This window comes from Melopsittacus undulatus, chromosome 7 (assembly GCF_012275295.1).
Source record: "Melopsittacus undulatus isolate bMelUnd1 chromosome 7, bMelUnd1.mat.Z, whole genome shotgun sequence".
Lineage (NCBI taxonomy): Eukaryota > Metazoa > Chordata > Aves > Psittaciformes > Psittaculidae > Melopsittacus > Melopsittacus undulatus.
The window spans coordinates 13,898,727-13,970,815 of NC_047533.1; the positions used below are offsets into that span (position 1 = coordinate 13,898,727).

Below are 72,089 nucleotides of genomic sequence, written 5' to 3' on the forward strand. Positions count from 1 at the left end.
CTCACAGCCCAGAAAGCCAACTGTATCCTGGGCTGCATCCAAAGGAGCGTGACCAGCAGGTCAAAGGAGGTGATCCTGCCCCTCTACTCTGCTCTCGTGAGACCTCACCTGGAGTACTGTGTGCAGTTCTGGTGTCCTCAACATAAAAAGAACATGGAACTGTTAGAAAAAGTGCAGAGGAGGGCCATGAGGATGATCAGGGGACTGGAGCACCTCCCATATGAAGACAGGCTGAGAAAGTTGGGGCTGTTCATCCTGGAGAAGAGAAGGCTGCATGGAGACCTCATAGCAGCCTTCCAGTATCTGAAGGGGGCCTACAGGGATTCTGGAGAGGGACTATTCATTAGGGACTGTAGTGACAGGACAAAGGCTAACAGGTTAAAACTTAAACAGGGGAAGTTTAGATTGGATCTAAGGAAGAAATTCTTTACTGTTAGGGTGGTGAGGCACTGGAATAGGTTGCCCAGGGAAGTGGTGAATGCTCCATTCCCGGCAGTGTTCAAGACCAGGTTGGATGAAGCCTTGGGTGATACGGTTTAGTGTGAAGTGACCCTGCCCATGGCAGGGGGTTGGAACTGGATGATCTTAAGGTCCTTTCTAACCCTAACTATTCTATGATTCTATGATTCTAAGATGACATTCAGAGGTCCCTTCCAACATCAGCCACTCTATGATTCTGTATAAATATTATACATATTAAAAAAGACTATTATTTTAAAAAATCAAGTTCTTTTAATGGCTGTGGCAAAACCATAGAATAAAGAGCATGAGGAAACAGAAATAAATAAAATATTAGCTCTATGTTTTCACTTGATTAGTGACTGTGTTCCTTCAGTTTCTATGTTGGTATAATTTGACTGATATTAGCTTTTACTGGCATACCCAGGGATTTTACATCCAAACAGTTCCTTGTCTAGTAGTTTGCTATGGAATCAAGGAATCTCCTGTGATGTTTAAGTAGCTTAGTCCTTCATTCAGTGTTGGTGCTTTTAAGGCAAAAATACAGAATTATTCCTTTACCACCCATTTTTCTATTTATTAAAAAAAATTACTGTTTCAAGGAAATTCATCCTTAGTCAATGAAAAGCTTATATCTGTCTGCCAGGAAAGCATGTGACTTCTTCATGGGTTTGTGAGCCCAGGGTGCAAAGATGTGTCAGATCTTACTGGGTTTGGGACTCTAGGTTCCATTTCTGTACTAGTTCTTAATCTAGGCTGGAACCACCTTCTCCCTAAATCAGAACTGCTGCTTGACACAGTTACAAGATATTGGTGTGCTGTTAAATAACAGGGATAGGCCCTATAGTGACTGTTAGTATGTGACATGGTTTCAGTCTGACCCAGTTAGCCCACTATGAGATGCTAACTGGGCCCAGTCTGGAAGAGAGCAAACTACAAGAGCCATTCACAGTAGGCATTATGGACAAAAGTGTCCCATGTTTGGCTTCTCCACCTTTCACAATCCTCCAACATTATCCAAGCAGACTTTGTACCCTCAGGTGATTCCTGAAAACATGCAACACACCCCCAGGTCATGTCACGTTACCAAACTATGTCCCTATTGGGTTGCAACACAGCACTTCCATTATTTCAGACATGTTGAACTCAAAATTGTGTCTTAAGAACCCAGAAACTGTAATGGTCAGGAGAGGTACAAATCCAAGCACTGTGTGGTGTCATAAACTGTTCCACCCTGCTTTATCTTATAGGATGTAGCTGACCCCGCTTTATTTTGCAGTATGTGTGCAGCCATGGGGTCTTTCATCTCCAGGCTTGTTGGCCCTGGTGAGAGCAAGAAATAATATTTCTGCTGGGGGCAAAGGGAGGGAATCACTCTTGTCAAGCACCAGACAGAGATGTAGTTTCATCACCTGAAGACTTAATATGTGATATTCCTGGATGAAATTTAAATGCCTTTGATATGTACCAGGCCAAATTTGATGATCAAATAGTTCCTTCTGACGTTAGCTTTGCTGAGATAGGCAAGTCAGGGGCACTGGAAAGCAAACTACAGCCCACAGAAGGGTGGTCTGAATTGTTTCCTTTAGCATGACACATTACTGTCTTCTCAGGCAATAAATGTCAGGGGAAGCCTTTTCTTGCCTAAGAAAAGAAATTACATGCCTTATGAGAAAAGAAGTACTAAGCACTGTGTTAAATAAGGTAACAGCAACATAACATCTAGTAAAATACTCCTGTAAAAACTCCTGGCATGCAGCAATGATCACAATGTAGGTGTTATCTTAGGTGTGACGTGATGGTACGGATTGCAAAAGAGACATGGAAACTGTGATCGTGTTGCACAACAGGAAATTGTTCCACTTGGAGCACACAAAGAAAAAACTCTTCCATAATCAAACAAACCTGACTAAATCATCAGGATATCATCAATTGCACTTGATGAATGGGCACTTATAATCCTGCCATGCTCGTGAAGCAGGCATGTGTGACTCAGCAAAGAAATACACTGGTGATGAGTGACTCTGGGCTCCTCATCTATAAAAACCATTTGAAGTGAGACCTCTCTTGCTGTAAATAGGAGGTGGGCACACGTCAGCACATCTCTAAAGGGCAGTCCTCCCCAGATGCTCATTATGCGATTGCTGGTGGACATTTGGCTTCTCTTTTTGTGTTGAAAGGGCAATTATTAATATCAAATGAGACAGATAATAGAGCAAAGCAAAGAGTTAATGGATAAATAAATAGTGCAAACCAGTTTTACGTATTTTCATTAATACATACTGAACTAGCATCCTGCTGGTTCATGAAAACACGTCACCTAAGTATTTGGTACATCATGCATTAGCCAATAATGAACCCATGTAATAATTCAGGAAGTAGATTTTTGGGTATAGAATTCTGATTTTTAAAAGCTGTGTTCCAGTACATATACCAGTAACTGTATTGCTATCACAGAGCTTAAGGAGGTCACGATAAAGAAGGATTTTACAGATGAAGAATTTTAAGCTATTGTCTTCTGCCTAAAAGAGTAGTAAAAACATAACTTTTTAAGAGCTTGTCTCTTTAAAATTCTAGCTTCTATGGAGAAATCTAAACCCTATGTGTTGAATTAGGACAATTATGATTTTCATATTAATCCCTTTTAGAAATATAGAACTTTTTATGCTGCCTTCATAGTCTAATAATCTAAAGTTTAATGATTTAATGTGAACTTCACAAAACCCAATGCCAAAACAGACAGATGTGTTTATAGTCAAAAAATCAGAATCTGGCACCATTTAGAAAACCACTCCTAGGAGATATTATCTCTGACATTCAGGTTACCATCATCCAAACTTGCTTTTCTTTTCCTTAAAAATATCCAGAAAGTAAAAAATACTTGACAGAACAATTAGATTTGTTGATTAGGACACTATATCCCAATACCCAGTACTTCAGCATTGCTGTGTAATGTATGTTGCAGGTATCCCAGAGGCTCTGGTGCTGTGCTCCTCTCACACACACCCGTGACCTTTATTTCCCATAGCTCTGCCCAAGTGATAACTACCAATGGTGGTGGTAATGGATGGGTCTGGGTCATAATGGTTGCATTCAACTCAAACTGGGGAAGACAGGTAACAACACAACAGCCAAAGGCTAACCTGAAAAAGCAGTTCACCACCCCCCAGACATAGTCTAGTCAAGGTCTGATTCAAGTCAGGTTTCAGTAGCTGGTATGCAAACATGGCTTTGAGTCAGTTATCCTACTCCATAACTAGTGGACAGCCCAGCACCCACTGGGCGTTTCTGCATGGCAGGGTGCTGCACAGCAGGATCTCCCCTCGAGCCAAGGACACCTCTCAAGGCTACTCCTTGAGCTTGACAGATTCCTTGCTGTAACAGATTCCTGGTGACTAACAGCATGCTGAACTTTGAAGTCTTAGCTAAGTGATACAAAGGATTGATTGTGCACATACACTCCTTGAGACATAAGCTATGGACCAGGTCTGAGACTGAGTCTGGATCCAGCCACACCTAGACTCCTCTCTGAGGAGTTTAGCACACAAGGGGGTCCTTTCTGAGCCTCATGACTCCATGGGAAGGTTTCCCTGACAGTTTTGTCTGATCCTACTCTCTATGCAGTAAATAAGTGTACCCTGCCATCAAATCTTGTTAAACCACTGTCACTTTTACTAATATATTTTATTAAATCGCTGTTTTACATCAATAAGCATATTGCTGCTTCTCTCTTAGGAGTGAAGCACATCACTCCATCTGTGACAGAGGTTAATACTTGTGTTAGTGTAATGCCAAGATGATACAGAAAGCAAACTCACCACTGTGTACATAATGACTCAAAGCCAGTCTTACATTTCCACATATCACCAGGCAAAAGGAAAAGATGTAAGGAAAAAAAAAAAAAGGATTGGCCCATAAATGTGATATCTGTCCTGCAGTGCCTGGTGGATGCTGCATCCCACTAAAACCTCCATGCATCTGGGAAAAAAGAAGCAGCAAGGGCATATGGTGCACTTTCTCTAATGTCTTCCTTTCATAAACCTGGCAGTAGCTTATTAACTTTGGAACAGAAATGGGGTGAATTGTGATGTCTATCTGCTATCCTATGGAAGAGAGTGCATTCATCAGGTCACTCAGACAGTACTCCAAGAGAACAGGAAGAGATGCAGTGATCTAAAGACTATAAATCAAGTAGTTTCTATCTCAGACAGCATTTCCAAAAACCTGGCAGGACCTTGTGATGACAAGCTAAGACCCTCTGGGAACCAAACCAGTCACATTGGAGCTAATGAGTGCTGGCTGAAGATACTGTTTCTTTTGGTGGAACAGGCATAATAGGGAAGCAGCCACATGGGCACCCAGACATATACCTAATCTGAATAAGGAATAAAACACACATCCAGCAGAAATGCTTTGAGAAGCAGAGGCCTGTTTTTTTTTTTTTTAATCTGGAAGGCTGATCTTAAGGAGGTTCTTTTTCAAAGATACACCAATCAAAAGTCATGGTCTGGCTAGAGACTGGCAGAAAAAGTAGCAGATTCTTCTCATTGTCAGCATTGGAAACCTCATTAAATGACACCCTAGAACTTCCTGGAGAAGACAGAGCAGCCTGTTTGTCTTACCTGGATGTATTCTGCTATTTGCTATTAAAAATGCTCTGTTTCAGCCACTTGTCCATATGGGTGTGCCACAGTGACCATTCTCTGCAGTTGGACTACTGTTGAGAGGAAATGGCAAAGAACCCTTGAACTTAACAGCTGAAATAGTGGAAACTAATAAGAGTTGATGATATAGGTGGCCCCCACCCAAGCTCCCAGTTTTTTCTGGAGATACAGAAACGCCAGGTAAGACACACAAAACAGATTGTACAAAACCTGCATCCCAATTCAAGTTGTTGTAACAGGAATCTGACTCAAAATGCAACTGCGTATGCTTCTTCTTTAAAATATGTTAGCACATGGAAAGAGCCTTAACTCTAGATTATAACACAAACTATGGACTTTCAGATAAACTCTAATCTTCTGGAAAATATTTGCAAACAAATCCAGGTAACTCTATGCAGTATTATCTGGATGCACAGGAAAACTGTCTCCCTCTGTCCCCAGGTGAAGGCCCTGCAGACCCTGGTGTTCACCAAGTGGGGCCTCCCAGCCCATATGCCTACCCCCAGCTCTCCCAGCGTCTCCAATGAAAATGCCCAGCTAGGGAGAGATCAGGCACAGCCCTCCCTGTCCCATCAGTGTGTTCTCCAAGGTGCCATAGGCCAAGCAGGGCCAGCTGGCAACCTTCTTCCTTGCTGCCCAGCCAGCTGCTGGGACACATAGCCTAGCTCACACTAGACATGCAAATCAAGCAGCTATAGGGTTCAGCACAGTGCCTGGCTGCACTCTTTTGGACTTGACCTTGGCAACCTAGCATGACCAAACCAGCCAGCTGCAGTGGGCTGCCCACAAAGCCCTCTCTGCCAAGGAGTGTAATCTAACAACCTTGAAAGACCTTTCCTTCATATCAGTCCTTTGTTGCCTCAGCTGGCCATTGACTCTGGCATAGTCCAGCTGTGACGTTCTGTATGCATTCATGGTTATTGGGGCAGGGTCAGCAATTCTCTCTGGTTCCAGCTCTTCATACAATTGATTTATAAACAGCCTTGTTACACACTCACTGACTCTTAACCTGGACATTAATAAGTCAAGTTGTTCCAGCCACAATAAAGAGGAATTGATTTAACTTGTTTTGTTGGTAAGTCATAGATGATTTGGTCACCTGACAAATAAAGGCTCAGTTGTTCATATTCCATTTCAGTATCAAAGCCACTGTACAAACCTCCACTGTTTTCAGCTTTGAGTTTTACTTAACTGATCAAGCACCTCATTGATTCTGTCAACACTGTTCAACCCCCACAGGGACCACAGGTACCAAAGCTCCAGTGCATGCATCTTCCACCAGGTCCTCTCTCCTGCCTTGCGAACTGAAGACTCATCACTTTGTCTTTGATTCAAGTCTGATCAGGCATCACTTTCTCTGTTTTTGCATGGAAAGTTTATTAAATACTTGCCCTTAAACATAGGCATATAAATATATTAAAAATTTACTAATGCATATTCCTGACATCATCTACCCTTCATCTCTTTATTTCTTTTTGCCTGCTTAAGTCCTAGCCCTCTTAGTGGCCCTTTCCGATATAGTATGTAATAGAACTCTCTCTGGTGATACACTGGTCTGACATGATGGACTATCAACTACTTGTCAAAGTCTTCTTCCCCAAACACACTGAACTGCTCTGTGGGCCCTTGCTCACTGATAGTGCTGGGTAAATGAAGAGAAGCAGAAGAGAGCTGAGCACTGTGGATGGACCTAACCGAGATGTGAGCTGTGAACTCTCCTTGTTACTTGTGTGTGCTGCAGGCAGCAATCACACACGGGAACAGGTAAATTTCCTAAACAGGAGTAATTGCCAGGTGTCAGTCTGGATAGCACAACCCGCTGGGAATAGTGGGAAAAGCCGGAGATGCATCGGCAGTGCTGCTCTGCCACCTGGTGCTGGAGTCCTGTCCCGGCGGGTCACTGCAGCCACCCTCCTTCTGGACATGGCACCATCTCTGGGTTGAACCTGGCACCAGTGCCGCTCCTGCCAGCACTGCCGGCATCACATCTGGCAGCCTAAGAAAGATGTGCACCCGATTACTATATGTAACTGTAAATATGCTCTTTAATCCTTTGTGACTTCTAATACTAATAGTTATCATTCCCCTTTGCACAGGGCAGTGCTGGTGACTAAACCACATCCTAGAATGTGGTAACTACTGCTAGCATAGGTGTACCTACCAGCTACGCATATTTTGACATTTATAGGAATTGTTTTCATTCTTAATGTCTAAGTCTAAAAGGCATCAAATATGTACATGTATACTCTGATTAGGTGTGTTCTTAACACCCTCCTTGCCTTGATCTTTCTATTTTACATTTTCATATAATGCAGGTGTTTCCATAGTTGTAAACTGAGGCACAGCTTAGTCTGCTGCATGCACGAAAGATTTGGGTTTTAACTGCTTGGAAGTGGATTCTTCACGAAGATTATAAAAAATAGGAGAAGGGACTGTTTTCCGCCTCCAAATGGATGCTGTTGAGAAATCTACAGAAAGACTGTATCTAAGTACCTTATGCTCTAACTTATTTGTCTGCAGCTACTTCCCCACGATTTCCATCCTGAAACCCCTACCCCTGCCTTGTGTGGTTGTATCCCCACCTCTAGAGTCTCTTCAGTAACAGCGATACTGAGACCCAAGCACAGCAGCAGAAAGCCAGTGCTGCCCCCCCGTGTCAGTGGAGGTGATGGACGTTCAGAGGCAGCACACGCAGCAAGCCCCGAAGTTCGGCACAGGCCATGCAGAGGTTGCAGGCTGCATATAGGCAACAGGGTATAACAGACAAATGTTACATATACCCACGCAGAAATGTGTGTCATGTCTGACGTGTCTTCAGAGCATGTGAATCACAGCATAGACTCCTACTGGTATTTATTTGACCTAAATATTCCCCTTCGCTGCCCTGAGGAGACTTCCCCTTCCCATTTTAATGCTTGCAAGATTTATGGAGTAAAGCAAATCAAGAGGCAAACACTGAGACCTTAAGCGACTCTCAGGTAGTCAGAGTCTCAGACAGCCCAGCCTGAATAATGTTGATAAGCCACAGGTTCAGGGGTTGCTGAATATGGATGGCTCATTTGCTCATGCGGAACAAGCTTGCTGGCAGTCCTGCAGACCAGGCAATCAGGAATGACAAGCGTGTCTGGATATCCAAGAGAAAATCCCTTTTGGTGTCAGGGATAAACCACACTTCAAACTTTTATCTTTCTCAAAAGGAAATCAGAACCGACCAGTCTAACTCACAGACACTGAGGGCTGTCTGCCCAAGCACAAGCTGGCTGGTTTGAACCAGTAAACAACCCTGCTGCAGATGCCCACAGGTAGTATACTTAGCTGCCAGCTAACCTACAAGAATGGGAAGAGGAAACAGCTAAACCTGGCTTGTATTTTCTCTTATAGAGAGCTAGAGTGAACAATGAACTGCAGAACTTCATGAACCTACAGCTATCTATGAATCTCCTCTCATCAGCATGTAATTGCCATTACAGCTACATAACTGAATAATCATAAATAAAGAAGGCAAGTTCAGAATGAGTTTGTAAGTGAGACATGTTCTTCAAACTCGATATGCTTCCTTCAAATCCCAGGCAACTAGGCCATAAAAAATAAGCACAGTTTCTTCTACTGTCTCTGCTTTAATAGGGAAACATGGCAATGCTTCAGATATTTATAACAATGCAAAATGCATTTTTTTTCTCTTGAATGTTTCAAGGAAAAGTAGGGGGGCTGTTGTTAAGTGAGGGAATTAACCTGGCTCCAGGTGATAGAGTGAGCTCGGTTTTTAGCCTTGGTTTTCACAGACAGGCCTGCTTCCAGACCTATGTGTGTGCCAGTGTGCTTTGAAGCGGAGAGGGACAGCCACTAGGAGGAAGCAATATTAGGGTCTACCTAAAAACTGTGCACTGAAGTCCTTAGGGCTGTGATGAGCTCTCCACCCAGAGAATAGTTGAAATGTTGAAATAGCTGACCAATGTGATTATAAAATAGCTATCTGCCATCCATGAAAAAAATCACATTTAACATGGGAGGGCCCCAATGGCTTGAAAAATGACAGTATACCCAACACTCTGCTGCAACTGTGAATAAAAGGAAGATCCAGGGAACAGTAACTAGCTTGCTTCCACTGTAGTCCCCATAGGGATGAAGGAGCACTTCCCATTGGAATTCAATCCTAAATATTTGCAGGACAAAGAAATATCCAACAGACTTGCCACAGGCAAATCACACTTGACAGCTATGCAGTTCACCACTGACAGCAATGCAGATGCGGTGAAGGATGAAATGCAGCACATGCAGACTTCAGACACCTCCTTCCCACAGCAATCTTCCTTAGAAGCTGAGGTACATGGGCTGGACCACCAGGCTGAGAAAGCAGCAATCAACAACATAATATACAACTGATGGCCTACAGGTAACAGAGAAAGTATTCCAGGGGCAATACCTAAGCTATAGCATTTACCTTCCTCCTGCGAGTAACAGAAAATGTCAACAAGGGAAAATGGCCACACAGTACAGCTTGGGAGTCTCAGGTTGGAAATCAGGAAAAACTTGACAGGAACAGATTACTCAAAGAGGCTACATAATCTGCGTTCTTTTAAGTTTTCTAAGACTTGACTAGAAAATAAAACACAGCGGACCTGGTTTAGAGCTGCTCATAGCCCTACTTTGTATATGATATTAGACTGGATTAACGGATGAAGAGAATCTTCAGGATCCCCTCCACAAACATCTATGAACCAGTAGAACTAATCTTATTCTTGTCAGTAAAAGCATGAGTATTTCAAAGGAACTGCCTTTAGTATGCAAAGGACACACCTTTAGCCATCGCAGTCTACAACTTCCTCAAGGGCAGCAGTGGAGGGGAAGTTATAGTGGAGGGGAAGTTACTTCTCTTGACTGGTGACAAGCCATAGGACACAAGAGAATGAAGCTGCTTCGGGGGAAGCTTAGACTGGACATTAGGAGACGGTTCTTCACTGAGAGAATGGTCAGTCTCTGGAAAAGGCTCCCAGGCAGTTGGTCATGGCACCAAACCTGTCAAAGTTCAAGGAGCATCTGGACAATGCTCTTAGTCATATGCTTTAGTTTTAGGTATTCCTACAAGGAACAGAGGTGGAATTGATCATCCTTATTGCTCTGCTCCAACTTGAGATATTTTGATTCTTTCACTAATTAGCTTAATTCCCAAGCTAATTAGATTGGGGGAGCTTTGCATTCTTAGCAAAAGCAGCTGATATCTTTCTATATATAAGAAATACGAAAGTTTGTGACTTGTTTTCAGCCCAATCAGGTAACTGCATCATTTCACTCCTGGCCACAAGGCGCTATATTCTCCTCCATATACTTTCACTGCAGAGATAGCCATAGCTGAATTTATCATAGGGAAGAGGTTTGATCAGGAAATCCTTGTGCCATAACTATGAAACAACATCTGAAGTATCATGCTTCCAACATGAAACAGCTCCAAAAACTAAATTTGCACAGTTCTGCCATTTTGCTTCAGAAAAGAATACATGTAAATAAGATTTTTTAGGCAGTTACCCTCACTCTAAGAAGCTCCAGTGGTTAAGAGCAAAAGCATTTAGCAGAGGAACAGAGGTGCCAGAACATGTTGGGGGTCTATCCATAATTCTGTCATATGTCCAGTTTCTAAACAACAAACAACTTCCATCTTGAGATGGATTTTTTATGTTCTTTACCTTTCCATTTACCCATTGCCAATTAAAGATTTTATCTAGTATCCGATGATGATATCCCACAGAACAGCTGCTGTTAGCTTCTGGCTGACAGTATAGACCAGCTTCCTGAAAGGCCAATGTTCTGTACAAGTGTGGCAGAAATGGAACAGGCAACTGGGATTAAATCACACTGTCAAAGGGGGAGGGGAGAATGCCTGCAGTACAACCTTGTGAGGAATTACTGGTCACATTAGATCTCCAAATCTATCCCTGGCCTAATTAAGCTGCATTTTCACTGTAAAGCAGGCAAGTTGCCAATCATGAAATGAAACCTGCTTTTCAGTAACTGCCAGCTAGAGCTCAATAGCATGTTCATGCTTAAAACAGAAACCTTTAAGAGTAACAGGGCTTCAGAAGCAGTGTTTGGGCAGGGCTTGAACTAGCATTAAAATACTCACAACTCTCAGCACAGCACCACCTTGTTGTGTGGGGTTTTTTCGAATTTGTATTCCCACTTACAAGCTAATTTCATATTCACATCAAGTATCTCACATATTTCCTTTTGAGGTTGCTACAATCTGTACAGTACTGCTGAAAAACAGAATTTGGGGTTCATGTAAGTCAGGATCTCACGACAGTTCCCCCAGTCTATTCCTGTTGTTTCTGTTCCAGAGCAGGCCAACGGGTCAATCGCTGCATTAGCAGCTGCCATCTCCACAGCCTCTCCCATCACAGGCAGAACAGGGCTTAAGGAGAATGAAAAATGATGACTGAAACAATCACAATTTGTCCAACGGAGAAAATGGCTTCCATTCCTACACATACATCTTAAAGACCCCTGCCAGTGAACAGCTATCCCCACTGTTTTGCAGACTGACAGCCTACAGTTTTCTCAGACCAAACAGGGCTGTTGAGGAGAAAAGCTTAAGCTCAGCCATGCTATTTCCATGCAGCTGTCAACAGAAAGGTCTACATTCCCTCTGGGAAGGGTCTTTGCTTCGCACAGTGAACCAAGAATTCAGTATTTGTTTCCCCTTTAGAAAAAAAAAAAACCAAACAAACCCAACAAAACCTACCCTGAAACCTAATACATCTGTCATTTTAAGTGAAAGAAAACCCAACTTTGGGGTTGTTTGTGCAACTAAGATTAGAAAGCAAGTGTCATGCTGTAGCAATGTGCTCCTGCCCCATGGCTATGTTGTGATTTTCAAGTTCAGTGTAAGACACTTCAATCTGGGGCAAATACAAGTAGTGTAGGGGCCCAATTCAGGGCTACAGCTGGACTCCCTTGACTTAGTTTGGGAGCTGCCAGTGCTGGATTAACAATCAAGCCTGTGCTATGCCATTTGGTCCAGGATTAGAATATCCTTTCAGTTTTGTAGTCAAGATTTCCTATCCAACTACACAGACCATATTAGTCCTTAAGGAATTATAAGCTTAGGCTGTATGCCAATAAACAAATCCCATGGAAGCTGAAGCACGAGCAACCACCCCCAAAGGGAGGCAATCAAACAAGTCTTAATACAGGCTTTTGAGCTAAAAGGCATGCTGCAGTGTTACAAGGTCTTTGGGGTATAAAAATACCTCATCCTACACATCACCTTTCAAACATGGTGCACAAGCTCTGAAGCCCAGAGAAGAATCTACTTGTAGTGGTAGAAGGCTTGAGGAAATTATGTCATTTCCCTCAAAACCCAACATTTCACTAGCAGGCCCACCTCTTACAAAGAGCAGCATCTTCCAGCAAATTCTGTTCTTTGCCCACAAGCATCCACATAACTCTGTTTGATCCTTCTTTTAGCATTACTTAACTGACAGGGATTCAACTACAACAGGAACCCACTGAGCAGATTCAATAGCAGCTTTTCCAGATGGGACTTGGGGAGCAGTGGATGAATTGCACAGGGACTGGCACAAGCAACAGCAGAACAAGGTTTAGGGGCAAGACACAAATAAGTCTTATTTATTTGGATCTTATGCCCGCTTTCAAACATACCCTTTTCTGAAATGTTCTTGCATTATTAATAAACAGACACACAAAACTGCTGATGGAGATGCAGCAAGCACAAAAAAAACCCCACATAATCCAAAATATTCTGCTGCTTAGCTAAACCCCATGTCAGCTGTTCTAATGTGTATATTGGTTTGCATGCCAGAAGACATCTGGTCGCCACTTCTGAAAAAATCAACATTTTTCCTTTTTGAAACATCTTTTTAAGTAATTTATGACAGGCAATTATCTTTCAGCAATTGAGCAATGGTCCACAGTATGAGAAGCAGCAAAAGCCTTTTTATTTGCTGTATAATTAGTGTCATTAGAAATACGATTGGTTAAAAAAAAGCAAAACCAAAACCAAACAACACACAAGTCCACACAGAAAGGAAAGCTTAATAAAAATCAAAGAGCACTGAAGAAGACTTAAAAAAAAACCAACCCCAAACCCAAAACAAAACAAACCCTCAAACTTTTCTTTACTAAGTCTTCTAAAGTTCTGGACAACAACAGCTTCTTTTGGCCACTAGAGATGGTAACAAATCTTCCTACCACTTTGTATCGAGTTTCCTCTTCCACCCTTGCTAGACAGCTGGCTTCAAATCACTGAAGTGTGCTGTTCAGTGGGAGAAGAAAACTAAACAAGATCACAACCTGTCTGCATGAGATAATGGCTTCCATGCAACTGCTCCGCACGTGCAAAGGCATAAAATTCATTCGGCAAACATCTTATTTAAAAAAAAAATCACTTCAAGTCATAACAATGCTTCACTTTAATTCCTGTATTTTCAAAAAGGTGGCAGAAGTACTGCATTTTTTTAAACAATAACATGCTTCTCCTCCTTCAAACAGAAAATATCTTTAATCTTCAAAACAGAATGATTTTCTGACATTGAAATGACCAGACATTCTTAATTCATGAAAATAACAAATGTGTTTCTGAAGCAAGAAGTTGCCACAATGATTATTTGTAAACATTATACCCACAACAGTAAGTACATCAAAACCCCACACTTCCACCTTAAAATAAACCACAAAGCTTTGACATGAAATACATAAAAAGTTTATTATGTATGTACCCCATTTTGTTATCTAAGAGGAGAAAATCTGAGGCAACAGTTTGGTGCAGTACAGAGAAGCAAAGCAATATACAGTAGCTGCACACAGCTTGATTGGTTTCGGATCACAACTAAATACTCTTACTATGACCGTTAGTACAGAAATGTTCTGTAATTAGAAAAAATGAGAAGTATTACTCTCATGCTGTACAGTCTCATGTTTCTTGGTTAGAAAAGAACAACTGATTGAGTTTGAATCTTTCACACCTGAACCTTTCACACCAACTTGCTTGGCTGTTGCCTCTGGAATGTTCAGCACAAAGGTTAAGCTCCAGACATAATTTAAGTGCTTTTCATGTGCAAACTGTTACTGGCTAAAGCTTTCAAAGTACATTTAATTACAGATATGAACACCCTGTAAAGATATGAGGATATGATAGCAGACCCAGAGGCCAATACAGATTCTTTAAGAGAAATGCTATGTTCCACTGCAGTAGTTCTAGTCCCTGATTAGGTCCTTCCAAAGAGAGGGATTATTTCAATTGTAGGAGATAGACCACTCTTTGACAGAAGCATCATGGGATGTTGTTACCAGAGTGTGTTCATCCAGCCACGCCAAGCCGCTTACGTGATGTAACCTGTGTGCATCTGTATGGTAGTGTGAAATAACAGAAGAGAATTAGGAAGGCAAGGCTGACAAAATAACTTCAGCATATATTCCAAATGTGATTTTCAGCTGCACTAAATAGTAACAGTATATTTTAAAAAGTGACTACAAAACAATAGAAGAGTTCTGGCTATTGTGGCTACACAGAGACTAATGTAAAGGCTAAATTACTTTGGGAACATTCAAAGCTTAATTCTAGAAAGCTGTGTTGGATTTTGAGAACTACTAACAACTCTCAAAAGTAATCTTTTGAAGGAAACATACCTGGTATCTTGACTCTGGTCTCTGGATCACTTACGGTCCAAACGTATACCATCATGTCCATGCCTCCAGAAGCAAAGTGTTCATTGTCAGGAGACCAGGCAATACAAACAATTTTTGCATGGTGTCCATAAAAGACATTATGCTCCTATTTGAAAGTTAAAGATACAATGTTACTTCATTAGCTTAAGCTACTTCAGGAAATCCCAGGCTTTTAATATGCAGCATTACAATAAGCTACTGCAATAGTTCAGACAATGTACATTGTCTGATGTATTGTACATCTATTGCAGTACAGATGGATGTCCTAAACAAACCAATTGGTGGCTTCATTTTATGCTACTTATCTAAACACTTATGAGGCTGGTAAAATCCAAACCTTTTGTAAAAAGAGCTAAGACTTTTTCGATGAAAGCTGGATCTGTAAAATGCATATGCAATAAGTTACTTTTTGTTTAGAGACTTTTAAAGTAATCCCACAGGTATTTCTAAAAGCAAAATTCTTTCAATTTTTCCTTAGAAAATGCAGTGTTTCTGTGGAATGCCATTTGCATTTTTCTAGTTTGGTGTGGTTTCAGTTACCTTAATGATTTTACAGGCTGGTACACATAATGACTACTCAGCTGAAAAGTGGAAATTGCCCATTCTTTGGTTCTTGGTTAAGACACTTAATTGAGGGATAAAAATCAAGATTCCCTGCTCTAATGTATCCCTTTCTTTGCTTACTTCTTACCACAGTAAACTGCGTGCCACAGCCAGCAAATTTTTATTGCAAAGTCTGCTTTATTTAATCCAAGTTTGTTGTACTGCATGATTCTTATCAAGCTGAGCCTGCATTCTTGTCCATTTTCCAGAAATGCATACCAGCTCTAACAGGCACGCACATATTTTATTGACATTTTTCCTTTTAAAAAAAAACCCTAACCAACAAAAAAACACCCCTCACGAAAAAAAAACCAAACAAAACAAACAACTTCCCACCAAAAAACCCCAAACCAACCACCAACAACCCCACACAAAAGAAGCACCCTACCACACTAGTGCTTCAAATGATCAGAACAAGACACATGCATTACTTTGTACTGATTACTTTATAATTTTTAATATTTAACTACTGCTGGCCTGTGGAGATCCGACTCTTCTGCCATGTGTTTGCTATTAGATGGGTTTGAGTGTTTCCCCAGTAGCCAACCCATGGTGTACATTTCCTCACCTATCCTTATGATGTGGAAGCTTCATAAAGGCTGTTGTGCACAAAAAATGATGCTAACTAGAAATACCACTTTAGCAGTCACAGAACCACCAAATATAGTGATTTAACAATGAAGTCTCAGTCGCTGTATTGTATTTCATCACAACAGGTTTAGACATGAAATGCCAATCAATTTGTTTTTAAACAACAGTTCTTACCGCATAGCCATCAGCAACACTAAAGACAGTGACAACTTTGTTTGCATCACAGACTGCAAGAAAGGCACCATCGTGAGAATATGCCAGGTCAGTAACAGGACCTTTAGCTTCCAAAGACTTCTCATCGTTTTTCAAAGAGGTTCCTTGAATTGAATACAAACGGACATTCCCATCCTGCAAATAGTGAAGAAGGGGAAAAGGTACAAAAATCACTTTACAATAGAAAGAGGAAGGCTTACTGAACTTAAGGAATGTTTTTCATCAGCTCTATCTGGTAGTGCTTATATTAAAAACTAGTTTAAAGAACCTGTCATTTATGCTGGCTACAACTCACCAAGTCTAGATTACACACCTGGTTTCTAGAATTTACCTACTTCAAGCACAGACTCAGTAAAAACAATTTGACAATTTAAACCCAGCAAATACAAGACAAAAAGTTAGGTGATAATGGTAGAATCTGGGGAATTAAAAGTCCGACAATACCAATTACACGCAACTTGCTTGTTGTAATAATGCTCTTACAAATTGACACATATTACTTCTAAAGGCATCTCCTAGTGTTAAATGTTTGTTACTAGCTACAAGTTCAAAGCAGGACAGGTTTAGGAAGTGCAATCTTACCGCTCCTCCCACTGCTGCTGTACCTCCTCCAGGGTGAATGGCTACAGCTTCTGGCTCATAGCCAAGGTCACCAATTGCAAAACATTTCTTCTTATCTTTCATCAAGACAATCTGCAAATAGAAAACGAGAAACTAAGACTCTTCTTCAAAGTGCCGAATACAAAACTATGACTAAGCCACGAAGTTTAGTCATAAATACGAATCTACTCTGATTGCTCACAACTCTACTACAGCCTGATCTTAAGGGAACAGTTTAATTAGAGAGAAAGAGAGAGGGAGAAAGAGAGAGGGAGAAAGAGAGAGGGAGAAAGAGAGAGGGAGAAAGAGAGAAAGAGAGAAAGAGAGAAAGAGAGAAAGAGAGAAAGAGAGAAAGAGAGAAAGAGAGAAAGAGAGAAAGAGAGAAAGAGAGAAAGAGAGAAAGAGAGAAAGAGAGAAAGAGAGAAAGAGAGAAAGAGAGAAAGAGAGAAAGAGAGAAAGAGAGAAAGAGAGAAAGAGAGAAAGAGAGAAAGAGAGAAAGAGAGAAAGAGAGAAAGAGAGAAAGAGAGAAAGAGAGAAAGAGAGAAAGAGAGAAAGAGAGAAAGAGAGAAAGAGAGAGAGAGAGAGAGAGACAGAGAAAGAGAGAAAGAGAGAAAGAGAGAAAGAGAGAAAGAGAGAAAGAGAGAAAGAGAGAAAGAGAGAAAGAGAGAAAGAGAGAAAGAGAGAAAGAGAGAAAGAGAGAAAGAGAGAAAGAGAGAAAGAGAGAAAGAGAGAAAGAGAGAAAGAGAGAAAGAGAGAAAGAGAGAAAGAGAGAAAGAGAGAAAGAGAGAAAGAGAGAAAGAGAGAAAGAGAGAAAGAGAGAAAGAGAGAAAGAGAGAAAGAGAGAAAGAGAGAAAGAGAGAAAGAGAGAAAGAAAAGAAAGAAAAGAAAGAAAAGAAAGAAAAGAAAGAAAAGAAAGAAAAGAAAGAAAAGAAAGAAAAGAAAGAAAAGAAAGAAAAGAAAGAAAAGAAAGAAAAGAAAGAAAAGAAAGAAAAGAAAGAAAAGAAAGAAAAGAAAGAAAAGAAAGAAAAGAAAGAAAAGAAAGAAAAGAAAGAAAAGAAAGAAAAGAAAGAAAAGAAAAGAAAGAAAAGAAAGAAAAGAAAGAAAAGAAAGAAAAGAAAGAAAAGAAAGAAAAGAAAGAAAAGAAAGAAAAGAAAGAAAAGAAAGAAAAGAAAGAAAAGAAAGAAAAGAAAGAAAAGAAAGAAAAGAAAGAAAAGAAAGAAAGAAAAGAAAGAAAAGAAAGAAAAGAAAGAAAAGAAAGAAAAGAAAGAAAAGAAAGAAAAGAAAGAAAGAGAGACCTTCATGTGGTGACTAACTAATCTGCTGCACTGGAGTACCTATGTGCTCTAAATTAGGTAGCGCAAAGGCATGCTCTACTGCCTTCAGCTTTGCATCACTTGGTTTGAACATGAACAACCCTGACAAAACAGTATTTTTAGCAATGCTTACTGCATTCCCAGTTTGCTCCTTAAGGAAGATGGCAGGACCAAATTAGTAGAAAGTTAATACTGCAATGTTAAATTTTAACGTTGTACCCAGATCTATACTATAGACAACTGGAATAATTCACATGGAAAACAACTTTGAACAACACTACTCAAAGTTCCAAGCATAGAACTAGCGTCCATAAAGAAGGCATAAATCATTTGAAGCGTGCTTTGATACAAAATAACCTTGGTGCAAAGTCTCTAGATTTGTGTGATCTTAACACTACTGGCAAGCAACCTAGAGCTACCTACGCCGTACTGCATTAGTTAACTGGCTACTTGGATTAGCTAAAAAAGAAAAACAATGCAGGAACAAGACATCCTCTTCCCAAAATCACAACGCTGAACAGATCAGGCAAGAGCATGATTCAGATGTTGTAAGCCTTCTAGCACAGGGCTGTACTGATTAACAAATTCTGATGCATTCACACAATCGACCATGTGAGATTTAAACCTATACATAAGACTTTCAAATTAGTACAAGATGCAAAAAGACAAGCCTAGCAAGTATCCTGATGAATTATGTTTCCCATAGCTCTCATTAGGAAATTCTGCAGACGTGCAAGTTGACCCCGCACTAAACAGATTTGTTGGAAACCATCACGTTACCATATACAGCACTATTAACAGAGCAATTGTGTTGATGATCCACAAGTTAATACTTACTTGTCCAATGCACAGAACTACAGTATAGCCACCAGGACCCACAGCTAAACATTTTGGCTGAACATCCATTTTCACAGCATCCTGGCCACTGGAGGAAGGTGTGCAAAATTAGAGAAGCAGGAAGAACAAAGCATAAAAGAAATTATCCCATGCCTAACATTACTCAGAATTGCCTATTCAGGTAATACTAATGACACTAACAATCAAGGATATGCACAATTTAAAGATTTATTTTTTAATAATCTGCAAAGCTTCCTTGTGTTTACTGTTTAAAGCATCAGTATCTTGATCAGGAGGTAGTACACCTGTCAAGTGAAAGTCAATGCTACTACACTGGAGTTTATTTATTTTTCTTTAAGTGGTGACTGCAGCTTCTATGAAGAAACAGCCATGTCCCACCCTTCCTAACCACATTTACTACTTATATGTCCAGGTATTTATGAATCAGAAAGTGGGCACCCTTCCCAAAGTCTCTTAACTGAACCACCTGATACACGATTGATCTCTACCTAAACTGAGGAAGGGATAAGACAAATTGAAAAGCCTGGGATGCATTTCTTGTCACAGAAAAGAGAAAGGTTGGTACAGCAATCATTTCTATACAGTTTCCATGGTAACTTAAAACCTGAATAAACTGTAGCATAAATTTCTTTGCCACACAAGTCATCAAAACTCTTGCTGTAGAATAATTAGGGCTACAACGCTACAATAAAAAGGCAACATTTTAACTAACCTGTAGTCCCTCTTGCTAAGGTTGGTGTAGCGCACAGTATCATCCATACTGCAGGTGACCAGCTGATCCATTTCATCCACTGCCATTCTAGAAACCTGGTTTGTATGACCTTTCCCAGAAAAGCCATCATTCTCTCCAGTTTCAGAATCCCAGTAATGTGCATAATAGAATTAAGGAACATTTGGAAACACTGGTGCAGTCAGATACAGAATCATAAAACAGTTAAATAATTGACCAAATAATTAAGTTTAGAAGATATCTCTTGAGATCACGTAGTCCAACCTGCTGCTCAAATCAGTGTCAGCTCCAACAGGCTGCCCATTCAGCTGGATTTTGAGTATCTCTAAGAATGGAGATTCGACAATACAGGGTTCAGCCAATCTTTTATCCTCAAAGTATTAAATGAACCTCTGTTGTTCTGTAGTGAACTAAATGACCTGCCACAGACAGTAGCAAATACTGGGGGATTTAACATCAAGTCTGAGAATAGGAAATACTTTTTAAAGAACCATAGTTAGAAGTCCTGCAACACTGGCTTTCCCTAATGTTGCATGTTAACATCAGTTTGAACTACTAACACTATATTACAAGTTTGTAAAGAAATAAGTCCTGTATTTACTACCATTTATGCCAATGTGACACCATCTTAATGCACCACAGCAGGCAGGATGAAAGACTGCAGTTTTATTTATAAGCTTCAGAATACTGAAGAAAAGCCAACAGTCTTCTAGCTGAACATATCCCTTTAACATGCCCTTTGCAAACCAGGCTGCATTCCTAGTGCTCTGCTCCAGAAACCAACAGGATTTAAATAAAGTGTCAAAAGTAGTACAAGTTCTCTTCAGTAAGAAAGTCATCAGTGAGAAAGCCTGATGACATTTGGGATATCAAATGAAGAACACAGTAAGTTACAGAACTTCAAAACCACACCTTAATACAGGATAAAAAAAAAAACACAACTGTAAAGAGAAATGTATGACAACAGGTCAGAGATGGGTCAGAAAGTTTTTCTTTGTCCTGAACATCTGAAAAACAAGATACATGACTTTCAGAAGATCTATGGCATGTAACTGAGGAAAAGCAATACCTATTTTGTGTGTATGACAATACATGAAAAGTTACAAGAGGCTAATTTATACATTTACTTGCTCCTCCATACTAACAATTTACATACCACAAAGTAGTAACAACTGGAAATTAAGAACTGGTTTATATTTAGCAGGCAAGTGCAAAGGCAAACAGTACAATAGGCAAGTTAAGGGAAAGTAAAATTAACTTCTATTCACCTGTGTAAAATAAACATCAGTTTTTGCCTTTGACAAAGTGCTCTTTTTTCCTCCAAACTAGTTCTCCGACTGCAAGGCTAGAACAAATACCACTATCATTCAAAGGATATTAATATGACCATCATTACTTCCGGAGTAAATATAGGACTTTCCACCGTTTTTATGCACTGTAAGACACTGAATTGATTTACTATGACCCTGTGAACAGAACACAACATTATTGATGAGCAAATTTTCATCTTAACATATACATAGATTAAACCTATTTCAGAAGATCTATAGGTAATTAGAAAATAACATTTTTTCATAAGCATTAAAAGTCACCCAGAATACAAATCACTACTTAACAGTGCAGTCACTTAACAGTTGCAGCATTGCTATTCCCATGTACTACTCTTTAAGGAGAATGAATGGGCACTATGAAAATCTTTATTAGCCTGCTGGGCCAGAACACTTTCATGGCCTTTTCATTGACAAAGTTTGATTTTTCAGGCACTTTATGATTCATGGAAAAGGACTAAATATAGTAATGTACCCACATCAATTGCCTGAATTGTAGCACCAATAGCAAGAATCTGGGACGTCCATTTCTAGTTCATGTAAAAATGTAAGTTCCCAGGAGAGTGCTGTGTCAGAGAACTCTTTAAATTCTAAAATTAAAGCTCAACTACACAGTAACCCTGGTCACCTTGTTCATAACACACTAGCTCTGACAGAACAAGACACCACTGGTATTTTCTATCTATGCTCTATTTCTTTTTGCACCTCAAGAATTGTTAAAAGCTGCTATGAAAGATAAATTGATAACCTTAACTGAAAACAATATCAGTCTCTATGCTTGCACAAAGCACAGCATCAGGCATGTAACATTTAATCAAGAAGATTCATATCACTTGCAAGAAGAGTCAGACACACAGGGCTTGTCTGGTAATGTTAACTTAACAAGACCATTTTTCAATAGTTACTGCCCCATCTGGAGAGCTTCAACCACTGAGTCACTTATTGCAGGAATGGGTGCAACAAGAAGTTTAACCTACCTTTATGATGCGTAAAGGCTTATTTGGATTGTTCTTGTCCAAATAATTAATATAGCCGGACAGGGAGATAGTCAGTAAATGGTCTTTCTGCCACAAGCAACCCAACTGCTGATCCAACACATTTGATCCCATGTTAAAAGTATTGACAATAGAATTAGCACCAACATCCCAGATTTTAGCAGTTTTATCTCCGGAAGCAGAAAGTAACTGACTACTGTCAGGGCTCCAACTAATCTGTGAAAACAAATGTCACAAGATAGTAAATGCATTTATTATTGCAAAACTTCACAGTCCATGAACTTAATAATGAAATACTACGCACCATTTGCACAAATTAAGTGATACTTACAGCATAAATACCCCCATCATGAGCTTTGCCTCCACCAAGAGCACACACTTTCTCTCCAGTCTTCCCATCATAGACAAAAATCTTAAAAGAACACAGACATATACCTTATAAGGAAAAACAGTAACAAGGAAAAAAACCACAAAACAAAACCAAAGAACTGAAACACTATTACTTGCACTACAGAAATCATCCCTTTGTTATGTGGCATGCTTACAGGTTTATCAAAGACTAGATTTTTAAGGAAGAGGAACATGTATTCCTGTATTTAAGACTAAACAAATGAGATTACAATTGTAAATAATCACAGCAAGATACTCTGTACATTGTATCCTGACATTTGAAATTCTGGAAAATGTTACATTTTTGGCTTCTGCCATGATGGTGGCTGTTTAGCATTACAGTCATGGGTATGTGCCCTCGTAGGAGGGAGAGCTACCTACAGTGTCATTGCAAACCTGCCCTTATCAGTAGGGAGTCATAGAATCACAGAATGGTTAGGGTTGGAAAGACCACACTGTGCTATCTATTAGTTCAGTATTTCTACCATACTCCTCACAATCATAAGGATATATACATCCCAAAAGTCTAATATGCCTCTACCAAAATAACCTGTAGAAATAATATGCTAGGGAAATGGTATAGGCAAAAAAGCTGAGTGAGAAGAGTCTGGTTATCAGTTACAGCTTTATAGGAGGATATTTAAAAGGTTAAGCCACTCATTTCTTGGCATGAAAAAAGCAACATGTATTTTACAATAATAATTCTACTCCCAAAATACACAAGCAAGTCTTCTTGTGCTAAAATCACTAGAAAAAGAGTTTCATTATTTTTACCTGGCCATCTGCACTAGCTGTAGCTAATCTGTTCCCATCAGGAGAAAACCTCACACAGTTCACAAACCGTGTATGGTCCTGTAGGGAAAAAAAAAGCAAGAATCAGAACACAAGATAAGAACAGACCCTTTTTACATAGAAGACAATCCAGTATCAATGAAGCTCTCTTACATGCAAGCCATAAATTAGCTGTGTAGGAAGACGCCTGCTGTAGAGAGTGGCTACAGAGCAAGTCTGGCCTCTACCTGAAGAGGATGATAAGAGTTGAGAATAGTCCAGAAAGGGAACTGTGGCATCAGTAACCAGTGTAGTTCGGACAACTTAGTACAATGCCACATGAAGGAGTACCCAGTTTCAGGGATAGGCAGGAAATAAAACCCACAGCTGCAGGCTACATGCAACCATGGGATTTTTCCCCCTTGCCACTGGCTTCTTCTGCAACATTGTCCAAATTTTACCTCTTGCTTCTTCACACAAATTTTACACAAAGAACAATACTTCATCCTTCTTACTGTAAAAAATGCAGGCATGAAGAATAGATAATTATTTTACTGGAATCTCATTTCTGGGAGACTGCATTAATGGTAGCTCTGTGAAGTAGCCAGGCAAGACTGATGTATGCTCCCCAAATAGACTATTTACAAGTAGGAGACTATTCAAACCACGCTAACTAGGAAACAGACATTAAATAGGGAAGCACCCCAATGAGGCCAACGCAAAGAGATTTGGAAGACTATTTTTAGTATTATGAAAGGCAGGTTCTAACCTACTTTCTTCAACTATGCTGTTTCCTGATGATACCTCAAGGCCTAAATGATACAACAGCCTGTACCCAAATCAGATACATCAACTCAAATATCACTTTAAAAGAAAGACTTTATCACATACAAGTCTAAGCAGCACTAGGAAGCAATTCAGACTTGAGAGTTCAATAAGAATCAGCTTAGCAAAATGCAAGTATCAACTTCAGCTCAGAAATATCTTAGGCGACTACATCATTTCATTGGATTGCACAGCTCAAAACAATTCCTTTTCTAGAACCACAATGGAATCCTTACTAAAAGTCAGTGTATGAAGAGTACTCAAGGCATATATTTAAGAAAATAAAAAGCTTACAACTGCCATTTTAAAAATAAAACAAGAACTCAATATTTTTACGTTATTATTGCAGTAACATCCAGTAGCTCTGCAATCATTTGTTTTGGGTTGTGGTGGGTTTTTTGTTGGTTTTTTTTTGTTTTTTTTTTTAAGGCAAGAGGCATGCCTTCTGCCACCAGAAACAGCTGCAGTAGCTTTAGGCTTTTCATCTTCTTTAGCCTCCAGTAATGATAAGTACCTCAAATGTGGTAATTCCAAGCTTTGTTTGATTTACTTAAAAGATTTTAACTCACAGAATAGGAAACAAAAGTTAAAAGAAATGCAGAAACAAAAACTGACCACAGAAGTTACATATGCATTTCTCGTAGAATTCAGTTATGTTTTCAAATATCTACACTCACCCTTTTCTAAGCTGCCATGGGATTTCAGATTTGAGGCACTCTTAAGCAGATTGGAAAATTCCATTCACACCACCAAATTTCTTGAATCAAGCACCTTGGAGGGTATTAAGAAATTCTACACAACTGCATTGGGAAGCAGTGCTCAGAACGCAACAATAGGGCCAATGAAACATCCTGCTTCTACAGTTATGGAAGAGGATGAAGAGCCAAAAAAGAACTCTGGAAAAAGTGCTTCAGGTTTTCTTTATTCATTTATTTCATTTATTTCAGTTCTCTTGGACTAAGGCAAGTCTCCAGTTATACACAGGTTTAAGAAGGCCACTTGACACCAACTATGCCTCAAAAGGAAGAACTAAGAACTTCTGTAATGACAGCTAGCTGTGACAAGAACTGCAAGCTCGTTGGAAAGCTTTCACTCAACTTGCTGCACAGTTTAGCAGAGCTACAGCTCAACTTAAACTCACACTTATTGTAAACTTGAACTTGAATGGCGGTCCCTCAAAGAAAGCGGCACAGTTGTCATCACTGCCAGTTGCCAGACGATATGGTCTCGTTTGTTTAATGTCCACACTATTGATCACTTTGTTGTGCCCAGTAATCTCGCCAACAGAAGAACCACTATCCCACAGGAAAACTGCTCCGAATCTAGTTAGAGAAGCACACAATAACTACAATTCATAAAAGTTACACATAGATTAACTCCATGGGCATCTGCAAACAGCAGATCTGAGTGCACTCAAAGAAAAGAAAATAGGTCATCTCGTTAATCTCATGCAAGCTCCTCATAGTTCCCTGAAGGCTACTTGAGACCTTGCTGGAGAGAGAATCTTATCTTCAATAGGAGACATTTGCTGAAGGGGACAGACAAGCAAATTTTATGTATAAAGCTTCTAAAACTCAAGAGATCAGAAAGATATTCTTCAGTAAGTTTATAGGAAGCAATAATTATTCTGCCTGCCTAGTTGCTACACCAAATGTAGGAAGCTAGGATAACAATGACATTATATCATTAATCTGATTATTTAGCCTAAATTGGGTGCATCGCTTTTACAACTATTATTACCTAAAGGTTCAAGGAAGAAGAGTTATAACAGTATTTGTCAGTTCTATCTTGAAATCTCCTTGAGGGGAAAAAAAACCCCAAAAGAGTATAATCAAAACAGTGGCACTAAACTACCAGGGCATCGCTGTTATAAAGGCCATCAGCAAAATACTAGACTTAAAGCTCATCCACCTAACAGAAAACTTGCAGTCTGAGGTAGAACAAGTTTACAGAGTATCTGCCCAGGGGCAGGTGGGGGTGGAGGGAGTGACAAAGGACAAAATCTCTCTCAAACAGAAAGACTATGTTTTTCAGACCTTCAGGCATAAGACTACTCTGCCTTAAAGATCTGTCAGTTTTTAAACATTAAAGAAAAGACACAAACCTGACCAATGAGCACCTCAGTGAGATTAGGACAACTGGTTGTGATTTTATTTCTTACCATAATATACCCTAAAAATATGGGTGTGATGCTGAGGGAGAAAATACAGATACATTTTTTTCCTTTATTTTCTTACTCTTATTCAGCCATGTCCTCTCAAACTGGGAGGTGTAAGAGAGGAGGAGAATTGTCTGGTGGTTCTCCCTTCCCACTCTACCAGAATTAGAATACCTTCTTATACCAAAGGCATACTAACAGCTATAACTGAATGCAATATTCAACTCTAAAAAACAAACAAGACCCCACAATTTTTAAACTGAGAAATTCTTATAGAACTGTATTCTCCAAACAGTTTTACAGCTGTCAAAGACTGCATAAAGAATTCTCCTGCAGAACTTGGAAGTTGAAACAGCCACGATTTTCTCCCCTAGAATAGTAAAAAGTTTTCTGTGAAGAACCTGCTTTGTTAGAATACAGAGATTTACCATATATGTATGCATACACACACAAAAAAGAATTACTCACTTTTCCCTTCCTTCTCCAACCACAGCAATTCTCTTGCTGTCTTCAGTCCAGGCAAGGTCCTTTATTTTTCCTGCAAATGGCTGATACTCATACTTCAGTAAGTGTTCTTTCTGTGTAGTATCCCAGATTCTCAGCTTTCCAGAGACATCTGCCATAATAAAATAGAATATAACTATTGTTGTTCCAGCAGGACTCAATCACATGACTCAACGATCTGCCAGGATACAGATTTTCAGCTACACTGAACACTTGTACTAGGGAACCTCTTTTCCTACCCTATTACAATTACTACAAATTACTTGACTGAGGAACACTGATGACTACATCCATTTCACTGGATGGTGTTTATAGCCAGATAATAATGTTCAAGACACACAGCAATAAATACAACATGGAGACAACTTTTGCAGACATGCAAAGAAACCTGCACAGCAAGAGGGTAGGAACTTTAATGTGTAGCCAGTATGTGTCAATTATCCATGCTACACACACACACGCCCACACACACAAAAAAAATACCCAAAACAAAACCCATACAACCCCACCACCACAAAACCAAAACCAAACAAAACCAACAATCATACTACCCTCCTCAAGACAGCTTATCCACACTTACTGGGAAGTAAGCCACCCAGCATCTACAGAGCGATCTGATGGATAGTGTCTGATGCACTGAAATTCATACTTCAGATTTTTTTTTACACCTTCAAAGCAAACCCATTTTGCATCCAAATACCAGATAGATGTAAATATACAGAAAGATTTTTTTCCCCACAGAGCTCAATTCATACACATTCATCAGTATTTTTTCTATACAGAAGCATGTACACACTTCATGTTGTGTACAAATATCTGCCATTGTTTTAGAATAAATCATGTGCTAAAATATGTATATGTCAACATAGCATAACACTTTTGAGTTCTGTTCATCACTTATTGGTGCATCTTCACAGTTCAATTTAAGCACAGAACGCCCTTGTCTCTGTGTGACCTGATCATGGACCCAACACCCTTCTGCTAAACGGACAGATGTAGAATCCTCCATTTTACAGAATGTGTTATTGAAGCAGAATTCCAATGTAGAGTTTAAAAATTAATTGATTGCTCCAGCTATTAATAGATAGTACACATACAGCTTTAACTTTATGATACGTCCCATTACTACATCTGTTATGACTGCAGTAGGAGAAATTACCATAAAAGCCACAAAGCATGTTGCCAAAGGTCTGTCTCATCAAGCACATGAAGTATTAATGCAGGTTGCATGGCTAATGCAGATTTATAGATAGAGAAATGAATCTTACGTGTTATACTTAGAAACAGCTTAAACAGCCTGATACTATCTTCAGATCCCATGCTCAGCAGTATCACAGAACTATTTATAAATGACATGCAGAAGACACTTTTTAAGGGAAATACTGCAGCCTAAACTCATTTACTTGGGTATGACACAACGTCTGAAAAAAGTCAACTGAATATTCCCCAAGGAGCAAGGCTTCCTTAAGCTGATCATTACTGAAAAACTTCTTCACAGATCAGATTATGTGTATAAAACTCTTCTTTGATAGAAGACTGAAAAACTACAGGGCTGCAAAAACAGAATACATGGTCATTCTGAGAGATAAGTACAGCACAAAACTAGAGCTGTAGAATAAAGAATGCAAACTAGATTTTAAGAAGGTATTCAATTTAACATATGGTCATACACAAGACTGAGCCAAGGAAGTCCTGGCTCTGGCTCCTTTCAGACCAGGATGGGGGAAAAAAATTAAAACCCAAAAAGTTGTACTATTACTGTTCTTAAAGATTCTCCACTACTCAAAAGATAAGTATTCTAATACATTTTTCTGATGTGCAAAAAGCCAACTTTACTTTTTAAAAAATACTATACCTTTTAAATTACTGAAAGAGAAACTCCAATTCTACTAATTCTGTTAAGACCTGTGCATCTAAGTCTGGACTCCCTTTCTAAGGAGCTCATACTCAAGTGTTTTCTTTTCAGATATATTATTTAGAAAGTATTTTTGCATTTGGGCACATTACTAGTTTCTGAAGCATTTTTAATGGACAATGGTAAGCAGATGTTAAAATATCCATTGATTAACTGCAAATATTTTTAAGAAATTGAAGTTACAGTATTATGTTTATCAATATTCTTCAACTGTATACCAGTCCTCTTGAAAAAAATTTTTTTTGAAGCAAGTGTATAGTAAAAAGAGTAGAGAAAAGGTTAGTTCTCTGTAAGTCATCAAAACTGCAGCAATTTCCACTAACAATCCAGGAAATTTATGCTGTAGAAATTCATGCTACCCATTCTCAGATTATTGATTCACATGCATTACACATAAACCATGAATCAGCCTCTTCCCCTGTTAACTTACCAAAGAAAGCTTTTTTAGTTCAGGTTATGAATGTGAGAAAAGTCATGACAAGTCTTGTCAAGTTTAGTCAGGAAGAAACGAAAAAGGAAAAGAAAGGGGTATGTGCTCTTCAAGAATCCCTTCCCTGCCGCCAATGAACCAAAGTTTATTAACAAAGCCAATAGTCCTGTATTTCAGAAATAAGGTTCCATTCTGTTTCACATACACAAGTCTTCATTACACTAAGTTTTGTTCTCATTAATGCTTCACGCCAAGTATTTAAAGTTCATTTCCATGTTCTTTTTGATTTAAATAATTTTTAAGACCAAGCATGTCACTAAACTCACTACTTTGGAAAGTGGTTAGAGGAACAACTACATAAATCATTCCTTCCTCAGGCATGTATATGTAATTCCATCAAAGCATGTTACATTAACTGTGCATCTTCCGTACATACACGTGAAGCATCACGATTCTGTTTTGCCATCAAGCACTTCAACAGCTCTGTCCACATACCCCATGCAGCATGTGTGCTGATACTTTACCTCCAGATGCTATGTAGAATCCACTGGGCGCATACTTCGCAACTACAACCTGATGGGCGTGCTCAGTGTAGATGTCAGCAATTGCAGGATTCTAGTTTAAAGAACAAAAAAAAGTTAGTAAGTTATATTTCCTGGTTTTCAAAGGCATAAAATCAGATATTCAAAGATAAAACTTAGAACTTCTGCTCACACTCCTCCTCTCATACCCTTCCTTCCATCTTAAATAGAGCCATTGTCTGAAACTGTAAAGTGCAGTACACATTGCAGTACACAGTAGAATATTTCAGTGCAGTACACAGTAAAATACTGCTGTTCAAAGCAACACTCTAATTTCCAAAAACTGACAAAGTAGTTCCTCTAACAGCCAGAACTGTTGTGACCGTTTCCTCTCCAGTACCTCCTGAAAGGTAGAAAAACCTTGAAAATATTAGGCCAGGCATCAGATTTCTTTTTATGGGGCTGGCCTAGGTAAGTCAGCTATCCAAGGAGAATACTAAACAAGCTGTGCTCTGCAGCACACATCCAAAAATTCAGCTAAAGTTGCGCATGAAAATTAAGCATATGGTTAACCATAGTGCGTGGCTGTTAATCATCACCGCGTGCTCAAGAGCACTCAGTAACCAATGAGGTGTACACTGATTGCTCTTTTTTACTGATTGCAATCTGTTTAAAAAGCTAGTAGAATAGCACAGGGAAAGATATTTTCCCTAGTATCAAGAGTTGGAATTTTGAAAGAAACTCAGTGCCACCACATCGTGATTTTATCTCTTTAGTTTTAGAATATGTTTTCCGGAGCTTCAGGTTTGACAGTAAAACTGACTCAGTGTCTTAACAGTTCATCAAGTGTTAAACTATGGAGATGCCACACAAATCAGAAAAGGATGACATCAGGGCAAAATCTGCTCTCAAATGAACTGTGGAAAAAAGACATTCTGCACCTTTTCCAGATATAGTACATACAGCAGTAATATACTATAACAGTAAAACACTCCTTAGAAAATATAAAATTCTGCAAGGTAACAGGTATCTTCAAGTTCCAGAAATCTGACTCATATGGTCAAACCAAAAGTCCATTTTAACTGATATGATTAACACAGATTTACTCAACTAAACCAGAAAACCACCCGATATTACAGTACAACTCAGCCATCCAATCAGGAAAAACTAAAATACCCACTCTGTTAGAAAGCAGACAATCTCATGCTTGCAGGAGTTCCTGCTGATGCAGTACGGTTACATCTCAGGAGACAGAATACAGCTTACTCATGCAAGAAGCAGCTCTTTTTCTAAATTTTTTATAAATTGTTTGAGTGCATTATAGCCCTACTTAAGTCACAATCATCTGCATTTATAGCATGTACCTCTCTCTATTTTGTGTGTAACTGGATTTTATCTAAGCAAGACATGATAATGTTCTCCCCATTCTATAGCTTCATCACCTACAAGTACAGGGATCTCAAACACCCCACCCCTCCGTTCATTATTAATGGCATATGTAAGTAGCTGCTATTTTACAGCAAGAACCTTCAAGAGTCCAGGAAGCTAATAAGATGAGAGACTGGTCATAAATAGACTGACTTAAGGGGTTAAATGGAAGGCAGACTCCCAATTTTAAGATATGTATGGTAAAGAGATTCAGGAAGAATCTAAAAAAAATATTTTTGGATAAGATTATAGCTGTAGCTGGGAAAAATACAGTACCTAATTCTGGATTCAACAAGAAGAGCAAGCTTATGTGGCTTGCTTTGAACACTGAAACCAGAGCCACGTATGAAAGTGAGCAGTTTAAGTTCCAAGTTTCAAAGTAGGCTTAGACCCACGAAAACAGTAAAATATTAATAAGGAATGAAACCTTACAATTATCACTAGTCCTTCTCACAGTGCTTTTCCAGCACTGTTCCTGGAGTTTTTCTTGTTAAATGAAACCTCTACAATACCTCTGCTCAAAGATCAAGCATTAACCCTGAATGCTATACCCATCACCACTGATTAGCTAACACTAGATAGCTTCAGACTTAAAAGTAATCACTGCATTTTGACGACCTGTTTTGGTTCCTTTTTGTTGGTTTTTTTTTTTTTTTTTTTAATTAGGGCACAACAATCTCACTGGAGTACTGTTCACAGAGGGATTAGACACAGACCTCTAATATTTCATTTGGTTGTTACTAACTATGATAGAGGCTTCTATATTATTCAAAGAAAGCATGGCTCTCAACTACAAGTGGACACAGTTCCATGCTGGGTTATGAACAAATCACAACATTCTCCAACACAAACACCATAACACAGGCTCTGGTCAGTTTTTTGTGTCACTGATACAATACATTCTGTAACTGACTGCAGAGCATCACCTGTCAATTATTAACAGTAGCAGACTCTCCTTGCCAGTTAGGTCAGCTTGCCTATTGGCATGAATTACACCATAAAACCCAGAGATTTATGACTTTCGTTCTTAACTTCCCTTGAGAGTTTAAACAGTCTAAATCTGAATTCCCACAATCCCACCTCGCCTGTACTCAGACTGTGCCATGTGCTCAAAGTTCTGGTTCACACTAGGATTGACATTTGCATCAGGCAAATCTTCAGTGAGCTGATTCAGGAAGATAAAAGCGAATTGTTTACTTCTAATTTAACACCCAAAGTAGTTGCAAAAAAGCAAACCCCTAAAGCACTAATTACAGTGCAAGGGAGAAGTCACAATCCATAACTTGAGCAAAAACTGTAACGTAAGCTAAGTGGCTTTTCTCCCTTCTCTCATCACTTTGTGTGCCATTACAGTGTTTAACTGGGACTTCTGGTTTCAGAAAATTGAACTTTGCTTGCTACTAAGAGCAAAAAACTCTTACAACATTACACTTACACATTGAAACCAGAGTGCAAGCTTAGTTTTGGTTTTAAGTGAATGAATTTAAACTGATACCAAAAAAGAAATTTGAAAAAGTTACTAATAGCATTTCTGTATTACAGCATGACAATGAAGATATCATCTGAATGTAATGGGAGTAATGAGATAAATCAGGAAAACAGCTCATAAAAAATTTAGTTTACAAAGGTGATTCACAGATGCAGCCATAAACAAATTCATTTTTGTGGAGACCTAAATATTCCAGACAGGTATGAGCTAGCCCCCTGCAGCCCTCCACACTGCAGGCCAAATCTGCAGTAAGAGAGGAAAGTAAAACTAGGGGAGAATCTGATTTTCTAAAGAACAAGCATTTACTTTGAAGAAAAGTATTTTTTTGAAAAGCAGTAGCAAGACAATAGCCTATACATGCAATGTTTTCTCCATACTTTTCAAAGGGATGCCATCTTTGAAGTCATTTAAGTAACTCACTTAGCATTTCTCTAGTTACCACCAAAGAAAAAAAGCAAACCTCCACACCACTGAAAACATAAACTGGGGCATTCTTATAGCTAATCGATGAGGAAAGTTCCCTGTGATCAGGGATGAGAACTCAACATGCGTGCAACTTGAAAGCAACTGACAACTGTTTTGATTTATGGAGTGCAAGGGTGGAGGAAGAAGCTACGGACTAACACATTTAAAAATGGGATCTGCAAGTATTTGCATGTTTCTCTTACAAGCTCAATACAGCAAATGGGGAAGTGCTCATTTATCAGGCAAGCACAACACTCAACTTCCTAACAGCAATATTTAAGGAGATGAACAAGGTTAACCTGAATATACCAGTCTCTCATCTGTAATTCCTATGCAGAGAGGGAGAAATCTGCACATTGTAACAGATTTCTACGGTCGCTGCCCGTGGTTTTCTGCCTGAGTCATGCACTCTGCTTATTCCCCTGCTGAGGATCACAGACCCGTGACCTCAACGGGAATTACAAACTGAGAATGAAACACGGGCTATTAAGAGGGACTGGGAAACAAAATGAAACTTAGCAAAAGCTCTGCGCTAAGAAACGAAATAAATCAGGATACATTACATCAACGTTTCTGATGACGACACACTTTCCATTGGTATAAAGAAAATTGTTGCCCTTAGGATCACCTCCGATAATTTTGGAAACGCCTCGTTCAACCTGCGGGAGGCTGGCGAACACTTTTTCTATGGGAACAGGAAGAAAAAGAGGGAATAAATAAAAAATAAAAAGGATAAAGAGGGCTTACTCTTGGCCGTACCGGACGCCAGCCGCTGAGCTATACGCCCTGCCGGCAGGCGCGGTCACTTGTTGCTGTCAGCTCGGCTCTGAGGAACTGCCGGCTCCGCGCCCGCCTCCACGGCGGCGGCGGGCGGCCCTGTGCTACCTCCGCCAGCGGAGCTCCCCACTCGGCCCTAGTCCCACTCCCAGTCCCAGTCCCCGTCCCCTCACCGCTCCGGTCCCACCCGCACGCTTACTGATCTCGTACGGCATCTTCGCCCACTTGTTACTGCGGTGGAGCTGGAAGGGCTGGGAAGGGCGGCGAGCGCAGCCCGGCGCGGCGCAAGCGGACCGGCCTCTCGCTCTGCTCCCGCCGCCGCCTCAGCCCCGCGGCGCCCAGCGGCACGAACCAGGAAGCGCCCGCACAGCCGCCGCTCTCCCCTCTCTTTGACCATATATAGTCAACTCTGCTCGCGCCGCGCCGCTCCCCGCCAGCCCGCGCCCCGCTCCCTCCCCCGGAAATGCCGTCGGCTCGGACGGGCCCGGCTGGGGCTGCGCTAGGGCGCCCGCAGGAGCTGGCCCCGCCCCGGCAGGGAGCTGCGCGCAGGCCGCGGCGGGCGGGCCGGCAGAGCCGCAGCGGGCGGCACACGCTGGCTCTTCCCGGACTCAGAGTGGGAGCCTCCGGGCTGGCTGCGCATGCGCATACACACCCCTCCCCACCCAGCCGTGGATCTCTTCGGGGCATGCGTGGGATTGGCGCATGCGCGGTAGCACGGCTGAAGCCACGGAGGGGACGGACAGGGTCGTTGCCATGGTGACAGCCGGGCGAGTGTGCGGCGGTGGAGCCGTGAGGGGAAATCAGCAGTGATCCTTAGGGAAGGCGGGGAGCGGGGAGGCAGGCAGGAGGGAGGGCCTGGGAATGCCGCGGGAGCTGCGGCTGTGCGGAGGAGGCGCGGGGAGCCCCTCCTTTGCGCTGGCGCCCCTTTCTCACCCCCTGTGGTTGGTGAGCGGCTGCGGGACAGCTCCCGCTCTCTTTACTCCGACGGCATCACTAAATGTGGCTGCTGTAAGGGATTTGGCCCGGTGATAGCTGTTGGGACACCGCGTGTGTGCCTTAAGGTACCGAGAGGGCAGGACAGACCTTTCGTTTTGCTTAGGATCCATCATACTTTTTAGAAGGGATGGAGCCTGCTGTAATACCCTCCTGAAACAGAGGCTATGCAGGTCTGGTTCTTGATTTCCTCTCTTTACAGACGTGTTGGGAAGCTACTTCCTGTCCACAGTCAATATTCCCTTGAAGATAAGTTTTAACCTCATCCCTTACACATTAATTAGTGGGGCATTTTCCCATAGTTTTGTGCCGTTAGACTCCAGATATTGCTGAGGTGCTTTACAAGCTTGGAAGATCATCTCAGAGTTCTACCTTGAGGCCAAGTTGGATGTCTACTTTAATTAAAGTGGGCAGCAAGCTTTAATGTGAACCACATACTATCTCGTTCATGTCTCCTGTATAGCTTTGACTAAATTGAATTTTTATTTCCTTCCAATGCCATTAGTATACCATCAGTTCTTCAGTTCAGCAAGGCAAAAACATTCACATATAATTATCAGAAACTCCTGAAATGGGTGCTGGTTTGTCCCTTTTGCATTCATAAATGCAATGTCCCTTTAATTTGCTTCATAAAGCATCAAGACAGATGGGTACAACAGGACTGCCTTGCACAGCACGTGAATATAGTATATAGACATGCAGTGCTCCTGGTGTGTTCTTGGCCAATAGACCTGTAAAACAGGTATAGAGAAACCCTGTGGAATTTTCCTTTAGGGTCTGGGAGAACAGAGCTGAGGGAAAGGTAAATAAAGCTTTAGATTCTGAAATGCAGACAGAATCAACATAGCAGTACGGAGTTACAGAGGGTTTTATGCACACAAGTATGGGCATTTCAGGATGAAAGGGTGCTGAAATTTCACAAGAACCTGTCCTGAGTTGAAAATTATGGATTAAAATTTGTCATTTAATCTCATTTGTAAATGTTTCTTAAAGTAAATGTAAAGTGCTGACATTTTAAAATGTGAGGACAATGTAGGGTAAAGAAATACTGAGCTCTCTGTATTATGAAATAGTGTGTAAACTGGAGCATAGGAGGTTCCATGTGAACATCAGGAAGAACTTCTTTACTGTAAGTGACAGAGCACTGGAACAGGTTGCCCAGGGGGGTTGTGGAGTCTCCTACATTGGAGATATTCAAGGCCCACCTGGACAAGTTCCTGTGTGATGTACTCTAGGTTACCTTTCAGGGGGGGTTGGACTAGATGATCTTTCGAGGTCCCTTCCAACCCTTGGGATTCTGTGATTCTGTGAGTTGGCTTGTGTACCCACTCTGCTTAAGGAGTATTGAAGGCAGTGCACAACTGTGTTGGGATTACTGTTAAGAGGTTTCTGTAATTTTCACTTGTGCACTGTACAGATTTGGGCTTTTCCCTTGTCCAGTGTGTGGCTTCATAGAGTTCTATTTTTCTTTAATGATTGGCATGTGCCCAGTAAAAAGCAAATTATCCATATGAAATCAGCGTGGTTTTTTTCTTCATCTGTTTGGATTTTTTTTTTTCAAAAAGAAATGAATCTATATGTATCACATCAATATTTCATGCTGATGAAAAAAATAAATATTCTACATTGGCCATAAGGTGGTTTTGTGCACCAAAGCTCTATTATTTGTTATGTACATGAATAAAGTCTTAAGTGGCCGGAATCATGTTTACATGGTTTTGGCTACATTAGTTTATAGAAGATACTTTCTTTCCCTGAAAGGATTGCTTTTGTAGTTTCTTACAGTACTGAGTTCTGCTTACATCCTGAGATTTTTAGTGTAAGTTCGATACTGACTTGAAATGATATAGCTAATGTATTACAGAGCTCTTACTCATTAGCTTCTCATAAATATCCACCTAACAGCCTAGGCTTGGAAGTAGCAAGTGTGTCTGCAGATACTCCTTGTGAAAAATGTGAAGTCAAGAGTTTCAGAAGTTATTTTTATTTCTTTTTAAGTGCCTCAAGTACTTAAGAGGCTAGGTATCCAAACCTGAGATAGACTGGTAAAACTTTTTGTGTTCCTGGTGTTCCAGGAGTGTTCCATTTTTTACCTCATAGAAGGGGGATGGAATTGATGGATTGTTACTTTCCCCCTCTGAAGACTTGACTTAATTTTTATTAATTTGGTGAGCAAGTCTTTTTCATGTTTCCACAACTGTCCTCATGCTTAACAGTCTTGATGTTTGACAGAGATTTCCAGCCAGCTCAAGATGCAAGTGCTCAGCCTCTTGGGGAATCACAGCTGACTCGTGTTTGTTGGCAGATTTCTTTGGGATAGTTGCAGAAGTGGTTGCTCCCAGCTTCTGTGGAGCTCTTCTCTTGAATGACTGTGTGGGCATCTGTCTGCCCAATGTCAGTTTACACCAGCATACCTGTGAAGGTAGTAGTCTTTGGCAGAAAGGTGGGCAGCAAGTGCTAGCTGCTTCATTCCACCATATTAAACCTGCCAGAAAATGCTTCCATTTCTGGGCTTGTGCTTGGCACATATTAAAGCATTTCTTTATATTTTGGAAAGCCAAGTTTCACTATGTCTTTTTTGAAGACTGTGAATGTGCCACCTGCTAGCCTATGTGCTTCATCTTTATAGCATTAATTACATGGTGAGGACATGGACTTCATATTATGTTGATTTAAAGAATACCCAAATGTTACTTTTATTTAGTTGGTCACAGGTCCATATAGCACCTTGTAAAATACGTAATGATTAATTTCTATTCCAGAAGGCTCGTAACCTGAAGCTTCAGTTCTTCAGGGATGTAGATATCTACCATTAGGTATGTGGTACCAAAGATGTTGTTCAGGTATTTAAGATTGAATGCTAATGTTATGCTTAAGGCTCCGGCCCAGCTTTAGGATAACAATACACATAAATGACAGCATTGTGTGAAGAAGGTGTGTGGACTGAGGGCTGGATTTCAGACCATAGCAAAGAAAGTAATGAAAATAACAAAGATTGCACAGCACGTGGAATTTCTAAAATTTATAGCACCTTTTCACTGTTTTTTAGCTTTATTTACTGTTCTTCTTCTCACTGACAAATATGACTTGAATACTGATTAAAACACCCCCCTTAAATTTGCAACTTAGCAGTATAGCCTCGGGCACATGTTAACAACTCCTTAGAAAGTACTTCACAGTCTTTTGGTATTTCCACATCACTTAGCATATCATTGCATTTATACACAAGTTTTGTCTGATGCTGAGTAGCCATCAGCTTTTCTAAAAGGAATGTTAAATAAAATACTTCTTTGTGCTGTCGGGGTTTTTTTTCTCAGGCTGCAGCTGGTTTAAATATCTCAGATTTTGAGGTCTAAATGGTGAAAACTGCTTCTGAGAAGTCGAACAGAAATAGAACAAGAAACTTGAAATGTGAATGAATGTTACACATCATATCTGCTGCTATTATGACTACGTTAGAATGGCAGATGTCAATATATAGGTTCTTTAGATGTTATATATTATTAATAATTTATTTCAGATACCAGCAAGATAAATACTCTAACATTACAAAATCAGCAATACCATTTTAGATTTGTTTCAGCTGTTACAGAGCTAACCATTGGTTATTTCTTTTATAAAAGTTCTCAGCTTTATCAGAAAGCCAAGGGAAAATATGAGGGAAAACTTGAATGATACGAGACATTTGAAATAGTAACCACTCATGCACTTCACATGCCCCAGCAATAAGAAATGATTGCAGAATCCCTATCTATGACCTCTGTGTGTTGAAAAGAACGGTGGGAGCCCTAAAAAGCCAATAAAAGGTATTTGACAGTTGACACTTCAGGCTGAGAATCATATGAGGACTTTTCTGGAAAAGCCAAAGTTCTGTGCTCTTTTTCAAGATACATAATGTTAAGCTCAGGTATTCTGAAATACAGGTTTATCTGATAAAATACTGGGTTTGATCCATGTTCTCCAGACCCTATATCCCTCTTTATGCTTGAATCAACATGAATCAACAGCTTTACCTGGAGCTATTAGTAATACAAGGATATGTGTCATTACACTAAATTCTACCCCAACAAAGGTAGATTTTGTCAGTAACATTGACAAAAATGTAAGAACATACCTGTAATACTGTCAGCTGTATAATGGAAAGGAAAAAGATACGGAAATTGGAAAAAAATAGAAAAAAGAAAGAATAAATTTGTTGTATCATCCCAGTCTGGTTTTTACCAGTTATGTAGCACCCTATTTTGGCCATCTTGTCAGGAACTGTCTCAGAAATAACCTGAGGATATCACAAAACAACAGCTAAGGGGAAGGAAGACATTTTGATACGTGATCAAGTTAAACTGTACAAAAATACAGCACAAGAGTATAAAAATGTATTTCAGAGGCAAAGGTAGTTACAAGTTCTCTACAGGGAGACAATTAGATTTTTTCCACCTTCTTAAGGAGATAGTTATTGAAATTAGGCAATTGATTTAGAAGGGATACAAGGAGTGTTGTATAATTAACCCATTCAATTCTTTGCCACAGGCTAAATTCCAGTCGAATTCCTTCACTAATTCAGTCACTCTCAAAGATAACACTGAAGATGAGATATACATTAGAATGCTATCTGTAATTGCCTTAACTAAGAAGAAAAACAATTGTTTTCCTGATTAAAGGCTTGAAGTATACATCACCTGAAAGTAGGTATAAATTCCCCCATGTGAATTATTACTCGAATGTATTGTGGGAATTCTATGTCTTTGAGCATATAGCTTTGACTGGTGTCTGCAAATGGTATAGGTGATGGGCTATCTCTTCTACGTTATTCAAAATTACCCTGACTGCAACAGATGCGATCATGATCTTTTGCAATGGAGGCTTGGGAAACTATATATGTTTATACCTCCAGCTTAAACCAAATTAAATCAGGAAACTCACAAGTGCCAAAATTGTTGAGCAGTTAAAGCTCCTCTCTTCCTAATAAGCTTAAGTGGTGTAGAAAAGGATCTTTATTACATCTGGGATTACCAGACAGTGTTGTCGTGTAACATAATGCATTATGCATTTGTTCCAATGAGTGCACTGGTATTAACAATGTTTCCATATCTACTGCCATTCACAGAAGTCATACTTATGTTACTCTTAAAAAAAAGAATATGTATCTTGTAAAATAGTCAAGCTTTTGTTCTTCTTGGAGGTGTATTGTATACTGTCTGTAGTGAGAAACAGCTACAAACAAAACATATCCCTTTCTAAATATTCATTGTTGATTCGGTCTGAAAAGAAAGACATGGTTACAGTGCTGTTATCAACATAAAGAGAAATGTGAAAGTATATGAGAGACAAATAAAAGTCTTTGAAATTTCTCATCATACAAAGAGTTTTAGCTATTTCAAAGAAAGAATAAACAGTATTATGGCCAAATATAGAGTTTTTAAACATGCATTGACTTCCAGCTATCATTCAGGTACCTGGGATACCCCTAAGGTTTAGGGGCAGTGTCCTTCATTTGGTGAAGCTCTTGATGCCATATATGGGATTCAAATTTGACATCAGCATTTTATTTTGAGTTGTGGTGCTCTTTCCTACATGTAAGCTTTGCAGCTGATAACGTGCCACTCCATTTATAGTTGCCACGTTTTGCTGGTGACCTAGTCCCTGCTCCCTGTAACATACCACTAATGCCACTAATAAGAGCCAAAATAATTTTGCCTGCCATGTGACATTGCACATTCTATAATACAATTCTCCGGAGTACTGTAGTTCTCCTGTGCCATTCTCTGTACTTGCTTGGATTTGGTGTCTTCTGATTTTTAACAGCTTGAATCAGAACTAAATTTTTCAAAGCTGAGAATGTTAAGGAATGTCATTTAGGTGTCTAAATATGGTTGCCTGATTTTCAGATGAAGTGAATATGTGCATGTTCCTTCACGTCCGCATGCATGTGTGTACCCCATAAAAATCATACCTATAAAAGAAACAGTTTAAAGTAATTACCTTGAGGAATCCAAATTTGAAAGTTGTTCTTCAGCCTTCTCATGGTAGCTTGTATATAGTTAAAGTTCCTATAGCATAGTTAATAACATAAGGAATATTTCTTATCTCTTGAGACATCAAGGTTCTTCCTCCTAACATTAATATTAATCTTGCACTGGGGATTAGATTGCTTTCCAAGAATTAGAATCCTAACACAGTTTCTCCATTCTACATTAACAAGCTCTTTAGGAGTTGGGTTTTGTTCTCATTAATAGAGCAGAACTGTACTCTTAATTAAGCAAATGAGTCAGACAAAGACTGACATATGCAAATTAGAAAGAAGCCTGGTAGGCAAGAGGAACAAAGAGAGGCAAAAGACTTCAGAAAAGCAGTAGTGTCACAGAATAATTCCTCTAACTACAGGGAACCACTGAAATTAGTGTAGTAAATAAGGTGTGATGATATAACCAGAAAAAAAGTTTAATCTGAAAAGCAATACTAAGACCTCTAGAAGTTCCACTTTCTCAGCTCCAATATATAACCACCAAGATGTTCATTTACATGGGGGATTACTCAGTCTAACAAAGGGAACACTTAGTATCACAACATTTACAAGGACAGTGTTGAAATGAGCTATAGTCAGGTTGGTGTCATTTTCCATACTGTGAAAATCTGATTCTGAACTATTTAAGTAGCCCTAAGAGAGTTTTGTTTTCCATGAGCTTCTCTGAACTTGATTTTAACCCCCACAGGAAGGGGAATCAAAGCTTCTTAACTGAGAAGCTTCTTAAATGAGATTAGATTAACTCCATTTGTAACCAGTTTCTTAAATTACTATACTCAGGGGATTCAATGCGTTAAATGTCAGAAAACTCCTCCTATTGCATAGCAAGTAGTTCTAGCATGCTACTAACCAAAACTCAATATATTCAGTAAGGGTCTTTCCAATAAATTTAGGGCTATACAGTTCAAAGATTCACAAATTTAATAGTTGCTAGGCAGTAAAAAGAAAACTTTTAATTTTTCTGTTTCAGAAGGCTTTAATGTGCATACAAAAAATGTAATGCTAAGTGGCAAACAAATACAGCTGTGAAGTTTCACATGGCCACCAGAGCTCTATTCATCTGTATTCAGACATTATGATAGTTGTTTTTTGATGGTGGAGTTATTAATGCTTTAAAAGTGGATTGCTGAACATAGTTGTTAATGAACCAGATTTCTTCCAGAATTTCTTGATCATATATAATGACTAACTTTCACAAAGCCTGAAGAGCCAAAAGCTAAAATCAACACTGAACTTTCCAGCAAGTAATGGTGATCTGTCTGCTAGAGAAAGACAAAGGTTTACATCCTTAAGGGAATGAAATGTCTAAATACTGTTTAAATTGACCTCCTCCCACTGAAGCCACTGAGAATCTGGTCTTTGCATAGAACTTAAAACCTAAATGTCTCTGTGTTGTTGCACCAAAGTATTCACCTGCAATATCCATGTATGTAATGGAAACACCATAGCGAAATATTAAACTGTTTTATCAAGTCATATATTGATTGTTGTGCCACCTGTGATCATCTTTGGGCTGCATAATAATTGAAAATGAAGGAAAACAGCTTTTAGATCAGTTTACATGTAAGACAACATGTCTATGAATTACTGTAGGCACACATCTCTTTTGGATCAACTCATGTTAGCCAGATGTTATCATAGAAGGAAGAATTTTAAATTTTTAGAAAGAGAACTCAGTGATGTTGCTGAGGATTTTGTCATGATTCTTAGTGATGCCATGTTCTTAGGCAGGAGGCTTAACAGCATTTACTGGAGAGAGCGCTAGATTGTCCTTTGGACTTGTTTGTTAGGTGACATTAGATGACATTCCTCATTAAAAAGGAAAACTATAAATGATTGAGTTAGCAATGCAGAACATTTCCTGTAGATGATCACATCTTCACTTCTGTCATGGCAAAACATATTCACAGGCATTTTTGTCTGTCAGTTTTCCCCTTCCAACCTGGTCACCTTCCTGGCTGCTCACACCTGCTTGCATAACTGTCTCAAGTTACTGGTAGACACTGGGAAAAGTTCTCCACTGGAACAAGAAAAGTCCTACATCTCAGTGTGGGGCCATGTTCATTACAAGACCACACTACTGACGTGTTCCTATATGAGAACTGCTCATAAATTGGAATTCAAAGGGCAGCGTGTAGCTGTGGGTGTGCACAGAGATTTAAATACACAGGGAGCATTGCTATTGAGGATACACAGGTGAAGAGCTCAATAATGAGAGATGCAGGTGGATGAAACTGAAAAAAATGTGCAAAGTGCTTTGAAGTGGAAATGCATCTATAGCTACTTCATTAATGTATATTCACACTGTATCTCAGTTAATCTGCTTCCAAGGGTTTAATGATATCTTAAATATCAAATAGCTGATAGCAAGTAGGTTTCATTCTGTGTGTGATACTTGAATAAAATATCACAGAATAACAGAATTGTAAAGGTTAGAAAGGACCTCTGGCGATGGCCTGGTCCAACCCTCCCTGGTCAACGGGGGGGTCAGTTTATATAACTCTAGTTAACCCACAATAGATACCAAATTCCAGCAACACACAGTTTACCCTATAGCAAGCTGTTTTTTAATTGCATGCAGAGACACAAGGACAAAGAGTGTAACTCCCCAGGGGCTGAGATGAGACGAGTTCAGTAACTAAGTATAACACAAACCACTGCTGCTACCACCAATAATAATAATGATAAGGGAAATAACAAGGGAAGAGAATACAGCTGCTTGTGAGGATCAATGTTTACAGATATGTAGAGTGGGTGTCAGGATGATGGAACAAGGTTTTTTTTCAGTGATATCCAGTGATAGGACAAGGGGCAATGGGTGTAAACTGGAGCATAGGAGGTTCCACGTTAACATCAGGAAGAACTTCTTTTCTGTAAGAGTGACAGAGCACTGGAACAGGTTGCCCAGGGGGGTTGTGGAGTCTCCTACATTGGAGATATTCAAGGCTAGTCTGGACAAGTTCCTGTGTGATGTACTCTAGGTTACCCTGCTTTTGCACGGGGATTGGACTAGATGATCTTTCGAGGTCCCTTCCAACCCTTGAGATTCTGTGATTCTGTGACATGTGAATGTACATACACCTGGCCATTTAATTCAAAAAGATACTATAAATAACACCATGTGTTCTTACAGATTCTTGCTTTAATGTCAAGATTGAATTATTCAAAGTATGGACTTTCATCTGGCTTTGCCTCAAGACTTAGTCTTTCATGGAAACATCCATTCTTGCATCATGTGTCCTTGCCCATGGCAGGGGGGTTGGAACTAGATGATCTTAAGGTCCTTTCCAACCCTAACTATTCTATGATTCTATGATTCTATGGTGCTGTACCTAGCTCTTACACATGTACGAAAGCAACTGAGAACACATTCTCCCCACATTCAAATTTAATGTAGCATCCATAATGTAGATCACCCAGTATTACTTTTATTACCCTGTTTATGCATCCCAATCTACCACAGTAAATTATGTGATAAAAGCTTTGATTTTTTTTTTTACTGTTGCTATTTCAGGAACACTTAGGGTTTATGTTCTAAAAACATTTATGCCAGACAGAATTGTTAAATCATTGTTTTAAATCATTAATTGTTCTCTCAATGTAGAAAAGTGAGTTTAGAGAATTACAGAATCATAGAATCCTAGAATAGTTAGGGTTGGAAAGGACCTTAAGGTCATCTAGTTCCAATGCCCCTGCCATGGGCAGTGATGATAAATTCTCAACCATGAACTTCAGTGCCTAAAAGCCATTATTTAACACACCTGGTTTTGCAGGACTCGGCACTGGGAAGACAGAGACAACCCTGACATGGCCAAGTACACTGCAGTATTGAGTATGTAAGGAATCAGTTACCTTCACAAGAGAGTAGAAGTGTTATTGACAGAGGGTGGTCGCTAGTCAAAGTTTTTATACGTGCTCTGTGAACCTCAGAGTCACAATGGACAATATTTTTGAGTCTCTTGTTATAATTTGCATAGAATGGAGCTGTATAACATATGGCTTTTAAGCAAAGAGTTGCATGAGCCACCGTATGTCCCCTTGTCCTGGTTTCAGCTGAGATAGAGCTAATTTTCTTCCTAAGAGTTAATACAGTTCTGGTTTTTTGCTCTAGTCTGACAGTAATGCTGATAACACACCAATGTTTTATTTGTTGCCAAGTAGCATTTACCCTGATCAAGGACTTTTCAGTCTCTGGCAGTGAGGAGGGGCACAAGAAACTGGGAGGAAGCAGAGACAGGACACCTGACCTAAACTAGCCAAAGGGATGCTCCATACCACAGTACCTCATGCCTGGTATATAAATGGGAGGGAATTGCCTGGGGAAGTCAATTGCTGCTCAGGGACAGGCTAGCTATAATTTTTAACTGTTCATTGTAAAAAATATCAACATATTTTAAGGAGAATATTTTCTGATCTGAGGGGAAGACTGTCACTGTCTGGAGACCACCTGTGGGCCTCCAATGCTGCAGGCTGTGGAGACGTTTGGTTCTGTACAAGTGACATCTCACATTAGTCAATGCATGAATAAGCGCTGACTAATAAACCCATCTTCCTGAGCTGTACAAGTCTCCTTGTTTTCCTTTCTTTGCATAAATGTAATTTCATATCTTAGTAATTTCAGAAAGCATCCTAATGGTCCTTTGTCAAACTCTGTGCACAGGATTGCTGCTGTTCGTTCACAGCAATGCAGAAGCAGTAACTTGTAAGTAATCATGAAACAGCACACAATTTTGATTTTACTACAGAATGCTTTATATGCACACATAAGAAAAACCTTCCATAAAATCATATTAAATTATTCAATTTTTTATGTGTACTGAAGGACCTTTGAAATTTGGATTACTGTTTTTTTTTTTTCGCAGATGTTCTATGGCAACACATCTATGCATGTAGTGTCTTCAGTAAAATGGTTCAGTTTTGAAGACTATAAGCAATGAAGCAAGGCACACTTCAGGCAAGCTTGGTCATCCAAAGTGGTCTTTTTTCTGCTTTTAATGAGGCATCCCAGCTCAGGCAGCACAAGTACAGAGCCCTTTTTGCATACTGAAGTGGAAATTCAGGCATTAAAGCATTTTCTCAAATGACAAGGTTGAGATCCTAGTCTCTTTAGGAAAACAGAGATACTTGCTATACTAAAGTCTCAGAAGAACAACTTATTGCAATAATGATGGAACTAGTAATGCCTGATTTCTTAGGCTTAGTGTACTCTCTCTATACACTACTCACACCGTATTGTATCAGGATTTTCCTGCTGTCCCCTGTGACATTCTTCACACTTGTAATGTCTCCAGTAACCTTCACTTAATAGCTAACCATCATTGCCACGCAGAATCTCTCTCATACATTACTTAAGTACATCTGTATCCAGTATGGAGCTGTGCTGATGCTGTTTGGGTTTTGGCAGAGCAAACAGCAGACTTTTGAGTTTGTATTGGGTGAGACCTTTCCTCGAGGGACACTAATTTAGGTTGCTTTCCTCTCCCTTGAAGACAATTATATTCCTACAGGTTTCATGAAAATGCAATCATGATCATAGAATCTTAGAATATCAGCTTGGAAGGGACCTCAAGGATCATCTGATCCAACCCTTTTAGGCAAAGCATGATCTTGACTAGAAATCCCAGCACGCTGTCCAACTGAGTGTTAAAAGGGTAATCCACCACTTCCCAGGGGAGATTTTTCCAGTAGCTGATTGTTCTTACTGTGAAAAATGTTCCTCTTGTTTTCAGTCAAATCTCAGTGGGAGTAACTTATGCCCATCATCCCTTGTCTTTTCCATGTGACACCTTGTAAAAAGGGAGTCTCCATCTTTGTAGCCACCCTTTAAATACTGGAACATCTGGTGAAACTTGTAGGAATCTAATTCTCTTTGAGACTACAATTCTCTGTCAAACCTGACAATGGCTAACAAATTGTGATGGGGGACTGATGGCTGGCTGGCTGGCTGGATGGATGCATGGATGGATGGGTGGACGGATGGATGGATGGATGCTTACAACAGTCACAAAAGCCCATTTCTGAGGAAGCCAGAATGCAGTGATGGCTTGCTTCAGGCATATGTTCAAACTCTAAAAATGCAGCATGACTTCTCTCTTCCAAAACCTAAAAATAGGTTTGTTTGCATTTAAGTAATAGAACACATGTCTGCCCCAATGTATCATTAATAAAACTGAACTGTAAATCAGCATTAATAATTTTAGCAAAATAGAGGTAGTCAAATGTAACAAATTCTTTTGCCATTTTTGTGGCAGCAGGCATTACATTTCCTCTGAGCTTGGGAAAAGAAATAGGCAATCAAGTTGTGCACAAACACTTGGGGTGTGAAAGTTACCAATGCTATAGTTTGCCAGTGGAGAAGGACCTTTGAGAGAAGAGGAACAAGTCTTGAAAAGAAAGGAGAAGGAAAGTTTTCTATGGTTTCTCAATGTATTTATGTGAGTGCTCTTTGTATCTGTGATCTGTATATCTGTGTATGCATATATGTCATATATGTGCACACTGTGTGCATGTGCCTACTGGGAATACATTGCCTTTTAACAGCGATACTTTGCCTATAGATGCTAATACTTTCAAATGGTAGAGCTGGTCTGTACCCAGTGAGATATATTGAAGACTAGATACTTTGCAGCACTGCCTTAGCATTCTGAAAGACTTCTAAGCATAAGCAACCTCTGTTTAGATAGATATTTAATTTCCTAAGTGAAGGAAAACAGTAGGGTGGTTATGGTTTCCCAAAGGAACACTAGCCATTATTAAAGGAGCATTTATAAAAGCTATATTCTGACTGTGAAGGCATATTTTCCAGGAAGAATTATTGAAAAGGACCAAAACACAACAGCTCTACATTCTGTGTAACAGCATTATTTTGTCTTTGATGTAGACAGACACCATCTGATATGCCTCCCACGTTCCAGAAAGCCTGACTTCACTGGGGAAATGGGCACAGGCAATGCTGACAGGTGAACAAGCACCAGGGAGAACTAGCTCTTGCTTCTCACTTGGGTTTCAGCTTACTCCCAGGGCCTTTCTAACAGAGATACAGGATTAAAAAAACCTTTTTACAACTGTTTTCTTTACAGATTTGTGAGGTTAATGGCAAGTGTCGGTGTAGAAATGAGTCCAGCATTTTCTGAAACTGTGTCATAGTCTAAAAATAAAAGGATTTTCTATTTTTTTTTTCCTAATTTTCCTTTTCTCCTCAGGAAACAGTCATGCAATATTAACTTCAGCCCAGCAGGACTGCCTGTGTGTGAGTGTGGGGACTGAGAAATGCAGATGATGTGAGAACATAAAGAATGCAAAACCGAGTGAGAGTGCTTGGGAAGAAGCAACTGCCGTGAGGTCAGTGTAAATCTGAGGAAACTGCTTTCCCCTCTGTTTACCGGGCTAGAGCTTTTCCACAGGAACCATGCTTACTCCTGAGTAAGCATCTAACTATCTCGATGGTGTATTTTGGACAGCAAAGCACAGTAGTCTGAAAACACAGGATTTCTTCCTTGTGTTCAAGTCGGGTCAGTCATGTTCCCCACAGTCATACTGCATAATTACATGGGCTGATGTGTTACGTTCTCAGGAACCACGCAAGAAAACATATCATTTTGGATTGCATTGAAAATGCATTCTTTGGCCTCTCTGAATGAAGCAGAAGAAGGATCCTCAATGAGAGCCACTGGTTGTTGTTTAGGGATGAGAGAAGTATAAGTGTTCGTTTAGCTGTTCTACCATGACATTTCATTCTGGCAAACCAGAATTTCTACAGCAAATTAGAGTTTAACAAAACAAATCCTGTTGTTTAAGCTGATTAATTCCTGAAACGAAAGATGTTCCCATGAGGTTTTCTCTTGTACCTTTCTGGAAAGAGTTACGTTGCAGGATGCATGGCTGGAGTGGAAATGGAGCTTCCCCTAGCTGCAGAAATGAGTGAAGAAGACTGCCAGTACTTCAGTTCTGGCAAAGTTAATGTACTGCATCCTTGTATGGATCAACATCAAACCCAGTAGCATCAGAGAACCAAAAGTTATAAAATCCTTTTTAGGAACCACTTAATATTACACAAAAATGTGCAGGGTCAGGTAAGGATTATTTTGAGAATAAAAATAAACATAATGAAATGAAAGATGCAGCTTGAGCTGCTGCCAAAATACTATTCTGCTAATGTTGCCTGTAGATCAAAGAGCATTAATAAATTAATGAAAAAAAAAGCCCTTCTGAAAAATTAAGAAGAGCATAATGGGATTGTCACAGTTTTAGGGAAAAGTGTCTAAAGGTGAAATTAAGAATCCAGTTACAGCCAAAGCATGTCTGCTTTATGTCTCAATACAATTTCTTTGAAAATAGAGATGTCTGACAGATTATGCCAGTTATGCAGATGATAAATAACTTGGAATTTTTCTTACAAGTGATGCAGCAGTGTCTGAGAACAATAACTTCTGTTGAAATCTGGTTTATGAAGATCCTAATCCTTGAAAACATAGCTAGAAACTGCAGATGGCAGCCCTCAACCTCTGAAAACACTCCTGCAGATTTAACTGTGCGCTCCAATGACTTTGACTATCTATCTGTGTCATCACTGTGATGAGAAACCCTAACGGAGACCAGCTGCTTTAGATATGGCACACATTTATAGTGAGAGGCAAAGAATTTGCAACTCAGATAGACAGGACAAAGGTGAAAAAAGGAGTTGTGTTATTCCTGTTTCACACAGGGAGGGAAAAAAGCACAGCAAAGTAAAGAGCCACGGCACTCTGTTTCTGTGCTAGCAGGGGCGAGCTTGCTTCCTCTCATGTGCCCATCTATCCAGAAGCAAAGGCAGCTGCACTAACATGAAGCTGAATCTCACTGCAGCTTGTAAATTTGAAAGCTGCTATTGGGCCCCCCCTTGAAGCTGTCTATTCTTAAGGCTAAACAATCCCAGCTCCCTCATCCCTTCCTGTTAAGGCAGGTGCTCCAGCCTGAGATCTCCTTGTTGAACCCCCTCTGGGTTGCCTCATGTGCCTTTCTGGTAGCAGGTGACCCAAAACTGGACAATTTTTTTTTTTTTTTCAGATTATTTGGATTCAGAAATACACCACTTAAACTTAGAGAAATTCCTTCTACTGAAGCATTTTTCAAAAGGTGGGCAAGAACTGCAGTATGAAACTGCGAGTTGCAATGCTTTGCAGGGTACAAAATATACTTGTTTTAAGAATCATTAAGTACCTCAAGAGAATTTTATGATAAGACCTGAGTTATAACGATATAAATTCTCTGTACTGGCGCAAACTCCAATTTGTAATTCTTGAGGATTTAATGTGATATTTCCTGGAGATCAGTAATTCTCTAATCATCAAGAGCATCACTTTTTTCTACCTTCTCAGAAAAACTATGTTAGAGAACAGAGGTTGGGCTAACTGGATGCTCCACTAATTTAATATGGCATTTTTTCCTCTCCTAAACATGATTATCCACCTCCCAGTTGTGTAGGATTATTTCCTATTTTTAATTCACTAGCATTTTTCATGGTGCAACCTTAATATGCTATTTCCAACCCACATCTGGGTCAGTATGACAGAGAGCAGGGAGATTTTCCTGTTACCACGCAGAAGGACGATAAATCTTTAACCCTGAATGTGCATGAATCAAGGACCAATGGAGTGCTGATATGACTGAAGAAGGTCCTTCATTACTCTCACAGAAAAATGCAAGGCATTAAAGAGGATGATATCCTGTGCCTCCCCACCAAAAGCACGTGTGAAACTGGAACAATGGGAATCCCTTTCAGCCTTCCTGACAGCAATGTACACAGACTGTGATATCTACTGATGTATAACATTATATGCACAGACATAATGCAGGTGCAGAGTTGTAGGCATGTTACATCCCTGCTGGGTTTTGAGGACTTTCCCAAGGAGTCAAACTTCACACCGTCTCTTCCTGACTGGACATCTCTGTTCAGGCACCAGTTTGTCTGACACGATAATACCAAAAGCAGGCTGGAGAAAAAAGCAGGTGAATTTACAGCAACAAGAACAAAAGGTTTATATTCCTCAATACTGCAAATGACGTGTCTCTGCCAGCAAAGTGCTGAAGCAGCCCTGCACCAGAAACCGGCTGTACCCCCTGGAGACGTGGTGACAACGACATCTAGTGTTAAGAGCTTAGATAGGCTTCAAACAAGGATCTGCTCCACTGCACTATTAGTCTTGCTTTCTTCCCACTATCATATCTGCTCTGTCCTCTTTCCTCTCTCTCTCTCCCCACGTAATTTTTTTAACTCATTCTTCTAGCAGATACCGGATTTGAGATTGCAGCCTCCACAGCACATGGCAAGGGTCTAACTTATATTAACTAATAACACTTATATTGCCCTAATAGCCTGCATGGATGTGCTTGGTAGACAGATGGGACATGCAATGCAGTGCATCCCCAACTGAAGTTAGAATGAAAATAGTTAGCCAGGTTCAGTATCCTTGTTGCTGGTAACACAATTTCTCTTTCGTTTGGTTATAGATAGTATGTCCAGCTGCCAACCTTAATGGTCTCTGCCTGCTATTTTGTCTTAAGTGTTTTTATCCATTTAATCTATCACAAGCTAGGGAGACAAAAATAAAACTATTTAATCTGTCAGGATTGTTTGTCATGTTCCCAAATATATACAGCTTTAGGGTTGACTGCATCCAGGATGAGGAGGGAGAACTTTGTCTTTAAAAGGGGAGAAGGAACTATCACACAAGACAAGTATAGTAGGAAGCTATAGCCTCTGTAGCCTTATCTACCTTATAATGTTATTTAATAAAGTCTTTTTTCCTGTGTGCTCAGAAGAAATGTGGTGTTTTCTATTGGATTTTGTGATTCTTTCAACTTGCAGGCAAGGGGAAAAAATGGAGCAAGACTTTCTGCCTGCAGTATCACACCTTTTCTTCCTTCTGTCCTGGAGATGGGCAGATGTTCCACACAGATTGACTTGATCCAGTGACATAAAAGTCTATGGATTTTCCAGGATCTTTTTAGGGATCATGCCTAAAAAAAATAAAAATGAAAACCTCAATTCAAAATAAAAATAGAAGTTAGACAACTGAGGTTATTATACTCCTTCTTCAATCTAGTTGCCATGAATTTAAAGGAAGTGTAAGTTTGGACTTCATCTTGAGCATTATCTGGGGCTCTTTGTCAGAGACTGTAATTTCCAATGCTCATCCCTAGCAGTAACCTTGATGGCTTTTTGTAGTGATCAGGATTCCAGTGCCATCATCTGCGCTTTGGATCTGGTTAAGTAAGTGAAGACATGAAAGGAATTATTCAGCCACTTATAAATATTCCTAGACAATGAAGATGCTCCAACTGTGAGAATCTCTCTCTAAAAGAAGTCAAAGGGTGGCTTATCTTCTTGCTGAGAATACATTTTAGTCTCATTAGTAGAGTACCATTATGAGACACAGATGAGATCAGCTCAAAAATGTGAACTGAAAATAGCTTAGAAGCATAAATAGCAATGTCAAGTATATTCGATCTGGGTGACTACTGCCTTCGTATAAAATTTCCTGCTCAAAAATACAATTTGTCCCAAATGTTATGTGAATGTGCAATGAGAAAACATGAAAAATGTTAGCCAGTTATGGTCTAGAGTCTTCTCTTGCAATCAAATGTGACACAATGAAACAGTGAGTTCAGTGAAGTGGAAAGGACGCATAAATTCAGTTTAAAATGTTCTTGAAGTCTGAAGGACTCTGTGGCTCAGATTTCAGAAGATGGAATCATTAATCAGTGCCTGTCTTCCAGGGGAGTCCTTGTTCAGAATGACAAGATTCAGAATTTACTCTTCCCCACTGCAATCACTGTTAAATGTAGAGCCAATTATGTATAAAATATTTATAGTATCTGCCTGCACCCATTTTTACTGAGACATGGAGATATTCCAGTAGGTTTGATGTTTCTGAACTGGTGCTCATTCACTTACCAGTCTCATCCCTGCTTATGTTGTCTCCTGGGATCTTAGGCTGAAATCCAGGAATTTCTGTCCTTACCAGGCAAAACTGGTGAGTTCATATGTTTTGTGATACTGTTCCCAGGGGTATTCCTGGTACTCCCAGGAGTGTACACCTGGTTTCCTGGAGGCAAGAAGTAGCAGAGATTTCTTCCCTGAAACAACTGTTCAATAACTCCTGTTAACTGTTATTCCTTAGAGACAATACCAACAATAGAAACGATTTTGCTGTATCTGGAAGTAGTTAGCCTTTTCTACTAAGCTGACTCTATCTTTTCACTTTATAGTCAGAATGGTATTATATTCTGTTATTGGTTAGTGAGCTTTCTACACCTTGTGTGGAAATGGAAGCTTCAGGTTTGCTTGAAGGACATTTTGTGGCAGGGGTTAATCTAAATGCAAAGTGTGAGACTGCCTGCTCTATGCTGGGCAGGGGACACTGTCCAGTAGATGATATTGCACCCTTTCTAGTAGGGCAGGAAAGATACAGATATTTGTCTGACCTTATTCTCCTTGTCTGGAATTATCCTCACTTTCAATGCATCTCTCTTCCTGGTACAGGAATTAAAATCCACTGCTCTTTGATACAAATTGCGGACATAAACTTTTTGGCTCCTACAGCAATCAGAAGGTGATGAGAACTCTTGTGTTGGTGGCTTTTTGCAAGTAGGTATGGGATTTTCCCCCTAAACTGTACTACAGCTGTTGCTGCCAGCCATAAACCACTGGGTGGTTCATATTGGGATAGTTGAAAGTGAGAAGCATCTGTTTAGCCTTGGTCCATAGTGAAGAAATTAGCGACAGCTCTGTCAAACACATTCCCCTATGCAATATTACTTGTTAATTCTAAACCTATTTAGGTTTCCAAGTTATCCTGAAAAGAATGGGATAGTAGTATCTGTTAAGTTTTATTGTAGAGACAAATGTCAGGATTACATCCCCTAATGCCTAGTTATACACTGCATGTCTTAAAAGCATCCCTCCAGAAGGCAGATTAAGACATAAAAATATTCCTAATCATATTTTACTGAATAAGGAACAAGTTTGCTTAATTCTTTTTCTGAATATGTGCTTCTGTTCTTTTATTAATCTTTCAAAAATTATTTTTATCTGAAGAAATTAGGCAGCAATAGTTATTAGCTAATAAAACCTGCCTTAGAGGACTATCCTAAAATACGATTTCCTGCTATACATACATGCATTCAAATTTTTTTAATATGTTCATGAATTTTCTTGTAAGTGACAATTTCTTAGTATTTCATGTATAAGATGTGGTACAGATGACTTGTTCACCTATATATCTGTTAAGTGCCTGGTCCATTTTGAATTGCAAGGCAAAGTAAAAGACTAATGTTAGGAAAAAGAAAATCACTCTTGCTTGTATCAGACAGCCTAGGTGAAAGTAAAATGGAAAAAGCTGGAGTTAGATCACAGCAGAATTATTAACATGATTCTGGATTCTAAGAAGTGACAAGGCTTTAAGGACTCAAAAAGCTGAGGCACAGGAGACTAATGTAAAGTGAGCACTATCTTTCTAGTCAATAGTAAAGACCTTGCAGACGTGTGTGCTTTAAATACAAACTTCAGAACTGTTTTACATGTAGAAAGGGATGCTTGCAAGACAATGGAAAACTGAAGGTACCCCGGAAGGATCCAGGAAATCCACACAGCCGGTAGACAACTTGAGCCAAAGAGATCGAATGTTCTGGAGTTTGTAGTATGGTGCTCAACTCGCTGTTTACTGTGTTAACCCTGAACAGCTTCTTGAACTATTCGTTACTTGTTTTTCACTGGTGAGTCATGAATCCACCACATGGTGTCTCCAGTGCTGTGCTGCAGACTATCCCTGCCATGGCAGTGCATGACTCCCCAGGCTTAACACTGGTGACACCTGGCTTCTTACGCCTTGTGCTTAACCCTCTCATTTCTCCCCTTTTCTATTGCTCCTGACAGCAGCTCCATCCTGTCACTCAGGCAGGTTCATAACATGTATTCTGATCCTTCCCTCCATTCCATTAAATACAAGTTAACTATACCTGCTGTCCTTCAGGTATCTCTCCTCCCTTCTTATAACTTCTTTCCTTGCAGCCTTACTGGAAACTTGTCTCTCTTCACTCCCCATCATTCACAACACAACACTTTGCTACACCTGCCATGGTTTCCCATTTTTGCTCTTTTCCCCTGACTGGTTTAAAAGTCTTGCCTTAAGGTCCTTGTAGCTCTATCTCATTCAGCAGTCTGATCTCTCTTACCTTGCTCCCTTGCTCCAGTAAAGGGTCTAGTCTTTTCTCTGTTATTTTCTTCTTTATTTATCTCTGCAGGACCTTTTCCACACTGTATTTTTAGAGCCAGACCTGCCATCAGATGTTCAAAACTCTCCCAAATAATATTATACTTTCATGAGGTATTTCTGGGAACCCAACAGACTGTGTGAAACTTCACACACTACCAGTTCTTTAACAAGGTGCTAGTATAAAGGCTTGACTCTCTGACTGGTGTCTCCCTGTCTTAACCTATGTCCATCTGCAGGACTGCAAGCTTTTCAGACAAGGGCTGGCTCTGACTATAATCTCTTTTATGTGCCTAACTGCCATGCCTTACAAGTAACTGTGAGATACCTAGTAACATATTGCTGTAGGTTTTAAGATGCAAGCTGTATTTTTTATTATATTGCATATATGAGCAACCTTTTCTGTGATACTGCGTGGCATATCTGGCTGTGCTGGAATGGTGATTAGCAATACAAGTGTGGACACTGGGAACAAATTTCAGAATAAAAAGTGTGTTTTCAAATCCCATAGCTTTTTTCTGTGTTTCAAGAAAGGAGCTGAGAGCTCTCTCTCCCCTGTATTTAAAATACCTTTAAATTTAGCTGAAGTCCTCTGATATTTCTTCCCCATTGACTTCATTGTACATTCACCTCATAGTGGATTCTACCTACTCATTAAGAAAGATGGCAGGGGGTTGGAACTAGGTGATCTTAAGGTTCTTTCAAACCCAAACCATTCTATGATTCTATGATTCTGTGATGTTCATTTACAGCATGAATGCCATAATTTTAACTTATTAAAATGTTACCTTTCAGCACTTTGCCTATTAGCTGAATGTGAGATAATATGTGCATAGGAGAACCTTATGAGAATTGAAGTACAATATCCAGTTGTGTTCTGTAGTCTAGGAAAGCATTAATGTTTTCCCCATCTGTTCACACATTCGTTGTAGGATTTTACCTGCTACATAATATTAAAATGCTGACAATCTCAAGCCAAACATAGACTGAATGTTTGTTCCTGCTCTTATCATGCTCAAACAGACTTGCATGTGGTTCTTATTTCACCGTCACAAACTGAAATAATACACACTGATTTAACTGAAACATTCCCATGTTACTGTGACCTGTACTGTACCTAGTAAACCAGCATTTAAGGAAAAATAAATTGGATGAAAAGTATTTTATTTACATGTTTGTTTAGAAACAAACAGGAATTTTAGCAACAGCCAAAGAAAGCAACACTGTGCAAAGCTATGGATGGAAAAGAATCTAAATACTGCATATATATATATATACACACACATGTAACACTGATTACATAGAGAGCTTTTTTATATTTTATTAGTATTGTGTCTATTAAAGCAGTAAATAATGAAATATTTTCTTTACTACCTTCTGTGATTTAATTATGAAATCCTGTCTTTCCCAGCCTAGGAGGTTGCATTCCCAGGTCTGTGTGTGTTCTTTGCTAGAGGCCAGTCAGTAATGGTTCGTCCTTTACAATACATAAAACTCAGAGCTCAGTCTCAGTTAAAAGTGTGCAGTCTCAATTCAAAACAAATTTGTGGATCTGTGTATATCTAATATCTTCAGTTTTATCTAGTTCTGGAGTTGTTTTTTAAACTTTGTATTCCTCCCTGTAAAAATGCAGAAAGCATAAAGTACTTGGTGTATGCTGTTACAGCCATGAAAAATCAATCTGAAAACACACAGTTTCTCTCATACACAGTTAAACTCAGTGTGTATGAGAGAATATATACGTATTGTGCTTATCTTGCCAGCCCTGTGTTATTAGGTTGGCCTGATCAGTCAGGCAGTGTTACATATGGGATTATAGTACTGGCTTGTGAGTAAAATGGGACAGAAGGATGGAGTTGTATAATAAATGCAAACTCATTTATTATACAAACAACCATCTCTGCTAGGTCCAGATGGATTTTCTTTATGGACAGGTGGTGTGGGGCCTTCCTTCTGGGCAGAAGGGGTGATCTGGTTTTAGAAAAGATGAGAGCTGTGCTTTTAATCATGTTCTGCCTTCTTCTTTTGTCTCGGTTTGGCTCTCTGATTTTACAGGTTTGTGCTCCAGCAGCGCTACCTTACCCCACACTGATGTCAGCCAGTTCCTGCTGCTGTATGTGAGCACGCATTACATGCAGGTCCAAGGGTAGGTGAGACACCTTAAACATAAGAGTGCTCTAATGGGTCAAATGTGGAGTCACTTTGACTTAAAGAAAAGTGTTCAGAAGCCAGATCCTGTAAGCAGACTCCAGTTTTTCATATACTATACGCTCACTGTTCATTTTAGATCAAATCAGTTTTTTTAACTTGATGGTATTCTGCTGTTAATGGTGATGTACAGCATCATGCAGCAGTGCCATCATACAGCAATGGCACCATGTAATTCAAATCATGGGTTATTTTCACCCAAGGTTAATGCTTCTCAAGGTACACATCAGATTTCCCCATTCTTCTGCACTTTGTCAGGGTGAAGTCCCACACCCTCAGAGGTGAAAACTGTTCTAGGTACCTGCCCATATCCCATTCACCTTACTACCAATGAGAACACTGTGTCAGGCCATATCCCTGTGTGAAATTCCTTAATAGACAGTTAACCTTAGGAAAAGCCAGAAACATATTCTTGATACAGACCAGCATGGGCATTCTGATTATAGGAGGATGCTGAAGGGACTGAAGAGCCACTGTAACAAGGCAGAGAGCATCTTTTCAGAGAAGAAGAAGGGGAAGGTGCCATTCTTTATTTCATCCATAAATTGGCTCTCAGAGGGAAAAGCTCTAGTTATTAATTGTCTCCACGAGACGGTTTTTGAGGTACTGAGATGTCTGCAATGGAGGGACCAAACACCAGATTAGGCTAAAGGCCAGTGAACTTTCAGCATAGTTCTCCCTGGCAAAACACAACCAAGTCAGCACAGCACAGCAAACTGCAAAAGCCACATCCAGCCTCAAAAAGCTCTCATGTTTGATGTTCAGCAAGCGATGGAGCATGGCACAGATCAGGTAAGGCAACAAATAAGCATTGAGAACAAGTAAGTCAGCGTTGCAACCAGCAACTGTTAACTGCTAATCAGGTATAATAACCAGTTCCCCCCAGCATGCTCTGATCAAATCTTGATCTTGTCATTGTCCTGAACACTTTGCGCCCTGTGTTGGGTGCTGAAAAGGACAATGGTGGGGTCACCCTGGGTGGCAGCTCAGCCCCATAGAGCTGCTTGCTCACTGCCCTCATGGGATGGGGGGTAGAATTGGAAAGACAGAAATAAGAAAAGTAGCAAGCTGAGAAAAAATACAGTGTGATAAGTAAAGGGATTAATGTAAAAATAAACAAACTCCCCCAAATTGCTGCATGTGACATAATACTTGCATCAAGTTTTGGGGTCATACAACCACATCATACAATGGGTATGATATATCCCTTTGGTTAATTGGGTTAGTTGTCCTGGCTGACCTCTCCCAAACTCTTCACCACCCGCAGCCTATTCACTGATGGGGTTGGGTGGGTGAGGAGTAGAAAAGGCCTTGACTCTGTATAAACACTGCTCAGCAGTAGCTAAAACATCCCTGAATTACCAACACTGTTTCCAGCACAAACCTAAAACACAGCCCCATATGCGATGCCCTGAAGAAAATTAAAACCACCCCCTCCAGACCCCATACAATAATGTAACTCTGGGCTTGTGATGTCTTTTAGATTTAAACTTGGATTTCCACTTGGCCACAGAATGAGTAGGGTCTTTGATGATGTCAGGAGAAAACACTGAAGCCCTTTCTGAAACATGGTCTGATGATCCCACAGTGAAGAACAGAGGATCAGCTCAGGACTGCACAGCCTGGAATCATTCCTGGATCTGCGTCCCATGCTGGGAAGCAAAGAGGCAAGTTTGGGCACTTTCAAAGGGCCAAAGATACTCAAGTGCCTGCCTGCCTTACTGCCTGCTAACACTCTTATTCATATAATTAAACTTCTTGTTTTACTTTTGTGTGTGTCACATTTGATTACTGCTTCCCCTCATGGTGGGTGATGTACACTAGTTGTGATGAATGTGAATCAAAAGAAACTCTTTCAAGCCTGATCAGTTTTATTCTTTAATTTACCTGAATTGTGCTAAAACAAACCAAAATATAGCTGACAATTCATTTGCCTGTTCTGCTTGTGTTGAGGAGATTCTTCTTTATATACTTTAGTCTCCAGATTCAGAAAACCATCCTGACTTTGTAGCCTGACAAGCCACCTGAATTAGGACAATTACAGCAACAACAGTAAGTGTATAAATTTTGAAGGTGCTGAAGCTTGTAAATGTCTTGTACAGATTTTAAATAGTAATTAAGACCATGAAGCTGTCTGGAAAGTAGGATAAAATGCAATATACCAGGACAGATGGCATCAGGCTGCCTTGGTAGTTTTTTCTTATTTTCTACAGAAATTATATGGATCTCATATGGTTTTCTATAAACACCATGTTATCGACTCATTTTGTTTGTGAAATGTGCTTGACATTTCTGTTTAAGTTGTTAAATATTAGATAGATGGATGCTGTCAGGGTTTATTAATCAAGAACTCCCCTAGTAGCCTTCCTGTAGCCCAAAGGCACTTTATGGGGAAAGTGCTAGTTAAGGTATAGCAAATGGGAATTAGTAAGAGAATGGATAATGAGCTGTTGAAAAGGAGGCAACAGTGGGCTGTGCTGCAATGGAACATATGGAGTAGTGACCAAGATAGGTCTGTGAGCATCAGTCCTCAGACCGCTCTTGTTTGAAGCCTCCTCTGATGACTGTGGCTCAGCAAGTGCTTCAAATGAAAAATTCTTATTGCATTGGACTTGGATGCATTGTCAAAACATCAGAAGGACAGACTTTTGTAAAGTAAGAACTAAACAACCTTTGCTACTCTACAGTTAAAGCTGGCATGAATTTCAGAGCACAAAATGCAAGTCCAAGGTCTTGTACTCAGGTCTTGACAGATACAAGTCCTCCTAAAAGTCCACTGTTCCATTAGAAAGCAAAGACAAAGAAGAACCTGAGAAGAAGGAGCTGGATACATGAGCTGATCACAGGATAAGTATTGCTCACTTATTTTATGTTGCCATGTGAAGGGCAAATGTAATTCCAGAATGTGCCAGTGAAAGCATTTCCAGCAGTGCTGGTATGAATGGCAGTGTGAGAGGGCCTGGGGAGACTCCTGGAAGACTATACTTGCAAGATTACAGTGCAAGTTTTAGAAACTTCACAGGTGAAGAGAGAAGCTATGTTAAGGTAAGAATAAAGTTGGCCCAAAAAAGAGATACGTACCCTTGTCATGCAGATGCTTAAAGACTCTCTTCAGCTTCTGTGCTGGGTCCTTCTATGCCTGCTTGCAAGGAGACCCCAGGGAAGCAGGTTCTCATCTGTTTGACAGGATGCTTCAGCCAGGGGAATCTACTCAGAGCGAAGAATGTCTTTTGAAGGCATGCTTCTATCAGCCTAGCCCCTTTATCTGGCATTTATCGATTAGGTGGATAAGAAGACTTAACTATTAAGCTTTTGAAGCATCTGTGTTGGATATAGATCTCCAATCAGAATAATATAATTTCTTTTAGAGATGTGACTGCTATTTTTGATCACTGGACATACAGTTGTAGTTATTTCTCTTCTGAGGGTAATATAATAGCATTAAAAGAATAGGGTTTTTTGCCTAGTTATACAAAATGAATGGAATGAATTGCCTGAATCGTATATTAACACACCTTCAGATGTACCCTCAATCTTGCAGCACATTATTGTCTTTTTATTCCAGTCAAGCTACAAGTTCTCTGAACCGCGTAAACTGTCATTAACTATTTGGAAGAAGAAAAATGATGTTTTGAGAAAAAGGACAAAGAAATAGTCTCCCAGTGCTAAACCTTCCTTCAACTGAGCAAGGAAGAAAGACCTGGTCTTCCCTTCCTTATTCTTTCTGAGCATTTTTCTTCATTGACATTGAAGATTTGCCACAGCAAATCTGGTAAATTTTGTGAAATTAAAAATAATCAATTTTTGTGGCTCTGAAACTATAATTTGTATTTTGCTTATGGGCAGCAACAAAGAGTGGAGGTGTGGAAAAAAATTGTCCATAAAACTGTCAGGTGATAGACCTTTCCTCAAACACAATCACAGTTGCCTTAGTTCATTACTCATGGTGTTTGCAAATGGGCTTACATTGTAACAATAGCACTCTGCAATCGCTTGATAGAAATATTTCTGGCAGAGATGTCTTTGCTGTGTAGACAAATCAAACCTGACTTCTGTTACACACTAATAACTTTCTGAAGCCCAGTATTATTTTAAATTAATTAAATAAATAAAATATCCATCTTTGAATTCCAATCACCAGAATTCCTTACTCCTTTGTCTGATGACTCTAAGAATGATTTATAAGTGCCTTCTCATCTTGGCTGGATCTGGAAAACTATAGGATTTTAAAACAAAATAAGGAATGGTTACTCACAATCACAAGCTTCATTAGATTCTTTCTTCATTACACATCTCTTTCCTGAAAAATAATGAAGGAAACAAACTAGTTTGTAAAAATACACCTAGAAAAGTCAAGAAATATCATTACTATGGTTATATCTCACTTCCTCATCACTCCTTTCCTGTTACAGACCTACTATCCTATGGTGTTCCTAGTGGTGCTTCTTCTCCACAGACACAGTGCGTGAGCTGCTGGTGAGCAGCAAAAGGAGACGAGACCAGAGACAGGCACACTCAGCAAGGCAGCTTTGTCAGGATGGGAGACCCAGGTCTGAGCTGAACTGTAGATCTTGTGTGCATGGGTTGGGGTCACTGTTGGTGCTGGTCTGGGCAATAAAACCCTGTTAGTGCCCTCAGGGGTCTCTCAGTTTTCCATATAATTATTATTAACTTTATTTATTTATTTATTTATTTATTTTATTTACACTTTCTCTTTTCCTTTATTGTCAACCCTCTCCGTAATGCCTTAAAGTTCACTTCGATCTCATCCAGCAATGTCAACTAGCTTGTGTTCAGGTCTCACAAAACGTCAGTCTGCTTTCTACACCTCAGCTGGCGATGTTGGAGGGAAATTAGCTATACAGAGACCATTGCTATAGCAGACTAGTGACTGACAACAGAAAGGCCCAAAAGTCTGCAAGCCAATGGATTACTGTGACAAGTTCCATATATCTCATAAAGTCAGACACAGCCCCTGAGGCTCCTTTTACCTTCTGCAAAGCAGCAGCACTCCACTGACAAGCAGAAACCTCATATCTCAGTCCCTCCCTGCTTCATGGGGGATGAACTCTCAATGCTCAGGCCAGTCTGCCAGAGGAGGAAGGGGGTGTTTGGTTATAATTCCACCCTGATCCTGAAAATGATAAACTGAGTGAGCCTGTTGCATCGCAAAGGAGGAGTCTCAAACACTGTTCTTTGACTATGCCCTTCCTTCGTGTATGCCCAGAAAATCACTCCTACAGCTGACATTATGGTTTATTCACTGTAAAATCAGTGATTAACACTGGTGGGAAAACTTGTATTACACAGGGAAAAACAGCAAGAATCCCGTATTCTAACCTGCTGGGAGAGGGGATTTGCATTGCCATATAAAATAGGCACAACAGATTAATTAGAGCTTTGGGCATTAATTATATTAGGGTTGATAAAAGCTGCACAAGAATGGTGTGTACATTTTCACTGGCGAGCATTCAGTAACTGAAATCTGTAAGCCACAGCTATTTTCTTTCATAGGTTCTCTGAAATATGTCCAATACATTCAAACAAAGGATAGTATTATATATTACAAGCTTGATTTGAAAAAACAGTTAAAGAGATATTCTTTGGACTCTATTATTTGCCCTTGCTACATCTTATAGTGTGGAAATGTGTAAATCACATAGCTCATAGTCACCTGTGGTATGTTTAATGGTACCTCACTCAAAATGATGACGGTTCTATTCCTGTACATAATATATTAAACTGATACTTTGGTAATAATGTCACTTCCCTTGATCACTTCTTTTTGAAGTACTGCATCTCCATAGGCATAACACACCAAATACTCTGAATGCTCTTAGGGAAAGGCTATCCATATGGCAATCCATTGTGACATTGGCTGAGAAAGTTGGGGCTGTTCAGCCTGGAGAAGAGAAGGCTGCGTGGTGACCCCATAGCAGCCTTCCAGTATCTGAAGGGGGCCTACAGGGATGCTGGTGAGGGACTATTCATTAGGGACTGTAGTGATAGGACATGGGGTAATGGGTTGAAACTTAAACAGCAGAGGTTTAGACTGGATATAAGGAAGAAATTCTTTACTGTTAGGGTGGTGAGGCACTGGAATGTGTTGCCCAGGGAGGTTGTGAATGCTCCATCCCTGGCAGTGTTCAAGACCAGGTTGGATGAAACCTTGGGTGATATGGTTTAGTGTGAGGTGTCCCTGCCCATGGCAGGGGGGTTGGAACTAGATGATCTTGAGGTCCTTTCCAGCCCTAACTATTCTATGATTCTATGATTAACATTGTAAAAACAGACATACTACTCATAATTGATGTTCAGAAGATAAACCTGTGTTAGAACAGCACTGGTTGCTCTTTTTTTTTTTGTAATTGATACATCATTCTTAACATGCATTTTATAAATAAAACATTAACTAATTAATCCATTTTTTTGTTTCCTGGATTGCTGGGGTAGTAAAAGAAACTGGCAAAGGAGGATTAAAGAAATGTTTGCATGCCTCCCATAGTGAAAATCAGTAACGTACATGCCACAAAGGTATCTTAAGTTTTCCATGAATTCTGTTGTCATGGCTCATGACACTATGACCCACGTTTCCTCTTTCACATGCAGCTCTGGGAAGGCAAGACATTAATGTAACCTATCTTTGTTCTAATGAGTAGTTAGGAATCCTAAGTCATATGGTTATTCAGGAACAGTATGGAGCAGAATGCATTTTAACTAGTAGCCTCTGGTCCAAAGAGGCCTGAATTCAAAGCGTACATATTCGGACTCTCAAAACATCCCTCACATTAACCATTATAATATGTAAAAAATGCATCTTTCCTGTTGTAGTATACCATTAACAGGAAGAAGAATGTGCTCACAGTTGCCACAGTCATTATTCCCATTGTTATAATTGCTAACTGGTCACTGGAGTCACTGATTGTATTTGGGACAATTACAGATGGCAACCATGAATAACCTACTGCCTGTTTTGGAGGTGAGGTACCCAAGACAACTCTGGCATCAAGCTAGTGCGGTGTCTAGTGTGGTGTACGAAATACTGCAATCCCTCTTTCTTAGTTTCACTCAGTCTTTCATAGATAGGTCTCATGGTGAAATCTGCTTGTAGCATCTGTAACTTTTTCAATTTGCAAGTTCATAAATATTTTCTTCCAGCACTGGAATGTTGTTTGAAGTGTATGTAAGCATCAAAATGAATTTATTTTTCTTTGTTATCTTTTGCAGACCCTTTTAGATAACCCAGGAACAAGCCTCCTGATTTATAGAGCAATGGTATGCATCAGTGATCTGATTTCTTGGGTATCAGCAAAGTAAGAATGTTATTTTAGGGAGCAGAAGTGCCAAGAAGCACTGTTCATCATTATAACTCTAACCTGAGGAGCAAGTTGAATTAGTGAGATGCCAGAGCAGCATGGTTATGTCATATCCTGGATTAGGCATATTTCTCAAGAGGCTTTAATTTTTTCTGGTTAACCGTTACACTGGAGCAACCACAGATCTCTAAGACTTGAGCTGGCTCATATGTGTGTGTCTTGATGGTCTAACTGTAGGTTTGCCCTTACTGTGATAGTTTCTGGCACTACGTCATGCTCCATTTTATGCATTCCCTGCTTAAAAAATTAATAAGCAGCAGAATGTGTTACTATTCACAATCAAATCCACTTTCTATGGTTATATGGGTTACATTTGACATTATAGATGTAATTCTGTGCTTGTTAAAGAGGTTTGATTTGATTCTTTTTCAGACTGTCACTTCATATTTCTGAATCTCTGCTTCTAAATAAAAATCCTGTATTGCATATCATTAGTCATCATATCTAACATTCTTCAAATGTACTGATCAGAAGGTTATTTCTTTTGTATATTCATTAGCATTTTAGCTGTCAGTCCTCACCAAAGTTGGTGCAAGCATTAGGGTATTGTCATTTCTCAGAGATATATAACCACCATCCACCCCCATTTATTATTTTTAACTTTCTACCTCATGCTATAAGCTTTCTTCATGAAGCTATTTGGCCCAAGAATCACTTTCTCGTTTATCTTAATTTATCCTAACTCATATTAGTTTTGCATCAGACTTTTCTAAGAACATAGATTTCATTGTAATTTTGTGCATTTTAAGCAGTGACCAATTTGACATGGTGGCTTATTTAAATACTTTCATATGCATGCATAATCTCTCTCTCTATGAATATACCTACATCTCTCTATATAATACCTGCTGGAAGATGTTGATCTCTTTATCCAACTGATTCAGTATTCTCCCCCATTTACTTGTTTATTAGACTACAGAGAGTGTGTGAGCAAGTTTGCCTAAAATTCTGTTCCTCTTTTGAACTGCAAGACCGGTTGCAAAAACAACAAGTAGCTATAATTATTTTCTAAGAATATATTTACTGCTTCTTCCCATGAGTCACATCCTTGATCATGAAAATATTTGCTATTGATTTTTATGGGTAAGTTGGGAAGATCTTCGTTCATGCCTGTACTTCCCTACGTATTGGGGTGTGATCAGAAATTACAAAACTCCATCCATGTTTAATTTTTGAAAGATACCCTAAAGAAATTTGGAGGAGTTCAGTCTTTTTATCCCCACTTGACATTTGGTCATATAATATGGTTTCTGTCATGCAGAGAATAGAAATAGTATAAGAGAAGTTTTGCTACAAGGCATTTTCTTTGCTTTAATAGGATTTTGTCCACTCTATTGGTTTGTTTGTCGAATCTCCAGATATGCAGAATAAATATTACTGTGTTATTTTTGAGACTTTCAATTTGAAATACATGGATATATATCAATGCATATCTATGAGGAGCTGAAGAACTCCAGCCTATAGACCTATCCAGGTCTATTTGTAATTTCTGGAAGGAAATACGGTTTCTCATTTAAGTATCTTCTGCATCAAGATATGTGCAACCTTCTTATCAAGATATGTGCAACCTTCTTAGGTTCCACTTCTTGTAGCATTCTTGTGGGTAATATAGGACCAGAAATGAGGTGATTAGCTCAAATTAACCAACAAACCCATCAGACAGAGGAAAAGTCCCCAGGATTCTTGTGCATAGAGCCCCAGTGACTAGATTTCACAGCCTGCTCTAAATTTCTCTGTGTTACTATCAGACAGTGTTTAAAGACTGAAACAAGCCAGTTCTTTTTTTCCAGAATTGGCACTGACGTTAGCACAAATTTTGAGGTAACTGCTGTAGATCCAGCATTATGCATTTATACCTGAGTTCCTGCGGGTTAAGGGATTGCTCTGTAAAATGACTGCTCTCACACTCAAGTTTGCCCTGTGTAACTGAAGTGGTTGCCAGTCTAATGATAATGCTGTGATGTTGTAATTTTGGAAACTGCGCTTAAATGCAGGCTCACAGCTGTTGACATTAAATGTTGTCTTACGTTGTCTTAGCTGTACATTTCTTAGGAGAGAAGTGAATAATAACCCCATACATACGTGAGCCCAGCAGCAACCACTGTGCCCAAACTCCCTTGGTCAAGGCTGAAGCCCTACTGCAGAGGAAGAACTCAGACCATTTCTCAGCTACTGCTTGCACAGTATTGCCATGGATGTGTGTGAGCTACTTGCACTGCTCCTAGCTGCCTATAGTCAGTGTTGCAGCACATCTGGGGAGGTTTTCCTCTCTGTTCTCCATGCACATAATTAGAAGGGGAATTTGCCCAGCAGTGCCTCTTAAATGGTGAGTCCTGATGCTCGGAGGCTTGTGGAGGGGGTGACAAACACTTGGGAAGTTTCAAAAGGCTGTAAAAAGACAGACATCATTTTAAGAAATGGCAGTCAGTGTCCAGGGGTCTCACAAGGACAGAGGATCAACAAAAGTTGTAATTATTCTCTCAAAAGGCTTGAGTAACTTGACAGTGCATTGTTCCTTCTTGTGCTTTTTCACTGCATGTTTTTGGGAGCTTTGAGTTCTGCTCTGAATCACATCCTTCATGTGCAGACACAAATACAATTGCCATTCTGAGCATAGGCACAAGATGCAGTAAGATGGCTTTTCAGCATCTTGCCCTCAGAAGACAGCAACCTCTCTTGGTCAGTTTACTGTCTAAGCCATAGCTATAGCTATGTATGATAAAGCTGAATTGCAGGCCTTGTAAGAGCAGTGTTGCACCTGCATGTAATTGTTTTCAACTCTGGAGATGAGATGAGGAGATGAAATGATGAATGCAGACTGCCAGGGCAGTCTGCATTCAAGTATTCAAGTATTTCTGATGTCCTTCCAGTTTACTGCATCATCTACATAGTCAAGGTCTGTGAAAGTCATCTTGTCTATTACTCTTCCTGAGCCTGGATCACCTAGCGAAGGTGGGTCAGCTACCTGTCTCTGGCATGGCAAAATAAAAAAGAAGGATGGAGGAGAAGGCTTCAGCTGCTCGCAGCTCTCTTCGCTTCTCCCACATCTTTTTTTTTGCCCTATGGAACAAGATAATGACATTTAGCAAGAAACCAGCCTTCTGTGCCTTGTAGCAGCATGTGTGAGTTCTCCACAAAGACTATACATGTGGTTTTTGGAACATGTTCTGCCTGTGTCATATTGAGGCCACAGCATATGCTCCTTCCTTTTCTGCTAAAGGGAAAGGAAGCAAACAACCACACAAATATGAGCACTATGATGCTGAAAAATCAACCCGTGGGACACCAGGATAATCAAATAATGTCCCAAGAGTGATTATTATTCATGCCATTTACAAGAAATTGGCTACAAGTGCAGGGTATAAGTTATTTTGATTTATAGGAATGGCAGACTGTGCTTTTAGAGAATGGCTGTGAAATAGTCTGTATTGTTATTCTGTGGAGAAGGCAGCTGGTGGATCTCAGATTCAGTCTTGATTTCTCTAAACTTCAGCATTTATGATTCTTCGTAGTATTAATCCATGCAATTCAGTGTTCTGTTGCTGTGCTCGAAATAAAGAGGGAAGTAACATCCAGGAGACATTGAGACTTGCAAGGAAATCTTTAAGAAAGGAGTCTAACAAGAGATCTAGCTTTCATATCACTCACATTATCTGAATGGAATTCCCTTTAGCTGATGAAATATTTGAATAAAACATATTGTTGGCAAGGCTAAAAGTAGTTTAAAAATCCTGAATGTCAAATAGGGATCCACAAGACAAAGAATATGAGGCAGAAAACTTTGGTGTGATTTTGGAATGAAATTACACTACAACAGTATCTATCATCAAAAGTTTTCTAGCCAAATCCACCCACACTCCTATGACAGGAAATGGACTAGATTTCAAAGGCTATGAAACTGCCTAGTCTGAGCTTGAAAACAGGGTGTAAGTCATGTAAGAGGAAAGACTCAAATCATAGCAATAACTTCTACTGTTCTGAAATTATTTAGGACAGACAGAGATTATCTTTCCCTATTAAGAAGCAAGTAAATCTCACAATGTGATGTATCGCTAATGTCAGATTAAAAAATGTAATTGTGAGCTAAAATACCGTCCTCTAATACATTGAAATCTTGGGCAGTTTTACCACATTTCAGCTGTGTTGCAATATAACAAACCTTCTGTGTGTTGTTGACTCCAGAAGAATTGGGGCATTATAGAAAAAAATCAAGCTAACAACCATACCCAAGAAAATAATAAAGAAAAATCCATCCTGCCTCTGAAAAATCAGTTATGCCAATGTCTAACCTGTTGTGAAACGGACACTTAGTACTGTATTGTAAATGGTGCTGTTTTAAGAAATGGTTAATCAATAGCTGTATTACACATTCCAGAACACAGAGCCAGAATGGATTCCAGATGGGCTGGGAGTAGGAGGTCTGGTAAAATAAAAGGCATCTTGAATTCCAGTTTGGAGGAACTAGTTTTGTTTGTTAAGTGCACTAAATACTGCAAATGTTTATTTATTGGTAAGGAACGATGCAGAAAGATTTGCTCTGATGGCACTTCTCCAAACAAGCTTTTAAAGAAAGGAAATCCACATTTTTAGCTCCCTTTAACCTCAGAGAAAAGTGGCCCCTTTTAGTTTTCTGTTTTCCACTAAGGTTAAAGTGGTCCTTTGCTAAATGATCTACTTCTTTCTGTGCAAAATCTCCATTTCACTGAAGTTCAAACCTGGCACCAACAGAGGGTTTTCATCATTTATCAAACAAACGCCTCCCCCCCAAACTATAATCTAGTCACATTCATGGGAGAGTTCAACTGTAAAATGTGAAGGCCATGTTACTCAAACTTCTACCTTGACTTTGACCTCTTGGTAGCAGAAATTGATATTTGGTGACATGAGCAATTGATATTTGGACACATGAGCCAAAAAAGCCCATTCAAGTAGTTGCATAGTTTTTTTCCTTTCAGTATTTACTGAAGCTGGTAAGGATTTGGTGATAAAGGAGGTGGCTGATATTTCCAGCTGGCATTGTAAAAGAGCATTATAAGAGCAGCCGAAGGTCAACTACTCCATCTGAAAACTTTTGTTGTTGTTTTAGCAGGCTCCAGTAGAGCAGGTAACACATCACATCCTGCTGCTGCCAGGGCAAGCCCATTTCCTGCCAGGAGTCCAGAGGTTTTAGAAGTAGCTCAGGAATCTTACAAACCATCTGACATCTAGTAGAATAAGCTAACATCAGGCTCTATAATTTACATTTTCTAATTACTGTAATTTGGCATCTATTAATAGTTGCATTGCTTCTTTCAATAAAAAGTCTGTATCTGCAACTCTCTGGGCAAAGGAACAATTTGCCATCAGTGTTACATCCCTGGCCTTGCAGATCAACTGACTGCTGCTACAGCTGCCATTTGAGTTAGTCGTTGTGGTGCTAATCCTTATCTTCTTGACCACCTTCCCCAAATAGTCCCACCTCTGTTTCTGCTTCATTTTCCATTAGTTTTAGATTTTTCACCATTGCCATCACTGGTCATTAACTGCAATTTTTGCCTCATGTTTGAGCCATGATTTGTTGTTTGGTGATGTTTGGGGGTAAACAAAAGAATTCTGATGTATCAGCTTCTCATTCCAGTATTCTCTTTTGGGAAGTAATTGAATTCTCTATTTTACTTGTTTTTCTTCTTACACCTCCATCAGTGACTTAAATTATAGCAATTTACCACAGATACATCCAGATTGCAAACATTTATATAACATTTTGTCCTCATCAGGGAGGTTTTCACTATTCAGTCTTCATTTAACATCAATCCCCTTTTTAAAATGCACCACAGCTTCAGTTTAATCATTTGGACAGAATTATAGTTAAGGTTTGGTTCTATTACAAACAAAAATAGATTTCTCAAGCTCTATTCTTGCACTGGTCTGACTCATCGAATGCATATGGTTATTATTTACAGCTGGCTGGCAGTTGTAATACATTTGAAGCCGTTACTGTTGTAGTCTGTCACTGGCAGGAAGGTTTTAGCAAATATCCTGCTGAAGCCATTACAAAATAGTTTAGTGATTCTGTCAGTACTCAGTGCACAGCATCTCACCTCATGAATCTGTTAGGTCCTGTGCTGCTGGGAGCTCCTTCGTGCTGCTGAGGTAGCAGTGACACCCATCAGAGCAGCAGCACAGCAGTAACACCAGAAAAAAAGATGTAAAGGCAAACAAGGAGCATGGGATCAGACTCCCGCTGTCGTCCAAAGAGGCTGCACTGGAAGGATGACAGAGCAGTTCAGTGGCAGAGGTGCAGGCACAAAGCACTCTTATGGCCCACTACCACTCTGAACCATTTCTCCTTCCAATTTCAACAGGGTGTGAGCTGGGACACATTTGTAAAATCGTATTTATGTTACTCAGAATATAAGGTGAAACTATGAGGATTTCCTTTGTATTGACTGGATATGATCTTTATTCTTTCAAAGATTGTTCTCCTATTGATTAGCAAACAGTTTATGATGTATTACTGTGTTTTTCTTATGAACTACTGGAATTTTCATTCTTTTTTTTCTTCAGTATGAAATATATGAAAGGATTTTGTCTTATTTAACAGTCTCTTTTTCAAGAAGTCTTTTCTTTCACACAGAGAAAAAAAGATTAAACATAAAGAAAGTACCTAAATAGTCATGTTTCTTAGACTTTGGTTTTATTCTGATTTCATTTTTTTACCCTTGGAAATATGAGACAACTGTCACTTCAGTTTCACATGCTGGCTCTTTTCTTTTGTTCACTCTATTTTTTTATAGAGGCACATGCTCTATTCTTTTGTTCCTATGCTAAGTCCAGGCTGTGGTTATGCAGAAAATAAGAAGCAATGGAAGTTGTAGGGTTGATTTATATTTTTGAATTATTTTAGTCTAACTCGACCTATAAGAACTGTCCCTTAATTTAAATGTAATAAGTTTTTTTTGCCTACATTCCAGTTACCTATTCTGCTTTGTGTTGCATTTTAACATTGTGATCTTAGAGAGTACTATAATTTCTAGATACCTGATTTCATTTCCAATGCTGTTACTAAATAGCTGTATTATTTAGTGCTTGTATGTACTTATTTTAAAGAGGTGATAAGTATTAAAACCATTACTGCTTACTGTAATTAACTCAGTAATGAGTACAATAATGATTATTGTATAGAAAGTAAGGGAAGAATTCTTAATGATTTCTCACAATTAATGAATACAGTGTGCTAAGCTGTCTGTCCCCAGGCACTGCTGGGTGTCAGGCACAGTCCTCAGTGTATTAGGAGAGCTAGAGTTATTGCTAATCACTAGAAGAAATATCTGTCTTTGACCTATGTGATCCCAGATCTCAAACTATCCTGAGTAGCTTTTGTGTAAAAACATCCTATTACCAGCTGAATATCCCGCAACAGTCTGTTGGGAAATAATGTCCTCATTGAAAATTCCAATTTCTGACTTTTAAGGAATATAACTTCCACAGGTATAAAGTTGTGTAATATTATCCAAAGGCTGACATCGTATTTCACCTGATTTAGGTTAA

General features: G+C 39.6%; 1 protein-coding gene across 1 annotated transcript; it reads right to left on the reverse strand.

Moving 5' to 3' along the window:
* Positions 1–13,053: 13,053 nt before the first annotated feature.
* WDR1 (WD repeat domain 1) lies at positions 13,054–34,184 on the reverse strand. The gene is made up of 15 exons (XM_031048409.2): positions 33,908–34,184; positions 33,495–33,616; positions 29,553–29,643; positions 26,648–26,795; positions 25,163–25,343; positions 23,200–23,277; positions 22,367–22,447; positions 22,018–22,251; positions 21,091–21,178; positions 19,695–19,851; positions 18,962–19,049; positions 16,794–16,904; positions 16,173–16,346; positions 14,766–14,910; positions 13,054–14,482 (listed from the first exon to the last, which is right to left on the reverse strand). Exons 1-15 carry the CDS (start codon positions 33,921–33,923, stop codon positions 14,373–14,375), a joined length of 1,824 nt encoding a protein of 607 aa, XP_030904269.1. The 5' UTR covers positions 33,924–34,184; the 3' UTR covers positions 13,054–14,372.
* Positions 34,185–72,089: the final 37,905 nt, after the last annotated feature.

Excerpts from the sequence above, each read along its gene's own strand:
- WDR1 (XM_031048409.2), bottom strand. Across the intron at positions 29,644-33,494 it reads TCGTCATCAGAAACGTTGAT|AATCCTGCAATTGCTGACAT; the intron begins GTAATGTATCCT and ends TCTTTAAACTAG. Across the intron at positions 26,796-29,552 it reads ATTCTACATAGCATCTGGAG|ATGTCTCTGGAAAGCTGAGA; the intron begins GTAAAGTATCAG and ends TTATTATGGCAG.